General features: G+C 50.7%; 4 protein-coding genes and 1 long non-coding RNA gene across 11 annotated transcripts; 1 reads left to right on the top strand and 4 right to left on the bottom strand.

Annotated features, from left to right (window-relative positions):
* Positions 1–11,609: 11,609 nt before the first annotated feature.
* Positions 11,610–42,560, bottom strand: EIF4E2 (eukaryotic translation initiation factor 4E family member 2). Of its 6 annotated transcripts, none has more exons than NM_001075795.2 (8): positions 42,490–42,560; positions 34,033–34,147; positions 32,871–33,005; positions 28,709–28,813; positions 26,358–26,510; positions 26,119–26,255; positions 19,357–19,435; positions 11,610–14,188 (listed from the first exon to the last, which is right to left on the bottom strand). In NM_001075795.2, the coding sequence occupies exons 1-7, from the start codon at positions 42,507–42,509 to the stop codon at positions 19,390–19,392; spliced, it is 711 nt and encodes a 236-aa protein (NP_001069263.1). In that variant the 5' UTR covers positions 42,510–42,560; the 3' UTR covers positions 11,610–14,188; positions 19,357–19,389. The 6 variants fall into 6 exon arrangements, with proteins under 6 accessions (NP_001069263.1, XP_059730520.1, XP_010800727.1 ...); XM_059874537.1 differs by lacking the exon at positions 42,490–42,560 and adding an exon at positions 34,837–39,331 and having other exon boundaries at positions 11,613–14,188; XM_010802425.2 differs by lacking the exon at positions 19,357–19,435 and having other exon boundaries at positions 11,613–14,188; positions 42,490–42,545.
* LOC112443174 (uncharacterized) lies at positions 18,536–32,504 on the top strand. The gene is made up of 2 exons (XR_003031490.2): positions 18,536–19,179; positions 32,174–32,504. It is a non-coding gene; the product is annotated as an uncharacterized lncRNA (long non-coding RNA).
* Positions 42,561–44,235: 1,675 nt separating the features above from the next.
* On the bottom strand, positions 44,236–49,764 carry CHRNG (cholinergic receptor nicotinic gamma subunit). Its single transcript, NM_174273.2, is given in 12 exon segments — positions 44,236–44,541; positions 44,826–44,959; positions 45,148–45,364; positions 46,059–46,173; positions 46,361–46,475; positions 46,647–46,847; positions 47,139–47,236; positions 48,043–48,198; positions 48,731–48,840; positions 49,016–49,060; positions 49,324–49,463; positions 49,669–49,764. Coding segments are annotated over 12 exon segments (1,560 nt in total). The 5' UTR covers positions 49,724–49,764; the 3' UTR covers positions 44,236–44,367.
* Positions 49,765–55,848: 6,084 nt separating this feature from the next.
* On the bottom strand, positions 55,849–63,111 carry CHRND (cholinergic receptor nicotinic delta subunit). Of its 2 annotated transcripts, NM_174271.1 has the most exon segments (12): positions 55,853–56,319; positions 57,248–57,366; positions 57,456–57,660; positions 58,708–58,822; positions 58,912–59,023; positions 60,095–60,295; positions 61,058–61,167; positions 61,333–61,488; positions 61,586–61,695; positions 62,219–62,263; positions 62,706–62,848; positions 63,060–63,111. In NM_174271.1, coding segments are annotated over 12 exon segments (1,551 nt in total). In that variant the 3' UTR covers positions 55,853–56,136.
* Positions 63,112–63,258: 147 nt separating this feature from the next.
* Positions 63,259–69,069, bottom strand: PRSS56 (serine protease 56). The gene is made up of 13 exons (XM_024979473.2): positions 68,846–69,069; positions 68,124–68,234; positions 67,441–67,494; positions 67,118–67,307; positions 66,760–66,859; positions 66,513–66,672; positions 66,141–66,283; positions 65,729–65,891; positions 65,359–65,535; positions 65,107–65,271; positions 64,959–65,027; positions 64,487–64,599; positions 63,259–64,116 (listed from the first exon to the last, which is right to left on the bottom strand). The coding sequence occupies exons 1-13, from the start codon at positions 68,946–68,948 to the stop codon at positions 63,826–63,828; spliced, it is 1,839 nt and encodes a 612-aa protein (XP_024835241.1). The 5' UTR covers positions 68,949–69,069; the 3' UTR covers positions 63,259–63,825.
* Positions 69,070–69,355: the final 286 nt, after the last annotated feature.

The raw sequence follows: 69,355 nt of genomic DNA, 5'->3' as shown, positions 1-69,355 counted from the left end.
CTTCAAAACAGGTGGCCAAAAATTGGAACTTCAGCTTCAGCATCAGTCCTTCCAATGAATATTCAGGACTTATTGCCTTTAGAATGGACTGGTTAGATCTCCTTGCAGTCCAAGGGACTCTCAAGAGTCTTTTCCAACATCACAGTTCAAAAGCATCAATTCTTCAGCGTTCAGAGTTGAGTAGACTTGGTGCGCATAGTTGGATCTGGGCCAATCATCTTGTGACTCACCCTCGTGTGTGCCCAATCCAGAGCCCATTCACAGTTCAGAAAGCTCTGCATCGTTTACAAGCTGATTTTCCACACCAGAACTTTCCCACAGGTTTTTGCATAGCATTTCCCTGCTCACTTGCCATCCTAGAGAAAACAGGGACGCAATATACTGGGGAGTCAAAAACTGAAGGAAAACTGAACACAGGGAGCCAAAAGCTGAAGGAAGATGCTAGAAACACTTTACGGTTTAGAAAGATGATTCTAACTCAGGACAAAATGAGGACAGGGAAACCACTTATGAGGCCACTGTAGGTTCCCAGGAAGGAACCAGTGAAGACCATGACCATGGAGCTGAAGGTAGGGGTGCTGGTGGGGCAGGTGGTCATACTATTTCCCTTGTCCCTACAGATGGGGTCTGGAACCTCCACCCCAGGGGTCTGCCTGAAGGTTTTGGGGTTTTTTTCCACTTGTTTGATAATATTTACTGGGTATCTTGGATTCCTTGCTGGCTCAGATGATAAAGAACCTTCTTGCAAGACAGGAGACCCAGCTTCAGTCCCTGGGTTGGGAAGATCCCCTGGAGAAGGGAAGGGCAACTCACTGCAATATTCTTGCCTGGGAAATCCCATGGACAGAGGAGTCTGTCAGGCTACGGTCCATGGGGTCGCAAAGAGTCAGACACAACTGAGAAAATATGCACACATGCACACACTGGTATCTACTATATACAGACACAGTCATAGGCACCTGGGCTGCTAACTCCTGGTGGTAAAAACAATTAAAGCTCCCAATCAGCCAACACTTACTCTCTGTTGCACATGGCACTAGGAACTTTCCATATACGGCCTCACTTGATTTCCCCCAAATCCTGAGGAGTCTTATTTAGTCTTCCCAGTAACCTGGGAAATACCCTCACTCTAACCAGAATCAGGATCCTTGGAGATGGAGTCTGGAGATCTCTATTTTAGAAATAAGATGTTCTGGGGTATCCCATGTTTGGAGTATACCAAGAAGATGGATCTTGTGACCCTAACTTTAAAGATGAGGGTCTGTGCAGGGCAGAATTTGCTCAGGCCATCTCTAGCCCTGTGGGTCTCCTCACTGGAACTGCCGCTCAGAGGGAAGAAGGCAGGTGAGTCATGAGCCCAGGAGGAGGGACAGTGTGGGGACCCTCTTCACTAATGTTCCAGGTGAGTCTGCTGTGGACTTCACCCCAGGGTTTCAGGAGACAACGAGATCTTACAAACTTTGCATTACCAATACTCTCTTCTATACAAGACAAACTTGAATATGGGTTTAAAAGTGAAAAAGTCATTCAATCGTATCCGACTCTTTGCAACCCCATGGACTATTCGGTCCATGGAATTCTCCTAGCCAGAATACTGGAGTGGGTAGCCTTTCCCTTCTCCAGGGGATCTTCCCCACCCAGGGATCAAATCCAGGTCTCCCAAATTGCAGGAATATTCTTTACCAGCTGAGCCATAGTAAGTTCAGTTCAGTTCCATTCAGTTGCTCAGTAGTGTCCAACTCTTTGCGACCCCATGGACTATAGCAAGCCAGGATTCCCTATCCATCACCAACTCCCAGAGTTTATGCAAACTCATGTCCATTGAGTCCATGATGCCATCCAACCATCTCATCCTCTGTTGTCCCCTTCTCCTCCCTTCTTCAATCTTTCCCAGCATCAGGGTCTTTTCCAGTGAGTCAGTTCTTTGGATAAGGTAGCCAAAATATTGGAGTTTCAGATTCAACATCAGTCCTTCCAATGAATATTCAGGACTGATTTTCTTTATCATGGATTGGTTGGATCTCCTTGCAGTCCAAGGGACTCTCAAGAGTCTTCTCCAACACCACCGTTCAAAAGCATCAATTCTTCTGTGCTCAGCTTTCTTTATCGTTCAACTCTCACATCCATACATGACTACTGGAAAAACCATAGCTTTGACTAGATGGACCTTTGTTGGCAAAGCAATGTCTCTGCTTTTGAATATGCTGTCTAGGTTGGTCATAACTTTTCTTCCAAGGTGCAAGCGTCTTTTAATTTCATGGCTGCAATCACCATCTGCAGTGATTTTGGAGCCCCAAAAAATAAAGTCTGTCACTGTTTCCACTGTTTCCCCATCTATTTCCCATGAAGTGATGGGACCAGATGCCATGATCTTAGTTTTCTGAATGTTGAGTTTTAAGCCAACATTTTTACTCTCCTCTTCCACTTTCATCAAGAGGTTCTTTAGTTCTTCTTTGCTTTCTGCTCTAAGGGTGGTGTCATCTGCATATCTAAGGTTATTGATATTTCTTCCGGCAATCTGGATTCCAGCTTGTGCTTCATCAAGCCCAGCGTTACTCCATGTAAGTTAAGTAAGCAGGGTGACAATATACAGCCTTGACGTACTCCTTTTCCTATTTGGAACCAGTCTGTTGTTCCATGTCCAGTTCTAACTATTGCTTCCTGACCTGCATACAGATTTCTCAAAAGGCAGGTCAGGTGGTCTGGTATTCCCTTCTCTTTGAGAATTATCCACAATTTTTTGTGATCCATACAGTCAAGTCAATCCCCGCCTGGCAGGCAATTTTAAAACTGCAAGTGCCACCCAGTGGCGGCAATGAAGAATTACCGCGTCCCTACACAGCTACAAGAAATTTGCTAGGAGAGTAGAGCTTTAACCAAAAAAGAAAGAAAAAAAGATAATTATGTGAGGTGATGGATGTGTTAATTAACTAGATGGGGAATGTTTTCACAATGTATACATATATCAAATCTTGTATATGTCAGTGAAGTCGCTCAGTCGTGTCCGACTCTTGCGACCCCATGGACTGTAACCTACCACTTATATATGTCAACTATACTTCAATAAGGCTAAAATTCAAAAAGATTAGCTGGTTAATGTGAAAAATCATGGACTTTCAAAACTGAAAGAGGCTTTAAAGAATACCTAATAAAGAGTGTTGGAATTTTTATGGGAAGCAGTTATTAGTAGTTTATTTGCAGATCACTTTGATCTTTTAAGACTTGTTTTTAAGCTCTTTCAAGGTTGGTCTAGCCTTTCCTCTTTGGCCAATTCAACCCACTTTTAAGGCGTGGTATGTCTGGACTCTCTACCCAACACCGTATGCATTCAGTGAAATCTCTTCACTTTGGCTGATGGGAATAAAATGCAGTTCCTGATATTTCTGAGTTTGGGGAACTGTTCGGCTCTGCAGGAATCGTTCCTTCCCTGGAAGTGTTTTCATCTCCCTCATGGCATGTCCCCCCACGTGTGTACAATTCATGTTTAGCCAAAGACTCGGGGGACCCCATGCAGAGCTCCTCATCTGCTTTCCCTCTGCCTGCTTGCTCTGTCCTGTCAGTTCTGGTTGTCTTGACCTCTGCAGATTTCCATCTCTGACTCTTTAACTCAGTGAGATTCCTGGGCTCTGTGTGGGTTTCCCTTCTTTATGCCAGTTTGGATTTTACCTTCCAGGCATAAAAAGAGAATAAGAAAAGAAAAGAAAGTGTTAGTCGCTCGATCGAGTCTGACTCTTTGCAACCCCATGGACTGTAGCCTGCCAGGCTCCTCTGTCATGGAATTCTCCAGGCAAGAACACTGGAGTGGGTTGCTATTTCCTTCTCCAGGGGATCTTCCTGACCCAGGTAACTAACCCGTGTCTCCTGCATTGCAGGCAGACTCTTTACCATCTGAGCCACCGTAGAACTCACCTCATTTCCTCCCTCTTCTCCTGTGATGCCTGCTTTCCAAGGCCTTTTGAGCATTTCATCTAGTCATCCAGCTGTTTCTGACAGGGTGCATGTGTGGGCTGTCTGATGCTCTCAGGGCAGGAAGCAGAATATTCCAATCTTCACTGGAGCCGGCAGCCCCATCCTCTAATTGTTTCAACATTTTAAGGTAAAATGGCTTCAAAGTTACAGAAAAGCTGCAGGATCAGGACAAAGAACTTCTGTACCTCCTCTGTCTTGAGGAACTATGGGAAATAGGAAGCTGGAGATGAAAATGATAGATTTAGCTGGAAAAGTCCAAAGAATCAACCACCCTCTACAGACACACACACACATAGACACACCCTACAAACTCAAGAAACTTTAGAACTAATAAACTGATTTTCAGCAAAAGGTGATTATAAAAGAGAAATTTACAAAAGCAATACTTCTTCCCTCCACTATATCATTAGTTTAAAATATAATGAAAAAAATTCACAGTAAGATATAAAGTATGAATTACACGAATGACTTTAACAAATATGAATAGAACCTAGATTTAAAAGTAAACAAAAATAAAACTAAACAATAGCACTTTGCAGAGAAACATAACAGACTTGATTAGAGAAGAATATATACTATGGCCTTGAAAATAATATATAATGTTATTAAAATATTCAGATTTTAATTCCATTAATTCTTTTTAACTAAAAATAAATTCTAATACATGTATGAAAATAGTCAAGAAAATTTTTAAAAATAATGTGATAGCAGACTTTCTTACAGTTACTAAAATGTATTTTTAAACTATGGTTATTAAAACTATGTGTATAGGCATATAAATAGCCATTTAGTGACAAAAAACCTTGGATAGTTTTATTTGTGTTTTTGCACATTGTAAATGCAGTATCACGGCTAAGAAAAAAGAAATCGTTTCTAAAGGTAAAAGAAAAAAAAGAGAAACAATCATTCATATCCAAGGAACTTAACCGAAAATCCATAAGTGGACCCATGAACAGTGTGCTTTGAACTGTGGTGCTGGAGAAGACACTTGAGAGTCCCTTAGACTTCAAGGAGATCAAACCAGTCCATCCTAAAGGAAATCAGTCCTGAATATTCATTGGAAGGACTGATGCTGAAGCTGAAGCTCCAATACTTTGGCCACCTGATGCTAAGAGCTGACTTATCAGAAAAGACCTGATACTGGGAAAGATTGAAGGCAGGAGGAGAAGGGGACGACAGAGGATGAGATGGTTGGATGGCATCACCGACTCAATGGACATGAGTTTGAGTAAACTCTGGGAGTCGGTGATGGACAGGGAGGCCTGGTGTGCTGCAGTCCATGGGGTCGAAAAGAGTCGAACATGACTGAGCCACTGAACTGAACCAAACTGAGTAAAGGTTTCACATACCTTGGTAGTAAAAATGTTTTTCTGAGTGAGATAATGGATTTTTCTAGATCACATCATCCCTTTTTGTACTTCCTGTAACAGAGCAGTTTTAGGGTTACAAGAAAATTTGAGCAAAAGTTATAGAGAATTGCCAGATCCTCTCTACCACCCTCCCCAACTCCCCGTATTTTTCACATCTTGGTTAGTGTAGTGTATTTGTCACAACTGACAAGCCAGTATTGGTGCATTATTATTAAACTAAAGCCCATACTTTGCATTAGGGTTCACTCTTGGTGTGGCACATCCTATGGATTTTTACAGTTGTATAATAATGTTACCCACTCTTAAACAGTAGCATACAGAATAGAAGTTTCACTGCCCTAAAAATCCTGTGTCCCCCTCATTATTCTCCCTTCCCCCTGCAACTATTATTATTATTATTTTGCTGTCTCTGTAATTTTATCTTTTCCAGCATGTCATGGAAACACATGGTATGTAGGCTCTTCAGACTGGCTTCTTTCATTTAGTACTATGCATTTAAGTTTCCTTCCTGTCTTTTCATAGCTTGATAGTTCATTTCTTTTTATGTTACTTAAAAACATCCCTCTGTATAGTGGAGCAGTTTGTTTATCTATTGAGCACTTATTAAAATAAGTAAAAAAACACCCTTTCTTAGAAAGGGGTATAAAGCACATTCAAGGGAAAATGAGACTGTGTGGCAGAGACACCATATGATGGTGCTGTGGGCTGGGCACAGCCAGGCATTCCAGGGGGCAGGCATCAGCTTGCCTGGGCTGGAGAGGGGACTGCAGAAGGAAGGGCAACGGAGGAGGTGATTCGCTGGAGCCCTGGGCTTCTGGGTCCTGGGAGAGAGGGCGGAGGCATGACAGGTGCCGGAGCAGTTAGATCTTATGTTGCTTCATGTTGACCTGTGTCTTGAGGAATTTCCTGCCCAGCTTATGGTGGGTTTCAAACCACTCATCCTACCCCTTCCTAGCAGCTTCAGCCTGGAAAAGCTCACCACTGAGCTGTCAATTTATAAATATGCTATAAGAATTTCCCAGGAGGCCAGAGGCTCAAAGCCTGGACATTTAGCACGTTTGTGGCCAAACTGGCAGGCTGCTGGTTGTCACTGGTGCTGGGGTGTAATTCACCAGCTAACAACAGTCAGAAAGCCTGACACCATTGCATCTCTAGAAGCAGGGTGGCTATAGGAGTTGGCAGAGAAGTTGCTCCCTGAATTCTAAGACTGTCAAATAGGTCCCAGGGATGACTGTGTCCTTAAAGGCCATCTGGTCTACCCTGGAATGGGCCATTGGAATCCTTCCGGTAAATCCCCCAAATATATGACCTTCCGGCCTCTGCTCATTTACCTGCACTGCCTGCACCAGTCACTCCATCTATAGACAGCTCAAATTATCAGGAAGCTTTTCTGAAATTGAAAGCCTGTCTCTATCTACCCAGAGGTCCTGGTTCCATGGCACTGGGCCATTTTTCCATAGTTAATGAGCCATTTGAAGCCATTCACCTGTCACTGTCCCTTTCTCCAGACTAGAGGACTTCTGTGGCCACCCGCCTTCCCCCATCAGAGCCACCATCTGCATTAACCCTGCATGTAGTTAGCTAGAGTCTCTCTTCTTCCAGAGAACTGAATTAGGTTTCTCTTTCTCCAGTTATCTGGGGAGGCCTTACAAATAGCTGTGAAAAGAAGAGAAGCAAAAGGCAAAGGAGAAAAGGAAAGATATAAGCATCTGAATGCAGAGTCCCAAAGAATAGCAAGAAGAGATAAGAAAGCCTTCTTCAGTGATCAATGCAAAGAAATAGAGGAAAACAACAGAATGGGAAAGACTAGGGATCTCTTCAAGAAAATCAGAGATACCAAAGGAACATTTCATGCAAAGATGGGCTCGATAAAGGACAGAAATGGTATGGACCTAACAGAAGTAGAAGATATTAAGAAGAGATGGCAAGAATACACAGAAGAACTGTACAAAAAAGATCTTCATGACCCAGATAATCACGATGGTGTGATCACTGACCTAGAGCCAGACATCCTGGAATGTGAAGTCAAGTGGGCCTTAGAAAGCATCACTACCAACAAAGCTAGTGGAGGTGATGGAATTCCAGTTGAGCTATTTGAAATCCTGGAAGATGATGCTGTGAAAGTGCTGCATTCAATATGTCAGCACATTTGGAAAAGTCAGCAGTGGCCACAGGACTGGAAAAGGTCAGTTTTCATTCCAATCCCAAAGAAAGGCAATGCCAAAGAATGCTCAAACTACCGCACAATTGCACTCATCTCACATGCTAGTAAAGTAATGCTCAAAATTCTCCGAGCCAGGCTTCAGCAATATGTGAACCGTGAACTTCCAGATGTTCAAGCTGGTTTTAGAAAAGGCAGAGGAACCAGAGATCAAATTGCCAACATCCACTGGATCATGGAAAAAGCAAGAGAGTTCCAGAAAAGCATCTACTTCTGCTTTATTGACTATGCCAAAGCCTTTGACTGTGTGGATCACAATAAACTGTGGAAAATTCTGAAAGAGATGGGAATACCAGACCACCTGATCTGCCTCTTGAGAAATCTGTATGCAGGTCAGGAAGCAACAGTTAGAACTGGACATGGAACAACAGACTGGTTCCAAATAGGAAAAGGAGTACGTCAAGGCTGTATATTGTCACCCTGTTTATTTAACTTATATGCAGAGTACATCATGAGAAACGCTGGACTGGAAGAAACACAAGCTGGAATCAAGATTGCCAGGAGAAATATCAATAACCTCAGATATGCACATGACACCACCCTTATGGCAGAAAGTCAAGAGGAACTAAAAAGCCTCTTGATGAAAGTGAAAGCGGAGAGTGAAAAAGTTGGGTTAAAGCTCAACATTCAGAAAACGAAGATCATGGCATCTGGTCCCATCACTTCATGGGAAATAGATGGGGAAACAGTGGAAACAGTGTTGAACTTTATTTTTCTGGGCTCCAAAATCACTACAGATGGTGACTGAAGACATGAAATTAAAAGACACTTACTCCTTGGAAGGAAAGTTATGACCAACCTAGATAGCTAATTAAAAAGCAGAGACATTACTTTGCCAACAAAGGTCCATTTAGTCAAGGCTATGGTTTTTCCCGTGGTCATGTATGGATGTGAGAGTTGGACTGTGAAGAAGGCTGAGCGCCAAAGAATTGATGCTTTTGAACTCTGGTGTTGGAGAAGACTCTTGAGAGTCCCTTGGATTGCAAGGAGATCCAACCAGTCCATTCTGAAGGAGATCAGCCCTGGGATTTCTTTGGAAGGCCTGATGCTAAAGCTGAAACTCCAGTACTTTGGCCACCTCATGCGAAGAGTTCACTCATTAGAAAAGACTCTGATGCTGGGAGGGATTGGGGGCAGAAGGAAAAGGGGATGACAGAGGATGAGATGGCTGGATAGCATCACTGACTCGATGGACGTGAGTCTGAGTCAACTCCAGGAGTTGATAGACAGGGAGGCCTGGCGTGCTGCGATTCATGGGGTTGCAGAGTCGGATACGACTGAGCGACTGATCTGATTTGATCTTCTCCAGTTATCAACACACCTCCTATCTCCTGCCTGGCTTAGTGCTGAGCATTCATATTTCTGGGCTCTTGTCTGCTCCCATGCTGCTGGGCCCACCCTTTCCATGCTGGGTAGACAGTTCAATTTTCCTCTGACAATACGATCTCACACCAATTGGCCCTTATTCCTTTTATGCTCTGATCATCAATTAAATGATCCTTTCTGTTGCCTGTGATCATTTTGGTGGGCCTGTGCTCATTTGGGACTTACATCTTATCAATGGTTGTTCTAGAGGTCCAGTCTTGCTATGGTGCCCTTTTCCTGCCTTTCCCCCTGGTATGGTTTACCTGTGACCATCTTACCAAGCCTTAACTTAGGAGAAGACAGTCTTACCATTGGCCCATCAGCCGGTGGGGTGCCCCCTTCCTTTTGGCCTCCAGCCCCCTGCCTTGTATGGCTCACCCAGAGCCCCCGCAGGGCTGGTGGGGGGAATCTGTGAGGCTCCTTGATGGGAAGGGCTCTGCCTCCCACTCCTGGGGCTCCCACCTTGTCCTTTCTGCTGGCCCTTTAAGAGTCACACCCGCTCTCTGGGGCCCCTTTCTTCACCCTCTGCTCCTTTGGATCTTACTGTTCCTCCCCTCCCACTGTGGTTAGGGTGGGGGTGGTTCTGTTCAGCTTTATAAGCATTTTTAAAAATCTGAGCTCATGGAACTATTTCGCTCGTGTCAGGTGGGGCTCATGTTGACTTACTGTCAGGCTGGAAACCTACAGGAATTGCGGGCTGAGTGCTGACTTAGCACAGGCATTGGGGAAGGTGGAGGCTGGTGGGTGGAAAACAGGCATTCCCCCTGGTGCTGGCACTGATGGAGCTGCTGGAACCTGCTCTGGGAAGCAGAAACCCAGGCGCCACCACAGAGTAAGATCTGGGCATTCAAATTGAGCATCGCCCCTCGAGAAACTTCTTAGGTTTTCTATATTGAAATAATTTTAGATTTATGCAAGAGTTGCAGAAATAGTACTGAAAGTTCCCATATACACTTCACCTGGTTTCACCTAGTATTAGCATCTTATGTAACCATGGTACACTGTTCAGAACTAAGAAGTGAGCATTAGTACACTGCTTTTTTGGGGGGCGGGCATGCATGTGGCATGTGGTATTTTAATTCCCCTACCAGGGATCAAACCTGTGCCTCCTACAGTGGAAGCACAGAGAGGTCTAACCACTGGATCCCCAGGGAATTCCCTGATATACTGTGAGTGTGCTAAGTCACTTCAGTCGTGTCTAATTCTTTGCAACCCTATGGACTGTAGCCTGCCAGGCTCCTGTCCATGGGATTCTCCAGGCAAGAATGCTGGAGTGTATTGCCATGCCCTGGTCCAGGGGATCTTCCTGACCCAGGGATGGAACACCTCCTGCATCTCTCTTACATCGCCTGCATTGGCAGGTGGGTTCTTCACCACTAACGCCACCTGGAAAGCCCTCCCTGATACATTACTCCTTACAAAACTTCAGGCTGTTTTCAGATTTCCCCACGTTTTCCATTGGTGTCCTCTTTTTACTTGCCCAAGATTCCACATTAATCAGTCATGTCTCCTTCCCTTCTCTCAATCTGATAGTTTCTGGATCTTTCCTTTTCTTTCATGATGCTGACCCTTGGGAATAGCACTGGTCAAGTGTTTTGGTATTTTGTAGACTGTCTCTCAGTGTGGATTTATCTGATGTTTTCTCATGAGTAGACAGGTTATGAATTTGGGGGGAAAGACATCAGAGATGAAGTGTCCTCGACACTTATCAGCACACATGATGTCAACATGACCCAGGGGTGCCATGACCCTGGATCACTTGGCGAAGAGGGTCTCTGTCAGGTTTCTCCACTAACAGTTACTATTTTTTATTTTCCACACATTCCCTCATTAGAAGGGAGTCTTTTCTTCTCCTCCTTATTCTTTTGGCACCACCTTGCAGCTTGTGGGATCTCAGTTCCCTGAGCAGAGACTTCTACTTTGGCAGCTGGCGGACCATTGGATTTCTGCAGCAAGGTGCACTTGAGTGCTGGAGGAGAAGGGATGAGCTCCAGCCTCATCTCAGTGGTAGCAATGTGTTCCTGAAGCTGAACAAGCTCAGGCCAGTTTCGTTCCACCCTCAGACACCAGCACCAGGTGAGCAGCATCCACCCCGAGGCGCCTCCTTGGTTTTGTCTCCTTTAGGTCTTTTTAGTGGCTGAGTCAACAATTGGTTCATATTGTTAAAATAACTCGCCTGGTTTATGTTTCCACTTGGACATGACGAATAGACAGGAAATTTCTATTGAAATGCAGTCTCAAAACTACACTTTTAAATCTTTTGTAAGGCTCTGCATTAAGTTTCATTGTCCCTTGGTATTTCACATCAGCAATGGCCACTGGAATGCGCTACATGCCCACCTTTGGGCTAAATAAAACATTCCAGGCTAAGACCCAGGGTGGTTTCTTACTTCCAAATCTAAATCTTTGAATTCCAACACTCCTCATTCCAAATTCAGAATTAAAATTAACAACTATATTTTGGTATTAAAAATGTAAATTAAGTTTTGGCAATTAATATCAATTAGAGAACAGCTTTCTGATATTACATTCATGTAAATGATACTGGCAGTGTCCGGACTCTTCCACGTATTTTGTTCTGGAATGTACTTAAAACAAAGACTCACGTGCTGAAGGGCAGAAGCAGGAAGCAAAACACTACTAGTATCCCCATTTTCCATTGTATTAAAGAGTCCACAACCAGGTCCTTGCTGATATTTTCCATTTATTACCGCAGTAGACAATTGCTCTGAAAGTGCAACACTAAATCACTCTTGTCACAGCCTCTGCTCCTCCACTGGCAAATACTTGGAAATTCATTCTTGGAGCATCGTGGACCACAAGCGTCTCTCTGGGTGGAAAACTGTCACTGCCAATGTCACAGGGCAAACACACACACACATGAACAGGAGGGTAAGAGGAAAAGAGCACTGGCGAGGCGTGGGGCCAGTGTCTGGGGGTCCTGGGAACAGCCCACCTGGGCACACTGGACGCCCCACCTCCAGCAGCCACCCAACACGTCTGCTAGGTTGGCAAATGCCTGGTGCACCTTTTTTTCCCTTTTTCTCTGGAAATGGTGATACCATAACTGCAACTGTGTCCTGTCTCAGCGTCACAGAGGTCCATGGAGTCATTAGGAATTGAAAAGACCTCGTAAGCTTGTGTGGAAAACAGGTGGTTTGGAGAACTGACTCTTCGATCTCTGATTTAAAGCTGTTAGGCAGAAGATCTGGAGAGTTCTAGGGAAAGACACTGCTTAGCAGAAATAACTCTTGTTCTAGCCAGCATATTTTTGATGGGGAAAAAATAACTTTCAAATACTGCAAAGACAAAGAGGAAGGTGGGGGGCGGGGAGTGACATCAGCAGCTCTAGAAAACACAAGAGACTAAGAAATTAAAACGAGACCCCCCCCCGCCCCCCAAAAAACAAAAACACAAGTATGGACAACTAAGCACTCGATCTGACAAAACCTTCACTTGTGAACATGTAACAAACATATGCACCCACACACACATGCTAACAGTCAGTCAGGTAGATGCCCAGAGGGCAAATCCAAACGTCCGCTCTCTTTGGGATTTTCAGGGCAAATCTGAGTTTAGGCATAAGTGAAGACCTCCCTGGTGTCTAAACTCAGGAGGCAGCGTTTGTTCCCTGCTTGGGCCAATGTTGCTCCTGTATTTGTCTGAGCCCTTCACAACTGTCTGGGCACTAGAGTTCATTCTTCATACTCCTGGAGTTTAAATTGCTGCTAGACTTCTCTGATCTAATTTCACCTGCAATGGAAGCACCTCCCTTCTGGCCCCTATACGCCTCTGTTCTTTTAGGAATAAGCACCCCAAGACAGTGGTAATGAGAGTGTTCAGGAGCTGGAAAGTAGGAAGAGTTAATATAAATACCAGAAGGAAATGCCTGTTACTCTCCTATGACTTCTCTGAGACCAGGTGGCCAAGGACCCTGGCCTGCAAGGATAGGTTTTAGGGGAGGCCTTAATTTAAGGTACTGCAATCTGTGCTCACAAGAGCCAAGTAAGATGGCACTCCTCGGAGGCTGCTGAGGACTGGTCCTCGGCACTTGGTCCAACCCTAGGTGTTCTCTGACCTCTCTGACTTCAGTCCTTCTGGAGTCAGATCACCCGGCTTCTGTGGCGTGTGCCTAGTCATTTTTAGAGCCTGCCTGCAACACCCCACAAGGTTTGTGTTGGGCTTCCTGGATCAGCACACACCAGCTAACATATTTACCAGATGATGAGGACTGACAGCAGATTTCTCTACCATTGCAGACAGGCAGAGCCGTGCAAAGAAAGCCGTCCATCACGGTCACCTTTTCTCCAGATGTCCTAGTTTTGAGATCACAGAACTGACCATGTTAACACCTGGCAGCAGCCAACTTCTGCTTCCCTTCTTGCATGAGGGGAATGCAAGAACCCACAACAACAGGCTGGACACAACAGGTCCTGCCCATCTGGGAACCTGGGTCAGAAACTGCCCTCAGCTCCAAATCCTGCCCTTGGAACCCCTAATACAACCTCGCTCCTCATCAAACTGCAGTTTGGTGCAGTTTAATTTACAATCATACCTTCTAAGCCGCCTCAGTGAGACCTGTGTGGTCCACTGGTTACAATTCTAAGTGCAGCAGTGCCTAAAAGGAAAGAGTCCCACAGGAGGGAAGACTGGAGGGCATAAGGCAGGAGACTACAGAATCAGTAACACACGTTCCGAAAGGGTGGCCTTGGGGGACAAAGGTGTGAAATAAACAAAATGTCCCAATAATTTAGTGGCAGATCTAGAAGAGAGCATTTATAGCTATCTTGGGACTCTCCAACAAAACGCTTTTCCTGGATGCACAGACATTCGTAATACTGCTCACTCTCAGTCGACAGCTCTGGCTTGTACACATGGTCACGACACCCTTCGTACAGCAGAGGCGAGCACGACAGAGTGCCCGGGAGGCACCTGGACAGCACACATCAAGACAAAAGGCTGAACTCCCCCCCAACAGAACCCCGTTAAAAAAAAAAGTCTGTCTATTACAAAGTCACGTGTTCCGTTTTTTTCCGCTTTATAAAGTCAGCGACGCTGGAGGGTGTCTAGCGGAATCCGTCCTCCAGGAATGAGTGCAAAAGGGGAGCACGCAGCTCGGGGACGTCCCTTCAGTGAGCAGATGGAGGGGCCAGCCGGAGACCTCCCATCCACTTCGGACAAACACACACATACAGGAAAGGATTATTGCCAGCTTGTGTACTCTCACAAGGTGATTTTTGTATTTCGAAAGCTTGAATTGTCCCTGAAAGAAAAAATGGGAGAAAAGAGAGCATTCAATACACAGTGTCGTCTCTAGGCAACACACACACACAGGGGGAAACCTGAGCTCGGCAGCTCTGGGGCCCACCTGACACCCTGGGACATTCCTTCCTTGCTCATCTAATGCCAGCATGGCCACCTGCCCCACAAGTCCCTTCAAATGCTTGGGCTCAACTGGCTGTAATAGCAAGAGGTCAGAAACAACCCAAATGCATGTGAACAGGGGACTAAATATTAATGGGATACTGTGCAGCTTTTAAAAAGGGAGAAAGAAGCTCTCTACTGAGACTTCTGTAAAGAAGTCTTTCTCCCAGAGAGACCAATAGGGTAAGGTGCAGAATAGCACGTGCACGTGACACACGACTGTCTGTGTAAGCAGAGGTGGAGGAAATATGGTTTTTATTTGCCTCGAGTTAAGCCATACATACTAAAACGCTGTAAGGCTCCATGGGAACCAGTAACAGTGGCTACCTGGGGCGTGTGCTGGCAGAGGAAGGGGACTCTGGAAATTGGGCCGATGGAGAACGAGTGGAAGGGAAACCTCTTTTTTGGTTTTCTTACACACACATATGCACACAGAAAATGTTTTAAAACCTGAATCATTAATTTGTATTATATACTCAAAAAAAAAACCAACCAACCAGAAATCCCTTGGTTCAAAACTGACAGCTGCTTACAAAAGGATATTCCAGGAGGTGAAATCTGGACACCCTTCATTTTAAAAACTTGGCATGTACATCCATGTGTGCGTGTGTGTGCAAGTGTGCGTGTAACAGATCACAAGATATCTTCTTAGTTGCCTTCTAGGGGATGCAGACAGGTTTGGCTGCCCACTAGTAACCTCTCCTGTTTCAGCCTAGAAATCCAACACCTTAGCCATTTTAATCCCCAAATCTCAGGGCTAGAAGGGGCTTTAAAAGTCATTGCACCTACTGCTCTGGCCCCAGGCTTCAGACTTAAGTTTGTGTGAACTTTTGAGACATAATCTCTCATTAATCTGATTTTGGAATCATTTCCTCCATTTAATTTTAATGGCACATTCTAGAAGCTCTGGTTTTCATTGACCTGTCGGAGAATTGCTACAATTGTCTGGGTATCTGGCAACTGGACTGGAGAGAGTTAATACTGACGAAAACGTACGCTCAGCCCAGCCAAACAGCAGCGTCTTCCTGCCAATGGCTAACCAAGTCTCCCCCGTGATGGTGGCAGGCTGACAGTAACTTACAGCCCTCACTACACAGACAAGTTAACTGCAGATAAGAACACCGAGAGGGAAACCGGAGCTGGCATGGGTGAACTCTGGCTGGGAAGAAACTGATATTATCTCAAAAGCCCACTGGCAATTTTGTAACTGACACGCATGACCATGCAGCTCCATGATCAATGCTACTAGAGTTTGAATGATTCCCATCTAAGGAGTTGACTGAACACAAAGAGAACTTAGAGGAGTGATCATCTTTTTAAAGGGACGTCTAACAGGACAGACTCCCCTGAGGTGCCGCAAATAGCTAGCGAAGAAGGAGGCGTCTGATAGTAAGACAGAAAAGCAGGAGTCACTGAGGTGTGCCAGTTGAGTACCCCCAGGAACACTGTGCTGCAATACTGAGGGCTGTATGATGGGAACACCTCTAAAAACAAAGACGTGGTTAGGAGGGAAGGATTTGTTTGGCTTCCTTCTTCCCCTTTGATGCCATCTCGATCCCCATGGGCCACCTGGTGGCTCAGATGGTAAAGAATCCTCCTGCAATGCAGAAGACCCAGGTTTGATCCCTGGGTGGGGAAGAGCCCCACAGATCAACTGGATCACAAGTCAATCAACAGGGAGATCAGAAAGGCAGAGCTTCAGGAAGGCAGAATCAGAGAATCTTCTGACTATGGGAGAAGGATCTGTCTTGAAGTGGGAGAAATGGCAGGCAAATATCTGGACTCAGTCCTTTCACAGCTGTTTAGTGATGTAAAGAAGAGCATTCTTAGGATTAATTGTTCCCATGAGCAGGGCATCTTATCTTCTGAGAGAACTCCTGTGCTGTGCTGGAGCTGCGCCAGAAACAAATTCTCTCGGGTGGCAGGTAAACTAAGAGCTCTACAACGCATTCCCATTCAGAAAGAGATAATATTTAATTCTACTGTCATAGATCTCTTCACAGAAATCCTAAGAAATCAGAAGCATTTTAAAGTTTATTTGCAAAACAGAAATGGGAAAGAACAGAGTAGCGGAGCTAAGAGAATCCAGCTGTTTTTCCTCCAGAATCTGATATAAAAGAAAAACAGAGAGGAACGAGGGTGGGCAACAGGCTCCTGATGACAGGCTGAAGCAGGCCGGTGGCAGTGGGCCCCTCAGGTCCAGCCTTTGTTTTTTTTTTTTTTTTAAAAAAAAGTGGGCTGAGAACAGCCTGGTGCCAAATTTAGTCTGAGGAATGTGTTCACCTCAAAAGCAGCTGGGAACTAACGCTCAGCTGTCCCTCACCCCAGACTGCAGTGCACAGACAGACGAGAAGACAGGAAGGGAGAAGGTAGACAGGAAGTGGCAGAGGCCACAAGCAACTTGTTTTCCCCCCTAAAGATGGGTTTCTGTTCTTTTAAAAGCAAATTAAAATTTAGACAATTAAGACTGAGCACTGGAAAGTTAGACCCTACAAGCACCTTGTGATGGGCAGACTGGGAAGGTTTATTAGTTTTGTTTTTTCAGTGGTTTTCAATAATATATAAGACTGTTCAGAAGGAAATGATAACACTTTTTACATCATGGTCTCAAAGGAACATTCTCTGGCTATTCAGCTGCCAGCCCAGGCCAGCTCTGGCTTCCTCCTCGCTCCCTCCCTGCATAGTAAATCAAACAGCAAACCACCTAGGTTCACTCGGGTAAACTTCAATCTCTCATCTCTGCCAAGTGACCACATCAACTTCATTCCCCATCAGTAGAGACCACTGCTCTGCGCATGCCAGTCTAGACATACAGGGCCCAGAATCTCCGCCCCTATCTCCCGGCAGCTAACTGGGACTTCTGCTGAAGCTATGGTTAACAGTGCCATGCTTATTTGTAACGCTAATAGAGGTCACATGACACAGTCCTAAAATATCAGCAGCTACATGGAATGGCACAAAACAGCAGATAAATTGAGGAGAAGTATTTGTGGTTTAAGAATTATTTAACTAGCAGTTTACTCCTTTTACTTGGCTGGAGAAAAGGGAGGGAGGACGAGAAGGCTAAAGTCCTAGGGGGCCTCTGAAATGGCAGCTGGTATGTACTCCTTCTTGGAACACCCAGTTAAACACTTTCAAGGTAAAATCAAAAAACATGAAATAAAAAAATCCTTCTCAAGTCTGTTGTGACAGGGAAGTGAGCTGGGTTTTTTGTTTAGACTCGAACACTCCTCTCATTCTCCCAAGTCTGTGCTTCAAGGAGAATACTTAACCCATTGAAGGAATGCACCCCTCAAGCCTGCCCCATAAAAATGACATGGGGTGGGGTGGGACAACAAAAAGAACAAAGAGCCTACAAAATAGCAATTATGCAAATTTCAAAAAAATTCAAAGGTATTTTTCCTGGGGAATCTAGTGCCAGCTGAAGGGAGAATGAATAATTTTAAGTTTTCTTCTATTCTGTCTCTTCCAACTTCATTTTAAAGCCCCCTCCCAGGTGCCCATGGAACCTAAGATGCTGTTGAATTTTAAAGGTACCATCATTCTATGTACTTTGAGAAGTAAACACTGCCATTAAACTATGACAAAAACCTTTCTTATCACATTCAGTGTAAAAATCCTAATTTTAGGGATCTTCAAAGCAGGAAAAAAAGGAATTTTATATATGGTAATGCTGTTAAAGGAAGTCCTGTATCGCACCAGGACTCTGGAAATTTTACTTACGGACGTATTTTGAATGTCTGCTATTTCCCAGCCTACAAATCAACGTGTCGGTATTAGAACTAATACATGTTTTCATCCCTCTTTGATATACTAGCCACCATCTTAGAATTCTATATTGAGTATACTTTACAGAGAATTCCTTTGAATTTCAATTCTGAAAACCTAGCATTATCATCTAAAAACTGAATTTGTGATGAAGGAATTAAACTATTTGAAAAAAAGATATGAGTGGCCTGAGTGTACAGGAACTCCAGGACTGTTTGTTACTCAGACCCCAGCCACTCGCTCTGTCCCTCACAGGGTCATACTCTTTGGCTCATCTAGGGAAGAAGGCAGGTCTCCTTTCCTTGAAAAAGTCTCCCTTGCTTCCTGTTCTGAAGCGGAGTTCTGAAACAACTATTACAGCTGGCATGTTCTTTTCCAATTTGAGAAATCCTCCATTTCTTAGGGATGGGGTCGGGGGGTTGGGGGCGGGGATAGTTAACGTCCAGGGATGTGCTTTTGGGCCAGGCACATGCAGACCCTGTCCCTGTAGCCATTCCTCTCATCCAGAATAAATTCATCCAATCCCTTCTGCTAAAGAGACAGACATGGACTGGGAACTCCCTTAACTGAAATATAAATATTCTTAAAAGGAATGCTTCGCTGACCCAGCCTTTGCTATCCCAGGGCCCCTCTCTGCCAGCAAACACGTGTTGGTCTCACCATAATACCACCTGGAACCATGCTTCCTACATAGCCCTGAAATCTCCCCCATCCCCCACCATTCACTTTAGCCTTTGAAACTTGGAGGTTCCATCACTGTTTCCTCACAATTGATAAATACCACCAGCAAATGAGACACACCTCTCGCCTAAGTCATACAGGGGCCAGAGGAACTGCCCTATTAGTCACAGGACACTGCCAGATAGCTTAAACATGGTCATGTCTGGGAATTGAAAAAAAAAAAAAGACTTCTGGTCCATTTATAGTCATGAAATGTCAGGATCCAGAGACCAGAGATATTAGTCTGTGGAACCTCACTTTCCAGATCAGAAAGCAGAGGTGCAGTGAGGCTCATCGACCTGCCCAGGGGTTAACTGGGAGACACATGACCCAGGGAGGATGGTAAGTCAGCAGCTCTGGACTCAGTGTTTTCCTCCAAGACGGTGGGTGCCTGGAACAGGCTCAGTGTTGGCAGAGATAAGCCTAGGGGCAGATGGGGAGGGGCAAGCCCTTGGGAGGAGGGTCCTACGGTTGGGAGGGACATCACAGGGTTACGGAGTAAGATAGACGAGGCCCTACCCTGAGTGTGAGAGACAGAGGGGGAGCGTCCGATCAGCGGCCGCTGCTGTTCACCAGGCCATGAAACTCCTCCCAGGCCCTGGCAAACCAGAGACAAAAAACACAACAGCACATTCAGATCAGAGGCTTTTTAACAGAGAGCAGACAAGATAACCCCACACCCCAATTCAGATACCCTCAAGGTCAGGTGGGGCCCACTGATACCTGGAAGCACAGCAGCGAGGGTCCCTGCCTAGACTTTCCGGTTAAGCAGGGTGGCTGACACCTTTCAGGGGCACCTGGCACTTCTGGCTCGTGCTACTGCCCATCTGGCCCTCACTGTCCCCGAAAGGACTTCCACGTCCTTCCAGCCACTCCTTCCACAAGTCTACTAGGGAGGCCACGGAGGTCAGATTAAATTCACACACCATGGGAGACACTTCCCATTCACCGAGGTGAGGGGCAGCAGCGCTTTCTGTCTTGGGGATGTGAGGACAGGAGGCAGAAATGATTTTTCTCCATCAGGCCTCACCCTGATGAGGTAAAGGCAAGTACCTAACAGCATTAAGATGCTGATGCAAAGACGTGGTGAGGAAATAAGACTGCTTCATCTGCTTCCATACTTCAAACCTTTCAGCTCAGACCCCAAATTCGTATCAGGTTCCATGCGTTTCTGATAATACACAAGTAATGATTATCTTAAAAAGTTGTATGTGCCACAGCATTTCCAAGGACCAAACTCCTTTGAAATTGCCCAGGACCCATGCTCAACGCAACTTTAATGCTTATTACCTAAATTTAGAAACTGGAGCTAGGAAGGGATAAGGAATGTGACTGAGGGGCAGAGTCTCTTGGATGACGTTCCACAGAGAATGAGCCTTGGTGGCTGCAGGCCAGACACCAGGAGAAAGGCTCCCTCGTGCCTCCGAAGCCCTGACCCACCTTAAGTTCTCTGAGAGGAGCTGACGTCCTTCCTTTTTGCCTGAGCCATTTTTCAGCCACTTAGGGACAAACTGTCAGGTAACTTCCCTGGGAATTATACATAAAATGGGTAATTTGGTGCCTTCGAATCTAAAATCCCTTACCGTCAATTATTCCATTTGTGGCTTAAAGGGGTGAAATACTCATGGTAACAACATATAGGGTTTAATATGTTAAAATTATTTGCTCACTACAGGTTTAATATTATGGTCACTAAACTACACTTCATCACTAGGTCTCCTACAGATAGCTTTTCTTCTTTTTTCAAATAGGAAGGGATGAAACAAAGACCTGGCCCAATAAATTCATTCTTGCATGCAATCATCACATCAGTTTCATTAGTTATTTCCCTTTTGAAGAGCAACACTTATAAATTAATGATGTAGCTCTCAGAACAAGAGACTGATCCACAGTTAATGGTTTCTTCAGAGTATCGCCAAAATCCAGATACATGTATGTTCACTGAATGGAAGGAAAACGTTAAGAGCGCTCAGTAAGCATGTGTCTTGTCAGTTCACAAACTCAGTTTCCACGGAAAGACATGTTTCACAGCTCTTTCTGGAGAGATGGTAACACGATGAACTTTGAGTCCATCAGTGATGGCAGGAGGTCATTTCACTCTTCAACTCCAAGTGAAGATAAAGAGAAAGCAAAATCTGACACCCAGGCAATGACCCAGGAAACCCCTCTTCTCATTCTAAGAGTGAGGTTTAAGTTATATTTAAGCAAGTTAGGTGTCAACAAGAAACTGCATGGCTGTGTTGAAGGTTCACCTCATTTATCCTTTAGTTTCCAGAAAGGCCTACACTAGTCCAAACGGAAGTTCTCTATGTCAAGAACTTACAGAAATAGGGATTTCAGAGTTCCCCTCTAATCCAGTTTAGCATTAAACTGCCCTCCTATTTTCTTCAGCAGTATATTCTTTACATGGAAAACTTCAACATGAAGAATCTGGGCAAAGAAATTTCCTCAGGTGGATTCAGTGGAGATAAAATCACTGCTCACAGTCATTGGTACAATCACTGGTTTTCAATGCTTGACTAAGTAAACCAACCGCCTGAAACTAGGTGCGAATGTTCTGGCTATTTTCCACCTGGCATCCCAGGCATATATGTAATTTTAAAACTTGTTTCTTTGAAAGGTGAACAAAGAACAAGTTAAATGTTATATCTGGCATGTAAACTGAGTTTCCTAAAAACACTTTTTCCCCCTATTATCCTAATACAACCTACAGGGAATTCTAAACAGATTCAAATGACAGGGTAACAATGAGTCCTTTCAAGACCACTTTTTACCAGCTGGCTTACCAGCGAGCAAATTCTAAGGGCAGAAATCTCATCCCTTAACTCTGCATTTGCCCCCACTCTGGCCCAGCCCCGCTTCACAGCATTGCCCTCGGCTGGCCCTCACGCTTACAGATGAGCTGGGCCTCCTGCTGATTTGGGCTTTACCTTGCACATCAGCGTAGAGGGACATTTCCCAAAAGCAAAGCCTGGCCAGCAATGATGCTGGGTGATGCAGCGCCCCCAGCTACAATTTAGCTGTGGCAAGAGAAGGGATGGTTGGTCCCTGCCTACCAAGTTCAATATTTAAATACAATGAAATCTAGATGTGGTGGAGTCCCCACAATTTGACCCATTTCTCCTCTAAAACAAATGAATAAAGACAAGTCACCTACCCTCAGCTCTCTGTGCAGAGGGGCCTGGTCAGTCTTCCCAACACTGTGGCCCACCGAGTGTAACAGGCCCTGTCTTCCCCTTCCCATCCCAGGCCAGAGGCAAAAAAGGACTCAACAGACTATTCCAAAGAGGAATTTCCTCACAAAAGACTGCTGTTTTATACGGCCCTGTGGTCGACCCAACTCTTCTCCTGGTGGTCCCATGATTCTGGGGTGCAAGTCTGGCTGTGTTATGAGGCTGTCCGCCTGCAAGGACCCAAATCTCTGAAACCTCAGCCACACACCTAACACTTGATTTGACCATTTTCCCACTTCTCAGTGGGCCCGTGCACCCTTAAGGGACTGACTGTTAGCAGTAAACAAGGGTGTGAGGCAGCAAGCAGTGTTCCCTCTGCAGCAAAGCAGCTCACCATGCCCCTTGCGCAGCGGCAGCAGTCACCTCCTAGCTCAGCAAGGGGTGCTAGCAAGGAATGCAGCAGGAAAAGGCCATGAGCAGTGTGATGAAGGAAGGCTGGGGAACGAGACACTTGAGATAGGACGCTGGAGACTGGATGGAAACACAGCAAGGGGGAGGGACACCTGACTGAGAAAGCTGAGCCACCCCTAGAACACTCCCCTCACCATTTCCAGGACCCCTCATCTCCAGAGTACGTGGGAGAGAATAAGTGTTGCTCTTTCCTCCTCATGTCCCTTCAATTCTCAAGTCCAAGCAGTTGTTGTTCCTTGGCTCAAACACAGCCACGCCTGTGGAAGAGCCATGGTGGAAGGACAAAGCAGAACAGTCCTGGCTTCCGTTCAGATGTGGCAAGGCTCAGAGGGGTCAAGGTCAGTTTGGTGCTTTCTGATCAACTCTTACACTGGTAGGTGGCATCAGGCTCAACCTCTGGACCAGCTATATTAGCTGAAATTAAGATCAATACATGTGGACATCACAGCGGAAGGCAAGAGGGAAAGGGCCATAGAACGTCATTCTTTGACAAACGCTGAAAACATAGAAAATATGTATTTCCACACATCAACCATCTCCATCTTTCAGGAACTTTTAAGTAATTTGGGGTAAGTGATCACAAAAAGCAGCAATGACAGAGCCACCTCCAGGATGCTCAGCTCATGTGCTAGTCCTGATGTGTGGTCTGTGGGATCCCAGGCCTCATGGAGGCGGATGGGCGGTCAGATGGCACAGCTCAGGGCATCACTGCCAAAATGGAGCAGCACAGCCACTTTGGAGAACTCCACGCTATGCCCACAGCCATCTTCACAGATGCTATCAGGCCACGTGGCCTAGTGTGGGCAAAAGTGGTTTATTTATGGTTTGGGTGGAAGCTCTACAGAAAACCTAAAGTCACATTAAGCCTTGCTAGATTTCTCCATGCAGGTTAGGGGCTTGAAGGCCAAGTTGCAGCACATACATGCTGAGCCTCAAAAACACATGGGGGGCTGGGCCATGCTGTGGTCAGATGTTCTAAGGAGCAAAGTCACACAGGACAAAGACACGTCCCCACCCCCAGGTCCTGGTGCACGACAACCCTAGGGACTGGGCAAAGGGAAGGGCTAGAACTTTGCGAAGTGTATGCAGGGTGAGCTCAGAGAGGAAGATGAGCTGGCTCCAAGGGGAGAACAGAAGGGGAAAGGCTGGCAGAGAGCTTGCGGTTGGGAGGCTTTGGCCGGTGAGGAAAGCCCACTTACACAAAGCAAGGAAGCTCTACACACACAGCCGCACACAGACGGAAGCAGGGCTTTACCTCCAAGCAAGAGATGTCTTTGAAGTAAGACAAATGAAGTCAGCCAAGCGAAGGTCAAGGATCCCCCTTTCCAACCTGATGGACTTTTGAGCTGAATTCTAAATCAGAAATCACTCTGTTCCTGTCCTCAGCATGACTGGTGGAAACTTAAATACCAAAAAAACTGGGGTCTCTTTCTGAGAGCCAGATGTCACCTCAGTGTCAGACCTCAGCGGAGATGGAACAAAATACCGTGTGATGTGATACCATGGGCTTATGGAAATGAGGCTGCATTCCCCAGATGGCCCTCCACGGAGAAGTCTGTGCCATTCCTTAATATGGTGACAGTCAGTCTGAAAGGCCACTTCTTTGATGCACCATAAAGAGCAAGAGCATGAGACAAGCTAGTTTAGCACCATTTATTAAGTGATCTCAGCTGTTGTTGTAGCTGCTGCGTGTCAGCCTGTTCTTAAAACATAAAATGCTCTTCCAATTCCTCTTGTCCGGGACGGAAGGATCTTCCAGGTAGCACACCAACAGAACAAGAGACTCCGATGACGCCGGCTTCAATGACGGTGCCATCCAGAGAGGGAGAGGGTCATGGCACATTCAACCGCGGCTTCCAGAGGTTTTGAAAAAGGAGCCTTTGGGAGCCCAGCCTGCCTGGCATTCTAGTGGAAGTGCAAAAGGTTGGCATGTTGGGAGAGAAAGAGAGGGAGCCGCGAGGGGAAAGTGGCATCTAGGTGTCAAGGAGGGGTTTCTGGCCCCTGTGGCTGCAGGGCTGGAGGACTAGGCAGACCTCTGATAAAGCAGCAAGCAGCAGACTAAGGCACCAAGCCCCAAGGCTAGCCTAGACTCTATGGACCTGTATACATTGCTACAGAAGTCAGGAAGAGCTGCTTCAGGGTATTTGAAAGGGAGAACAGTGGAGAGGGGAGAGTTGAAAAATCTCTCTTTCCCTTTCCTATCCGGGTGAAAAGGTTGCTTAGGGGTGGAGTGGGGGAATTGGGGGGGTGGGGCATTTGGGAACACTGAACACAAGAGACCTAGTAAAAGTAGGTGTGGACCTCTCCAGCCTAGACTGAGTCTGGCTGGAGGACAGAAACTACTTGTATTCCAGAACAAAGAATAAGAAAAACCTGCCAAGAGAAAAACAGTGCTGACCCAGGGCTGCCAAGGCAAGCCCTCAGGGTAGTAATGGCTAATAACTGCTGGTGGCTGTGATGAGCCACACCCAGCCATTTCAGACAGACCACCTCCTATGGCAGCATTCCCAGTTAAAAACTGGAGCTTAGCTGGTATGAGCCAGTTCCACCCACAACATGATCTGTAAATGCATGGGAAAAGATTCCCAAACGATCTGCCTGAGCGCCATCGTTGGGCTCATTACTATAATGCTTGTAATAACAGCGTGGTGATGTTATTACTAACAATGATGAGAGCAATAATCCTTGACCCTGTGAGAGCATTCCCCATCTGAGGACCTTCAATTACAAAGACTGAATCAGCCTCACAAACAAACCTGCTCAGTAAAGCCCTCTTACCCCCGACTTTTCCGATGGGACAGGTGAAGCAGAGTGGCAGAGACTTTTCAAAGGCACGCAGTGGTATCTGAGTCAAAGGACAGAACTACACCCATAGGTCCTGACTCCTAGCTGGCTTGCTCTCCCTTTACATGTGAGAAAACTCTTAACAGCCACTCCCCACAATGTGTCTATAACACCCTGAGTTTATTTATGATCTTTGGTCACTGAAGGAGCAACCCCGGCCAGTGATTCTCACTTGTGGACGTCCAGCTCCACTCCCCTGAGTCTCAGGCAGACTGCTGAGCTAACTTCCCCTCTGGCATTCCTGCTCCCCTTAGAGTCTACTCTCACACACACACTGTTCTGCTTCCACTTCGACTTCAGCTCTGCACACAAGGAAATAGAGTCATCATTCCTGGTAAAGAAGTCAATTTCCCGGGACAGAGAGCAGACTGAAGCTAACAAGTTAAAAAGACATGCAAAAGTGGAGTGAGAGACAGACAGGGAGGAGGGCCTCACTGTTCAGTGAAATTATTTTAGAAACCGCAAGAAAAAGAGCACTTTGTCTTTCATTTTGAGACAGTGGTTAGTGAACTAAAGACAAGACAGCCTGTGTGAATACAGCAAGCCCAGGTGGTTCAGCTGGGACTCTGCAAAAGGGATCTCTCATCCAGAGCACCCAGGGTGCAGGCAGGCAGAGAACCGCACCAGCAGAGAACGGCTATGAGTGGACAGAAGCACTGGGGGAAGACTGGTCTGTCCCTTCTCCTTAAGTCAGTCTCCTGGAAGACCATATTCCTCTGGACCCGACTAAGGACCTACTTTTGCTGAACTCAGGGACACGCCCCACACCCCCCCAATCCCCCACAACACATACTTGATGCTGTCGGTGTGGGTTTTGTATTCCATAATGGTGTTGGGAGGTAGGTTAAGCACTCGCCGAAGCGTATCCCGTATGCGGGCCGTGGTGGCTTGATCGCTGGCAGTCTTATTCCATATGGAAATAATGTCCTCCTATAGGAGGGACGACAGAAGGATTCATCAAAGGAAACTGGAGGCAGTGAGAAGAGCAGAGGTGACACACATGAAAGCAGACCTGCCCGCGAGGCGGCTTACCTGAAAGCGGACAGAGACCACAGCCCCGCAGATCTCCTCCCCAACCATGAACTGTTCCCCCAGCATAGCCAAGATGAGATTCTCCCAGCAGCGGGATGCCAAGCCCTTCCGCAGTCGAATTATCCACTTTCCGCCATTTTTATTTGCATCATCCTGTAAAAAAAAAAAAGTATTAAAAGTTAAAATATGGTCTCATAGCATTAGGGCCAAGGATCCATGATCACTGAGAAGTCTTGCTGTTTTCCAACTATTCAACTCTATAGGAAAATGTGGTAGGACTACAGGAAGAAACGAGAAAAAAGAAACACAAGGTGGGGATCCTTGCAACCAGCCATTAAAGAAAAACAGCCACACAGACCCTTTAAACCAATCCTCTTTTGGGAACTCCCTGGCAGTCCAGAGGTTAAGGCTCAGCACTTTCAGTACCAGGATCCAGGTTCAATCTCTGGTCGGGGAACTAAGATCCCACAAGCCATACAGTGTGGCCAAAACAAACCAACCAACCAACCCTCTTTTTTGAAAACTACATCAAAATGAAATAATGTCAGATTTCAAACACAGATCATTCCTTACTTCATTTGCTAAAAGTTTATCAAGTGTCACCATGTCCCCAAATACAGACATGACATCACAGTCTCTACCCAGATCCAGTCTAGTGAAGCAGACAAACAAGAAAACTAATTGCAGTAGTGCAGTCTGACAAGTACCGCTGTAACAGAGATACATACAGGAAGTTTATGAAGAACAAGACAGTCAGAAACACCCAGGAAAAGGAAAACATTTCAGCTGGGTTGTAAGGGACACAGGAGTTAGCCAGGTGAAGGGCTCTGTGGGCACTGGGAAGGACATGGCTATGTGCAAACACTGACTGTGAGGCAGAGATGCAAAGAGGAAGATCTAGCTACACTGAAGGGAGGGTCTAGAGAGGACAGGTGACAAGTGCTGAAAAGTAATTAGGAGTAAGATCATGTGTGCAACAGAAAACTGCATAAGATTTTTAATTAAGGTGTGTTTGTGTGTGGCAGGGGCGGGGGTTCCCTGGTGGCTCAGATGGTAAGGAACCAGCCTGCAATGCAGGAGACCTGGGTTCGATCCCTGGGTCAGGAAGATCCCCTGAAGGAAGGAATGGCTACCCACTTCAGTATTCTTGCCTGGAGAATCCCTGTGGACAGAGGATCCTGGTGGGCTACAGTCCGGGGTCGCAAAGAGTCAGACAGGATGGAGTGACTAATGACTAAGCACAGCATAGCACATGTGTGTGTGTGATCATGTCTGTCTTCTGGAAGAATGCTCTGGCATCAGCACAGAAAAGATGGGACTACAGCAAAGAGATCATAGAGCTCAGCTCTGGGTCTCCGGTGACTGCCCCTAAGCTTATTTTTACTCACTTTAACCATATGTATACTATGGTAATGTATAACACACACATAAAACTAGTCTATGGGAAGTTCAGTTCAGTTCAGTTGCTCAGTCGTGTCCAACTCTTTGCGACCCCATGAATCGCAGCACGCCAGGCCTCCTTGTCCATCACCAACTCCCGGAGTTCACTCAGACTCACGTCCATTGAGTCGGTGATGCCATCCAGCCATCTCATCCTCTGTCATCCCCTTCTCCTCCTGCCCCCAATCCCTCCCAGCATCAGAGTCTTTTCCAATGAGCCAACTCTTCGCATGAGGTGGCCCAAGTCCTGGAGTTTCAGCTTCAGCATCAGTTCTTCCAAAGAAATCCCAGGGCTGATCTCCTTCAGAATGGACTGGTTGCATCTCCTTGCAGTTCAAGGGATTCTCAAGAGTCTTCTCCAACACCACAGTTCAAAAGCATCAATTCTTCGGCGCTCAGCTTTCTTCACAGTCCAACTGTCACATCCAAACATGACCACTGGAAAAACCATAGCCTTGACTAGACAGACCTTTGTTGGCAAAGTAATGTCTCTGCTTTTGAATATGCTATCTAGGTTGGTCATAACTTTTCTTCCAAGGAGTAAGCGTCTTTTAATTTCATGGCTGCAGTCACCATCTGGAGTGATTTTGGAGCCCAAAAAAATAAAGTCTGACACTGTTTCCACTGTTTCCCCATCTATGGGAAGAGTAATCCCCCCCGCAAAAAAATCCTTCAATGTTGCTCTAACACCATGTTAGTGAGAAAACAACCTTTGAAAACCATCCACACGAACAATGGAATCGGGGCTTTTTCCTAGAGTTCCCATTTCCAAGGATGTACCAAACTGTTATGCAGCTTTCAAAGAAGACTTTAACCAACACCTGGCACTAACCCCCAAACCAAACAAACAAAAACCCCCCGAAAGACAGAAAACTTCCTCAGAAAAACAGTCTAAGGCTCTCAGTTCTCACCTCCCACATGGGTTTAATTCCTTCTTTGAAGAGATGGAAGTCGCTGTGGCCTGTCAAGTCCCCGGGACGCACCATGTGGCTGTAAAACCTCCAGAACTGCTCCACCTGCAGAGAGAAGACAGCAGAGTCAAGAGAGGCGCCTTCTTTTTCTTTGGGTGAATGTGAGATTTAAGAGAAGAGCATAACCACGGAAGACACTCTGCTAGAGGCTCTACTTTTTGGAGGACAGGTGTTCATTCTGGGGATTGTGGGGGAAGAACAACATCTAGAAGGGAAGCAGACTATCTGTTTTGATAAAAGAATAATGTCATACTGTTGACACAAGAATAAACTCTTTAGGCGAGAATTGCCCAGCCTCAGCCAGGAGCCTTAGTTGGTAAAATGTCAATACGCATCCTCCTGTGGAAGCCGCAGGAGAATCACCACATGCTGTAGGAGGACTTTGTTTTACACAATAAAAACCACTTAGGTTTGAGGTATATTCAGGGCCACATAACCTCAGCTTGAACCAAATCACTTAAAAAAAAAATACAGTATTATTAACATTGTGAATTAACTAGTCATTGTGCTCTATAGTACATGCCCAAGACTTATTTATAACTGCAAGTTTGGGCACTTCCTGATCAGAGGTTTACTGCCAAAATACAGCATTAGCTACACTAAAGTACACTTTATTTCTATAGAAATAGTTATTGAGCATTAAGTGACAGAATCAACCGCAGGCACTACTCCATACCATGGTGCCCTTGCTAAGGCCCAGATGGTCCAAAAACCAAGCAGGCCTTAGCTTCCTCACTCAGGGTTTAATTCTCTCTTCTTAGCTATAAAATTTCTCTTTACTCCTCCTTCACAGTCCTGTTAGAAAATATACATATTTCTCTATAAAATGTATGCTTATTTATATTTATCACACTATTTCTGTTTTTCTCACTAGTGATTTGATAAGAAATTACTTCCCTGTGCATAAGCATGCGTTCATGCTAACTCACTCAAGTTGTGGTCAACTCTCTGGGACGTTACAAACTGTAGCCCACCAGGTTCTGTCCATGGGATTGTCCAGGACAAGAATACTAGAGTGAGTTGCCATGCCTTCCTCTAGGGAATCTTCCCACCCCAGGGATCGAATTAACATCTCTGACATCTTCTGCATTGGCAGGCGGGTTCTTCACCACTAGCGCCTAGTGGCGCTTCCCAATTGGGAAGCCCTTGATTACTTTCCTATTCCTCTGCAACTCACAGAGAGCACCTACAAAGTACTGGGCAGTCAAGTGCACACTTTACAAGTAAAGAAAAAATGTGTAACAGTCTGAAGAAAACAGCTGGTATTTGCCAAGAAACTGCTGAAGACGCTCTAAATAAACATGAAGCAAGATTCCATAATGTGCAGGTAAAAACAGGTACCATGCAGACAGAGATTCAGGTCACACTCCCGGATGTGGATAGCAACTGAGAAGAAACCCTAGACTGTGTGAAATGGCTGTGCCTCTCAATCCTCTAGAGCACAGAAACACGGGAAACATCTCATGTTACAAGGAAATTAGGAACGAAGCCATCTGCAGGACTTCATCACAGTATTTCACCTCAGCGAGTGCCATGCTTAATGATACCCAGGGATCTGGGTCAGTGAATGGTCCTATGCATACAACGAGCAATAATCTTTTCCCCACTCTAACACAGTGCAAAGAAATGAAGCTCGCCTTCTAGAAACTGTAGCTCACTGTGAATAAGGACTTGATGGAAGTGGTGGGGACAGAGCATACCAATCACCCCCAATCCTCCAGTGGAGCACTGCTTTATTAACAGTTTGGTCTCCACCAATCTGAGAGCCATTCTCTACAATCTTATGGCCAGAATTCTATACCCAAATCACAACAGAGATGAAATAATAGGCAGGTTGAGAAATAGTATTAAAACTTTTTTTTTTCATTCTCTTAAGGCAACTTGCATTTTTAAAACTTTCAACTGAAACCAAAAAATCAATGTTTAGATTCAGAACATGGAATGCAGAAAAGACTTTAGAAATCATCTCGACTACTTTCTTTGCTTTATAATTGAGAAAACGGTTTCAGAACTTGCCCCAGCTCACAGTCAAGCAGCAGAATGAATGACACTTGTGATCCCCGAGTCCAACGCTTTTTTCATTTCAAGATATAGTTTTCTTAGTCACCTCAAGAACTTTTAAATAGTGTCAAATACTAGGACCGAGGACTAGTGGGAAATACTACTTTAGCATCATTAGTTTCAAAACGTAACTACTTTTCTGTGAGGAATATTGTGGGACACTTCCCAATGCCTCGACTTACATGACACTGGTGAGTATAAAGCAGCATTAACCCAAGATGATGCTGATGATCGAACTGTTCAACTTAGCATATATGCCCAAAGAAAACAAAAACTCTCCTTGTACAAGCTGGGAAAATTCACACATATTTTTTTTAAGTGGGAAAGAAAAATGCTAGAAGTAGTTATAATTATGCTAAAATAATTGAACAAAATCCTGAATGAAAGCTGATTCCCCAGAGTTCAGTTTCTTCTCTGATCCTAAGTGCTTAACCAGTTGCTCATAACACTATGGCTGCCATTTTACCTGAAATGTCTAGCAAGCTATCAAAATTTTTGTGGATTCAGGAATGTTAGGATGACATGGATAGTTTTTTTTAATTCTATTGTTCTCTCTTCCAAGAATTCCTTCCTCTCATCACTTGTTCAAATTTTCTGAATTCAATCTTAAACCCATCTCCTTCCCAAAGAGGCTTCTCCAGGCTGAAATGAATCCCTTCACTCTGAACTGCAAAAGCACTCTAGCTATTTATGCACCTCCTAAACTGCCTCCCTGTATTAGAAATTCCTGGGCATGTCTTATTTCCCTAAGGGCAAGGTTTTTTTAGTCATTTTAGAACACTATTATGCCCCAAATTCATTCAACAAACTTTTCTTGAACCAAATATGTACCCGTGCACAGCTACTTCTAATAATTCAAAAAAGTCTTAATTTAACAGTAATAAGAGAGCACAGGCCAACTAATACAAGATCTTTGCTTGTGGCTGAAATATCAACTCAACATAATCAGATGATATGATTATCATTATATATGCATCTGTTTAATAAATATAGCCTGTCTGGTAAACAAACACTTTGAAAAACTGGAGCATCCTGGCATGCATTTGGGTATACAGAAGACTGAAAGAATGTAGGCTTTGGAAGGTGGTTTTTACAGCCTACCCAACCTGAGTCTCAATACTGGTTCCTCCACTTAATCCAGTCAATTATAACTGACTTGAGACTTCAGATCAGATACTTAACCCAAGTCTCATTTTTCTCATTTGTAAAATATGGATAACATCACTGACCTCATAGGGCCATCATAACGATCAAAGGAAACTATATAAGTGACTATTATTGTGTGTCCTTCCTCTTTACTAATTTATTTTAAAGTTTACTGTCTATTATTGTTTCCTTTTCCAGTGTCTGCATTTTAAACAGAACGAATACCTTAATAACTTCAAGAAAATAACGAATCCTGCATTTGATTCTGCCCACAGATCAACTGTACGAAATACATAACAATCTTCACCAAACAAGACTGGCTTTAGTCGCAGACAAGCCTCTCACGGTTTACAACTCTAGTTTTCTGTGAGGAAGATGAGACAGTGCGTGGGCTCACTGTACTGACAGTGCCCACAAAAAAACAGAGACTTGCTTTTCCTTCTGAACACAGAACAAAGACGCTAGTTTATGTGTAATCACTGACATATCTGAAACCCGATGTGAGGTTATTAAAACAAAAACTTATAAATTTTATTCTCAATTTTACTGACAAGCTTCATGAGGATACCACGTACTATAAAATTTTGTATCTCCCATAACACTTTGCACACAGAAAGGACTCCATAAATACCTACTTAAACAAACCAGTGTTTTTGTACTGTCCCCATCTGATCAATTCCACGATTTATGCACTTATTGATTCTGACATATGTTGCCTACGGATATATAATGAGAAATAGAAGAATGAACCAATTTAGCTTTACAGACTCAGGTCAGTCAACTAAGGAAACCAGAGTCCTATGTAGGTTACCAGGAGGGTAGATAAACACAAAAATGTAAATACAGACAAGAATGTACTACCAAAGCTTACTACGTTAAACCACCCAGTACTCACAGAGGCAAAGGTGCCAATCTGTTTGATATTCTGTTCATAGCTCTGTGAGCTGGTGGGACGGCCGGGGGTTCTCCTGGAGTACCAAAAAGTGTAGTTATACTGCAGTGGGTGCTCGGCCGGCCCAGGGACGACAGCCTGTGAATCAAAGGAGGCGTGTTAATCTGGGCATTTTCCACATGCTCTGAGACTGAGAAAACATTTCCCAGTGTTACCCCTTACCACCTCCATTAAAAAGGATACATCCTCAATTACCTGCAATGGGCTCAAGATTCCACTTACATGGTAAATTAGTGGTTAACTCTAAGTTCCTGTAACACTTTCTGTGTTCTTAATGCTTTCGTAACTTTCTACCTCCTACCATGAGTATTACGCTTATATCTCATCTCAACATATTCCCAGGCCAAACACTGCCTCCTCTATGACACCCTATCACTTACTGGCTCATGACACTGGGCAAGTTGCTTAACCAGTTTGTGCCTCAGTTCCTTATCTGTAAAATAGGGAAAACAATAATGACCACCCTCATGGGGCTGCTGAGAGGATCAAATTAACAGCTGTGAAGTGCTTAGCACCATGCCTGACACATAGGAAGTACTCAAAAAATGACAGATCCTAGGATTACTGCTACTGTTAAATGTAAGTGCCTTGATTCAGGCTCACTCACCTGTGTCCTTCTAGCATGTAAAATGCCTGTATTTGGAATGTAGTAAATATTGTGCAATAAATGAATTAGTAATTGCTTTAATATTTCAAGAAAGAAACTGAGAGATCTATCTCTCGTTCGCTAAAATTCCTCTCTTCCAAGTCACTTTCAGCCTGAATTATTACCGACTAAAGAGTCGAACATTCTAAGTGATGGGCAGGACTGAAATACGGAACAGCAGCTTCTGAAGCAACTAACACCCTTGCTAAATTCCAGGATTAATCTCCCCACCTCAGGCTAGGAGAATGTTGGAAAGCAAGGCAAGAACTCAAGATCCTGTGGCAAGGGGAACCTTCAAAGTCCCAAGATGAACTCCAGTGATGCAACAATCTTTTTAGAGAACAAAATCAGACACTACAAAACAGGGTGTCATCAAGTGCATCCAGCATCCTTCAGATTTCACAAGATCACCAAGTCCCCAGTCCGAAGGCAATGACATCTGCACAACACAGAACTCACCTTCCTCTTACTGCTGCTCTGACTCTTGTCTCGTTCCGTTTTTTCCTTCTCACCATCTTTCTGTGTGCTGTTTTCTTCATTCTGATCATGGTCCCCACTGTCATCATCTTTCAATCTGAATGGGAAGGCAAAACAACAGTACCCCATGACTGAGCTGATTCTTGCTTATCTAACAAGGCTACCAGGTCAGATGAACCACCATGTAACCAATCAGAAGTCACTCAAGTCATAGGCAATGAGGTGCCCATGAAAGAAAGAAAAGGAAGCAGAAAGGCAACTGGGAGGATTAAGCAAAAATGAAAATGCCCATCAGCTAATTTGTGAATTACAGAAAGCACCATATTCTAGTTTTCTAAAAGTCTGCACAAAAAAGCAAGAGGTAAACAGTGTAAGGGGTTGTTTTCTATGCCAAAAATAGTCAATAATGAGGAGAATTTCTGGATTATATAACTGTTTTGGCATTTCAAATGAACTTGAGAAACTTCCCTTTCTATCCTGCCACTTCTAACTATCTTTCCTACCATTCCCCGCTGCTACTGCTAGTCATTTAATTTCCAAGCTTAGAACTCTCCACTGTCCTGTGCCCTTCCATGCCCACCATGCAGGATATAATACAAGGAAATGTAAGATCCTCTACAACTCGACTGTCAACTGGCATCCCCTTTCCCTCTCTGCCTCCCAAAGCAACCCAGATTTCCACATCTGTGCTATATGCAAACACCACCCCTCAGCCTAAGGCACCATTCCTCCCACATCTGTTTTTCCTACTAGATAGAGGGGGCCCTAGATTGGTGTCTTATTAACCTTTGTATCTTCAGCAACGATGACATGATGCTGGAGTGATGTTAAATGAAAAAGAAATGAAAGGAAGGAAGAAATGTCTTCTTGTCTTGTAAGTTCAGTCAAAAGTACATCAGGTGCCACCTTTCAGGAGCAGTGAAAACTACCCTCAGCGCTGTGTATTGGTTTGCTATGACTTCAAACTCACTTATTTGACTTAAATGAAGATGCTGTTTTGAGATAACAATGAAGTGTCAGTTCAGTTGTGTCACTCAGTCGTGTCCGACTCTTTGCAACCCCATGCCAGTTTCCCTGTCCATCACCAACTCCCAGAGCTTGCTCAAACTCATGTCCATCAGGTCAGTGATGCCATCCAACCATCTCATCCTCTGTCGTCCCCTTCTCCTCCTGCCTTCAATCTTTCCCAGCATCAGGGTCTTTTCCAATAAGTCAGTTCTTCCCATCAGGTGGCCAAAGTATTAAAGCTTCAGCTTCAGCATCAGTCCTTCCTATGAATATTCAGGACTGATTTCCTTTAGGAGTGACTGGTTGGATCTCTTTGCAGTCCAAGAGACTCTCAAGAGTCTTCTCCAACACCACAGTTCAAAAGCATCAGTTCTTCGGTGCTCAGCGTTCCTTATGGTCCAACTCTCATGTCCATAGATGACTATTGGAAAAACCAAAGCTTTGATTAGACGGACCTTCATCACAAAGTAACATCTCTGTGTTTTAATATGCTGTCTAGGTTGGTCATAGCTTTTCTTCCAAGCAGCAAAGTCTTTTAATTTCATGGCAGCAGTCACAATCTGCAGTGATTTTGGAGTCCAGGAAAATAAAGTGTCACTGTTTCCATTGTTTCCCATCTATTTGCCATGACGTGATGAGACCAGATGCCATTATCTTCCTTTTTTGAATGATGAGCTTTAAGCCCGCTTTTTCACTTTCCTCTTTCACTTTCATCAAGAGGCTCTTTAGTTCTTCTTTGCCTTCTTCCATAAGGGTGGTGTCATCTGCATATCTGAGGCTATTGATATTTTTCTTGGCAATCTTGATTCCAGCTTGTGCTTCATCCAGCCTGGCATTTCACATGATGTACTCTGTATACAAGTTTAATAGGCAGGGTGACAATATACAGCCTTGATGTACTACTTTCCCAATTTGGAACCAGTCTGTTGTTCCATGTCCAGCCCTAACTGTTGCTTCTTGACTTGCATACAGATTTTTCAGGAGGCAGGTAAGGTGGTCTAGTATTTCCATCTCTTGAAGAATTTTCCACAGTTTGTTGTGATCCACACAGTTGAAGCCTTTGGCATAGTCAATAAAGCAGAAGTAGATGTTTTTCTGGAACTCTCTTGCCTTTTCTATGATCCAATGGATGCTGGCAATTTGATCTCTGCCTTTTTCTATATCCAGCTTGAACGAATGAAGTCTATCAGGATATTATGTGTAGTCATTCATACACATTAACAGGTCAGTAGGCGAGTAGCTCCTGCTGGGAGCTTATCAGCAAAAACAGATAAAGAAGGGAGCATGGTGAGGGGACATTTAGACTATAAATACTGAGTGTTGTGTAAGGAATATCCAAGTTTCCATCTGAGCAAAGCTGTCCTTTGCTGATCTTGCTCTCCGAAGATTGTGAGCCACTTGCTTCTGCAGTGACCAAGCCAACTCTTTGGTGGGCAGTGGTGTCAAACCCTGCAGCTGTCTCTGAAGAGAAGGGACATTAGCTCTGCTGTGGTAAAGCTGACTCCTTTAGCAGTGGTGACAAAATGTTTAGCGGCCCTGCAAAGATCAGCCTGCCCATAACCACCAGTGCTGGAGTTTTCTAGCAACAACTGACTTTTATTTTTGAGCTGGTAGCTGAACTTCAGTTCCTGATTGGCAAAGCCTTCTCACCCAGTGCCAATTCATATAAAGGTACACCTGGGACTAAATTTGGACTGTATTTCTTTCATCTCCCTGTGCCTGGAACAATACTGTGAGTAATCTACCACTGGTTTGGAATATGTTATGTTATTTCTTTACTAGCATCAGCATGTTACTGGCTTATGAAATTACTTTAACTCCCACAGTGGACCGGTGTTAAATAAACTACTGGCAAAGAAAATCTACCCCTGAGCATATTCTGTCACCCTCCAAAACAAAATACTAGGGCTCTCAGTGAACCTAAAATTCACTGGATCTAGACAAAAAGATAAATGGAAGGTGAATTCACAAAGATAGTAAAAATTCTGTTCAGTCTAGAGCTGGACCATCAACTTACGGATCTTTTCTGAAATCACTTTTCTGGCCCTACCCAGTCACACAGAATTTGACAATTCTCAGGATAGTTACTAGAAGCGGTCAAACTGTAACTCAGACACAGGAATACCTCAGAGCTATTGTGGGTTTGATTCCACATCACAGCAATAAAGCAAGTATCACAAGAAATGGAGTCACACAGATTGTTTGGTTTCTCAGTGCATTTAAAAGTTAGTTGACGCTACACTGTAGTCTGTTAAGAGGGCATTAGGAATATGTCTAAAAAAAAGTACGTCTTAATTCAAACCTTAGAGTGGACAAACTACACATGTGTTGGGGTGCCCGCTCTGCCCATTTCACAGCCCTGGCTGTAGGATATACTCCTGAGATCGTGCACTGTGCCATGCCCAGCCCCAGCCCCTCCCTGGCCAAGGCAGGACGATAAAGGGCACTGGTAGCCCAGCCTGTCCAATAACCTACACCTCAGTGCCTTCCTGACTCCTCCCTCAGGTCTTCATCCAGGAGGTGAAAGATCTTACAGATTCAGGAGCTGGTGCAGTCAGTCATATGAGCTGCATGTAAGAAAAGCCATGAGGGAATAAAGACAATAAGCAAAAGCAGAGAAGGCCAGGAGGGGCAAAGGGGATGGAGCAGATGAGCAGAGAGGAGAATGAGGTTTTTCGTGATGCTGCCATCTCTTTGGCTTCCCTGGACGCCTGGGAGACCTAATGGTGCTTACAATAACTCCTTCCCCATTATGAAATTTGAGTCCGCAGGGTTTCCTTTTGAAGCGGGGCCTGTCCTAGCATTCAAGTCCCACAACATTACCAGCACACTGTGTGTATCAGATGCTATGAATACCTGACACACAGTCTTTTCCCTCCTTTCCGTCCAGTAGTACCAACCCACTGCAGTCCCCAGCTTCACGCCTCTGTTGTGTTCATCATCTGGTCTTTCAAGGAGCTCCTCTTCCCCTCCTTAACTTGTCCTTTAGGACCCAGACTAAGGGCCACTTTCTCTTAAAAATATTCCCTGATCTCTCTCTAGGCTGGGTTGGGACCCCTTCTTCTAAACATCCCCATATCAATGTTTTACTTGTCCTAGCTATACTGTCAGTTTTTTTGTCTCCTGATTACAAATATTTCATGAGTCTTTGTTTCTTTTTTCTTATTGCTTAGGTCCAAGATAGCTCCTGATTCTCTTCTTTAGGGCATATCCCAGGGACTCAAACCATTTCTCTCTTCTCAGCCCCCAACTTCCCACTATACCATCTGGGGTCCTTTCCCTTCAATCTTGGTTGAAAAAGGGCACAGTTGCTCTAGCACCTCACATTTTGCTAGCTCCAAGCAAAGCATGTAAGTTTCTTTCTTTTTAGTGCTTTTGCTGCTAACCACTACCGGGAAACAGAAAAATAATAACAAGAATAATTATGTCAGAGAAGAAACAATGCTACTGTGACCCTGGTCCTCAGCTCCCAACTCCCTTCTAAAACAGTAACTGGAAACCTTAATGGACCTTCATCTAATGTTGTTATTTCTTGAGGGTGGAGCTCTGCACTCTGGGACAACATTTAAGGCAAGTCATTCACATCCTATCTTCAGAGGCTACTCTTCCCAGCTGGATGCTGGATCTGAGCAAAGATACTATCCAGGTGGAAATATCAGTGCTCCTTAGACTCAGGCAGGCAATTAGCATCTGAAGCTATCCATGCTGAGTGGTGCCTGATCAGCTCACCAAGCTTCTCCCCAGGTATGTCCTCATACTCTGACTGGACAATTCACTGCAGGTAGGAAATTGGGCTAATCCACCTTCACATGTCCAGTATCAGGAAATTCGGGCAGAAAAGAAACAAGTTTAACACACGGATTTCTAAAATCAAGGCAATACAAGGCAAATAAGTGCCAAATAAGTGGTTCAGATAGTAGGTAAGAATGGGCCAAAGCTAACAAAGAGAACAGGGACAAAATAAAATCTGGCACCTGGATTTGAAAACCAAGCTCAACCCAGTAGGGACTGCAATACTTAGAAAGCATCTTAACGGTTTTACATGTGAACAGGATTGATAGCAATGGCACCTACTGACTTGATGGGAGTGGGGGGAAGGAGGGGGGTGTGGGGGTGGATTAGGTTACACATGAAGGCCATACAGAAAAGGAGACTAGAACTCCTCTGCAATCTGAGCCCATCAGATTAGACTAGAATACTCAAGTCCAGACACTGGACTTGTAGGACTCTGGCAAACTGAAACATGTCCACATGTCCTTAGGAGCCAAGTGGTGAACCATATAGAGACCAAACAGGCAACCAGTGGCCTACAAACTGCACTTTTTTGAATTTAAAAAAAAAAAAAAAAAAAAAACCCTAAGGGTTGGAGTGCTTTCTTTAATTGCTAATTTCAAATGAAAGACAGTTTACTTTTTTCTCGTGAATAGCTAGAAGACAGATGTTTAAAAAAATCTGGCTCAGTATAATGAATAGTTAATAATTGGAACTAATTAAAAATGACCCAGGTTAGGGACTTCCCAGATGATCCAGTGGTTAAGATCTCACACTTTTAATGCAGGGGGCTCAAGTTCAAACTCCGGTCAGGGAACTAAGATCCCATGAGCCACAGGGCACAGCCGGAAGAAAAGAATCCGGGTTAATTTTTGTCAAGATGTGCTTGAACCAACGTTAAACAACCTGGGTATGAATCTCACCATATGTGGCCCTTCCTGTTGTGGGCAACTTATTTCATCTCTCTGCTAAGTCACTTCAGTCGTGTCCGACTCTGTGCGACCCCAGAGACAGCAGCCCACCAGGCTCCCCCGTCCCTGGGATTCTCCAGGCAAGAGCAATGGAGTGGGTTGCCATTTCCTTCTTCAATGCATGAAAGCGAAAAGTGAAAGTGAAGTCGCTCAGTTGTGTCTGACTCCTAGCAACCCCATGGACCGCAGCCCACCAGGGCTCCTCCGTCCATGGGATTTTCCAGGCAAGAGTACTGGAGTGGGGTGCCATTGCCTTCTCCATATTTCATCTCAGAGAGTCTCATTTTCCCTATTTGTAAAACAAAGCAACAAGATCCCCCTTACAGGGTTGTTTGAATCAGTTAATATGTGAAAAGCAGCAAAGTGCCTATAGAAGCCATTATTGCCATTTTCAAATTAGCTTGCTGCTGCTGCTGCTAAGTTGCTTCAGTCGTGTCTGACTCTGTGCGACCCCATAGAAGGCAATGGCACCCCACTCCAGTACTCTTGCCTGGAAAATCCCATGGACAGAGGAGCCTGGTGGGCTGCAGTCCATGGGGTTGCTAAGAGTCGGACACAACTGAGCGACTTCACTTTCACTTTTCACTTTCATGCACTGGAGAAGGAAATGGCAACCCACTCCAGTGTTCTTGCCTGGAGAATCCCAGGGACAGCAGGGCCTGGTGGGCTGCCGTCTATGGGGTCGCACAGAGTCGGACACGACTGAAGCGACTTAGCAGCAGCAGCAGCAGCAAGCTAATTTGAAAATGGCAATAATGGTTTACTGCAGACCAAAAAATGGAGAAGGAAATGGCAACCCATTCCAGTGTTCTTGCCTGGAGAATCCTGTGGAGGGGGGAGCCTGGTAGGCTGCTGTCCATGGGGTTGCACAGAGTCGGACACAACTGAAGTGCCTTAACAAGCATGCATGCATTGGAGAAGGCAATGGCAATCCACTCCAGTATTCTTGCCTGGAGAATCCCAGAAACAGAGGAGCCTGGTGGGCTGCTGTCTATGGGGTCGCAGAGTCGGACACAACTGAAGCGACTTAGCAGCAGCTGCAGATCAAGAAATATTTGGGTAGGAATGGACCAGATGACCCATAAAGTATCTTAAGATGAAATTTTGATTTCTTCAGTTTGGTGGAGAAAGGAGTATAGGGTTGGCAGAAAGCTCCACTGAGACAGGACCCCAATCCAGAGCTAAGATTTGAAGGGCTCAGGATGGGGTTTTTGTTGTTCAGTCGCTAAGTTGGGTCAGACTCTTTTGCAACCCCATGGACTATAGCCTGCCAGGCTCCTCTGTCCATGGGATTTATCAGGCAGGAATACTGGAATGGGTTGCCATTTCCTTCTCCAGCGGACCTTCCCGACCCAGGGATCAAACCTGCATCTCCTGCATTGGCAGGCAGATTCTTCACCAGTGAGCCACCAGGGAAGTCCCTGGAGATGGGGGGTGGGACAGTGGTAATCAGTATAGGGATGTGCTCAGCTACACAGTGGGCTACAGAAGCAAACTCCCAAAGACTTTTTTTCAAGTAGTAGAGCCCTCTCAGCAACCAGGAAACATTCCTGAGGAGCTGCCAAGAGTGCTGGAATCCAGGACCTATGAATTTGCACACCAGCACTCACTGTCCTGGAAAAAGTCCAATTTCCCCTCAGCAACAGTGGGTCACAAACTAAACTAATGGTAATTCCACTTTACATGTATATCTCTCTATTTAACACTTTACAAAGTACCTTTAAGCACTGCTGAATGTGATTTGATCCTTATCACACCCAGTGCAGCAGCAAGACACTAATCACTAATGCAGTTTGGATTAACAGAGGCTCAGAGACTCGGTAATTTTCCTGCTGTCAAATAGCTGGTAACTTGTGGGTCTGAGGCTGGAAATCTAGGTCTTCGGAAAAGACAGATTTACTGCTAGACTATTAGAAGAAAGCCAAGAACAAAAATCTACCTCCAGATACAATTGCTGGAGGGAAATGTGCAAAAATTTACGCATTTCCTTTCTGCACCTCCAAAATGTTTGATGCTAGAACTAGGACTCAAACAATAGATAAGGTTCACCCGTTGGGTAAGAAACTGAGTTCTGGGAGAGTATGTTGGAAGAGGGCGAAAAGAGGAGGAAGAAGAAAGGAAGTAGGAAGGAGTCTCAGGAAGATGATGAAAATTCCGTAACAGAGCAGCCGCTGCGCTAAACGCGGCAGCCACATTACCTCACTGCATCCTCGCAACTCTGTAACATGGGCTCTGTTACGGTCCCTACTTTGCAAATGAGAAAACTGAGACTCAGAGGAGAGGTGACCTGCTTAGGCCAGAGAGGTGTGTGAGAAATGCTGAATTCAGTGGCAGGGCGGCCAGGCTGCGGAAACAGCCAAACGGCCGAGGTCTCCGCCCCTCCACGCCGCGGGTAACCCGCACTCGGGCGGGGCGTCCCAAAATCTCCTTCCGGGCCGCACGGCCACCTCCTGCCCCCAGGACACCGCACTTCGCCCTGGGTCCGTACGACCCTGGGGTCCCCGAGACCCCTGCATCCCTCGTCCCTAACCCCCTCATGCCCGCTGGCCGCACAGGGCCGGCCAGACCGCAGCCCGAGTCAGAGATTGTGGCCTGTGCCGCAGTTTGCGCCGCCTGCAGTGCGGGCGGGGGTGGGCGCAGGGAACAGTTGGGGGGAAGGGGCCCCGGGGGACGGCCACGCGCCACTCACGCGTCGAACTTGTTGTTCATCCTCTCGCCGCCACCGTCGCCACTGCCTCACGAAGTGACTTCCGCTCCCCCAGGTCCCTCCGCCTAGGGTCCGGCCACTTCCGGTTGCTCAGGGCACAGCGGAACGTTGGCGCTTTGGCCGGGTAGGGGGCGGATATCCCGGGACGCTTTCCTCCTGAGCTGAGGCGCTCAGGTTTGGCGCCTGTGTGGCGTGAAGTCGGGTCTCGGTTCCTGTGCCGGTCCTTGTTCCTGCCTGCCGCCCGCTCTGCTTAGCCGAGGGCGTCCTGACCGCCTCCCGAGGCGGGCTCCGAGAAGGGCAGCTCCGAGTCGCTGAGGGAGCCGGCTCTTGCTAAAAATCCCGACTCCACCTGCAGTGGAGCTGCGCGATCCTGGACTCTCTCCTAACCTCCCTGACGCTGTTTCTTTGGTACTGGCCGTCCTTTGATATACTACCCGTATCTTCACGTTGCCTTGTGGATTGATCGAGATAATCAGTGTCAGGCTCTACACAAAGTTGCCCTCAATAAACGGTAGCGATTGTTCATCTTTGCTTACTTGTGCCAGGAGCTACAGAGCTCCTCTCCACCTTCCGAGGCAGAGAGGGTGAGAGACTCACCCCAGGTGGCTGAGCTTGTAAGAGGCTTACAGGAACCAGCAGTGGTCCCTTCATCATCGAATTACCTGCTGCTCCAAATACACAGCAGTGCGTGCAGCGCACACACACGCTCTGGAGTAAATGCAATGAACCTGCTGATGAGTGATTTCGAAAGCCAGCAACCCTGGCTATTTCCGGGGTCTTGCTCCCCGCCCCCCAACAATGTCCCGTTGTCAGGATACTGTAACATTTTTTTAATCTTCATCGGCACCTTTGATCCTGTGATGAAGGTAGATAGGAACTGATATCTGTGCCCATATTTACAGATGAAGACACAATTTCAGGAAGCACAAATGTGCTCGTGTCTTGTCACCAGTAGAACTCAGGGCTCAGGCTCCAGCCATACTCTAAAAGCATGGCCTTCCCCAAAGACCAGCTAGCCTCCTTGTTTCCTAACTAGGGCCAAGGGAGGCTGGTCAGGGTCTCCTCTCAGGCTCCCTACTTCCCTCCCTAGCTCTTTCTTGTCTTAACCATCCCTTCAGACCAGTGCAAATTCCCTGGCCTTTGAGAAGAGAAAGAAGAGGGGTCCATTTTCCAAGCCATAGAACTTTCATAGAATATCTAAGATTGGGTCAGAGTTGGGAATTCTGAACTCCAAACCTTATTTATCCACCATTGTTCTGGCAAGCCCCTCTTACTCTAGGCCCCAATTTGCCCAACCTAAACACAGGGGAATAGTGACTCTTGCTTATCTGTAATGCTATGAGGAGCTTTTGAGAATGAAAAAAAGAGAATAAAACTCATAAAATGTTTGATGCCTACAGCCCCCATAAAGCAGGCAGATGCCACCTGAAGTGGGCTGCCTCCCTTTCAAGAGAGCATTGGCTGCCACTCTTCACTTCTCTCATGACTCCCCTCCTTTAAGAAGCTGCAGGGAACTTGCAAAAGGGAAGAGAGGCCCAGGCCTGGAGGGCTAGGAACTTGTCTAGCTGGGGATAGGATAAACAGAGTCCTTAGGGTTTCAGAAGTGATGGGAGTTGACAACACTTTGCTGAAGTGAGGGCAATGCCAGGACAAGCAAGCCAGTGCCACGTGCATGCTGATTCCACTACTGCACTCTGCCCACATCCCAGCCCCAACCACTCTGGGGTTCCAGCTCTGTCTCTTTATTTCCCCAGCTTTTCTCACATATCCCCCAAGAGTGTTTCCCAAATAGTATACTCATGACCTCAGGAGCAGAAAACAGCTGATAAGACTCCACGTGGCTAGCAGCAATTGGTCAGCTCAGTCAGATGAGGGCAGATAGGAGCGGGGGTCCCCAGGAAAAGGCAGGGCAGGTACTCGGTTGTAGTGGGCCATGAGGAAGATGCCAGCAGTGCCACAGACAAAGAGCGAGAGCATGGCCAGGAAGCAGACTCGATCCAGCACTCGGCCCACCAGGAACCACTCCTTGTTCCCCTGAGGGTGGAAGGCAGGGTAAGAGGTGACCAGAGGTGACACCAAGGCTGGATCTCTGGAGCATCCTTAGCCACCCAGCAGGCTTCTGCTCTTCATTTCCTTGAGCCCTTCTCACCTACTTCAGGTCTGACCCTGGCTTTCTCCATGGTCCCATGGCGCCATTCCCAATTCCACTTTTTCCATGCCATTGCCATACCATGGCCACCCCACTCATCCTGCCCCCATCTCAGGTTCAAGTTTGCACACCAGGTGTGCAAACCCTACCCCACCCCCTGCTGACTTACACTGTCAAAGTGAGTCTGCTGGTGCCGGGCACGGGCAATGAGGTTGCAGGCCTCCACGCAGGCCTGGATGGCCGGGGCGGCCTGCTTCAGGCTGCCACACCATTCTGGGCTCTGCCCTGACTCTGGGCCTTTCTCTGTTGATGAGGAAGGGTAAGGTTTGGGAGTAGAATGGGGGAGGAACAGTCTGAAAAAGTGGCCCCCACTTTCTTAGGGACCCCAGCCCCTCTCTTCCCAACCTGGACGTTTGCCGACCCCTCATCCACTGTGCCTGGCACCTTGGTCAACAGATGACCCTTCCTGTCCATCACACCCCCTGCCTTACCAAGCTTCTCCAGCGCTGCCCTCACCAGCCCATTGCGCTGGCGCTGCCGGAAAAGAAGCTCACTGCGGGGCAGGCAGAGGGCCACCTCCTCCCCAGCTGTGATTGGCCACCCTGAGGAGGAACCATTCTGTAGACGGGGGTGGGCATCCTGCACAGCCACTGGGGCCAGTGGGCGAACGTGCATCCGTAACAGCTGGGGCAAGAGCCGCAGGAACACCTGGAGAGATGTGCGCGGCTTAGCCTAGTGGATAGCAGAACTTCCTGGGTGACCGGGCTTGGGAGCAGAAGGTAACAATTGGCACAAAGAGTTCACGTGATGGGGGCCCGAGGCAGCCTGGCAGGGGCAGTGGCTTGGCCCTGCTACGGCTTACCTGTCCTGAGCCAGACACTGACCTGGAGCCCCCAAACTTTTGTCCACATCAGAATCACCAGGACACTTGTCATGAACACAGGTTCCTGGGCCCCACCTCTGACCCAGGATGTCTGGGGCAGGCCTGGGAATCTGCCTTTGTAACAAGGGTCCCGGCTGACTGCTGCAGGTGGGCCGCAGCTCACACAGGCACTGGAGCCACTCGGCCCGGGCAGAATCCTGCCTCCTCCACTTTCTTGCTGTGCAACCTCGTCTGGGATACTTAACCTCTCTGTGCCTCAGTTGTCTCATGTATAAATGGGAGATGAGACCAATACCCATTTCACAGAAGTCTTAGGAAGGTTAAATAAGTTAGTATACGTAATATGCCTCCCACAGAGTAAGCACTATATTATTCTTGATCCATCTGGGCATGTTCAAGATACACATGGGGCTGGTCTGTTGCTGAACTTGGTGGGTGAGGAATGTGCCCAGGGCCAGTAGGGGCATGTGAACAGACAGGGCAGGAAGAGGCTGAAGTAGGCAAGGGTAGGGAGCTTGCCTTGCGGACCCCTCGGGCCATGGAGTGTGTGTGGGGGGACCGCAAAGACACGTTGAGTACGACCACAGCGTTCACGACAATGAGGATGGTCACCACCAGGAGGAAGGTCAGGTACCTGCAGGGCGGGATAGGCAGGTGGTGGGGCTGGTTGCTTCATCTCCAGATACCAGTCCCACCCCTCTAGTGGCTGACTCCCCCACATCCCTGGGATTGAGGATTGTAGGGAGTGGCAAGAGGGCAGTACCCTGTGTTCATGAGAACGGAGGAAAGGAAGTGGGCTCAAGCATGAGAGCCAGCCTTACTTGCTGATGAGTGGCACCGCCTGGGAGGTCTCGGGCACCTTCTTGGCCACGAGGAAGAGGAAGACGGTCTGGGCCAGGAGCACGTTGATGGCGACGGTACACTTCTGGCCCCCCGCTGCCCATGACCAAGAGGCCCTCAGAGCGGATCTCAACCTCCCCACCATGGGGCAGTCCCCTCCCCACAAGGAGTCCATGACCCTGGTGCCAAGTCATAGTGCCATTCTGTCCTCCCTGCTCCCTGTGCCGCTGGCCGGGCCATCGCCCCCCTCCCACCAACACTAGGTACCCTTGGCAGGAAGGAAGTAGATGAGGATGGCTACGGAGGAGATGAGGACACAGGGCGCGATGATGTTGATGACATAGAAGAGGGGCTTGCGCTGGATGAGCAGGTAGAAGACGACCTTCTGGTGGCCTGCCTCCTCGGCTGGGGCCGCCTCGTCCAGCAGCATCTTGGCTGGCCGGTGCCGGATGGCCCACTCCCCATTTTCTGCAGGCAGCAGGCGGGGGTGGGCACAGGGACTGGGGGCGAGCTGATCCCGGCAGCCCACGGAACCCAGTGCCCACAGGAGCAGCACTGTGCGGGGAAGGATGCTTGACGCCCCTCCCACCAAAACCAGAGTCACTATCAGTGAGGAAGATCAGCTTTGCTGGGCCTTTAAATGACATGCATTTTATGGTTTATGGGAGCTTTCACCTTGAGTGACACCGAGGGGGGCGTGGTCTCGGTCTGGCTCCGCCCCCACAGCCAGGTCCTGCATGGACCTTGGATGGCCATTACCTGTGAAGGCCTCGGGGTCGATGAAAATCCATTCGATGGTCTGACCGTCTTCCTGGCTCAGCTGCAAATTGATCTCATTGGTGCTGTAGGTCTGGGACCTGGGAGATGGGGGTGGGAAAGAGGATAAATTGGAGTGTGTGTAGATTCACCCAGGAAGTCACACAGACCATCTCCTGAGGGCAACTGTGGGCAGTTTTGCCTCAAAAAGCACAGTCAAGAATTTCTGAGCTCTTCACAAAGCCTTGGCATGAGATGGGGCGGGGCAGGGCGGGGCGGGGCAGGGAGTCCGGTTTTCGAAGTCTGGGGAAACTATAGATTTTAAGGACCAGGAGGTTGCAGCCAGAGCCGAGGGCTATCTGGGGTCCCTTCCTTCCGTTGCCTCCAGGGCACAAGGGGCCGATGGTGAGAACAGGAAATACAGCCTATACCTCTCTGATCTGTTTTTACTGAAGAGGATCTCCCGATAGGTTCCCTTATTTAAAAAAAAAAAAAAAAGGCTGCTTCTCTAAAATATAGGGAACCCCTCCCACAGACCGCCGTCCCCCCATTGATGGAGGAGGACACTGAGATAGCCCTGGCCTCTCCGTGGGTCTGAGGGTGCAGTGATCTAAAGTGTGTGTGCATGGGTCTGTGCACATGTGTCATGGGCATGCATGTGCCTTCTCGCCCACCCACGGCAGTCCCTGATGGCTGTCTTTGGCGGGGAAACTGAGGCAGTGAAGGAGAATGAGTGAGGGGTCTGGGGCTTAGCAGGGAGGGTCGTGGGCATCTCCAGATGTCTGGGCCCCAGAGAGGTGGAGCCCGGCTCCCCACCCCTGGCCGGAAGCCTCAGATCCCCACCTGGCCAGGACCCCTCTTTGATCCGCTCGGAGAACCCCCCACCCCCATGCGTGGGTCTCCTCACTGGAAGATGAGGGAGCAGTTCTGCCAGTCGAAGGGGAAGAAGGTGACAGAGACGGGGCAGGAGGAGCGGAAGATGGCCGGCGGCAGCCAGTACACACAGCCATCGGGAGACACGAGCACGTTGCAGTAGAGGGCCACCTCGAACACGCCGTCCACGCTGCGGACAGGCCAGGGTGTGGGGCTGGGGGCCCGCGCCCCGACAGTCCCTGCTAGACTGAGACACCCCCCCCCCCACAACCCTGACCAGTCCTCTGCCCCGAGTGGATGGGGCCCCGGGACACCAGCCCTTCCCAGCCACCATGCCCCTGCCTGGTCCCCCGCTACCCCAGCCTCGGGGACCACTGCCTCCTCCAACAACCTCCCACAACACCCACCCTACAACACCCACCCCAGCTCTCCTCCATACGGGTCATGACCACGACCAACAGTGGTTAAGCTCCCCGCTTGTCCTGTGCCTCCCGAGGGAGCTGTCCTTGTACCCACGGTAGTGGGGAGAGCAGCCACCCAGGCGCCCCAGCCCTGAGGTGGTGGAGCCGGGGTTGGATCAGTGCTGCTGGTTCCCGGGCCCCACCCTCAGTCCCCATGCCCTGGCGCCCTCAGGGGCCCCAGCTGCACCCTCTGTTCACCTGTCTCTTTCCCGGAGGCCCCCTTGTCCTGTGGGCCCTGCCCTGCCCGGGCCCCCTCCTCACTTGTTCTCCAGCACGATGTCTGGCCGCCACACCATGGTGGATGGCACCCGAAGCACCCACAGGCCGCCGTAGTCTCGAGGGTCCCAGCGAAGCCGGTAGTCACACCACTGCTGCAGGGGGAGGGGCTGCCAGACCCCATCCTGCCCCCAGGACCCGGGCCCCCTCCCAGGGCAGGGAACGCAGAAGAGGCAGGATGGGGTGAGAGGGAAACAGGCAGCTCTAAGGGGCCTCGGGGGCCTAGAGTGGAGCTGATGGAAGGAGGAGGGCAGTCTAGCAGCTTCTTACCATTTCTATCCAGACGTTGGTGGTGAGGGCCTCCTCTCGCTCATTCTAGGGGTGCAGAACAGAGGACAAAGTCCCCATCATGGACTGACTCCCCAGACGTCCCTAGAAGACCCCAGCCTCTTGGGCAGCCCCCATGGGAGTTGGCCAGCTCCCTGGTGGGCTGCCCAAGCCCTCTCTCTCTCCCCTGTGGGCCCTGCCTGTTCCTGCCTGCTGGAGCCACCCCTTCACTCCCCAGCGGGGTCCCGGGGGAGCAGTGGGCTGCCATCCCTGCCCCCACCCCCAACACACACACACAGGCCTGTGCTCACCAGGGAGATGAGGTTGGTAAGCGTGAGCTTCAGGCTGACGTTGACCACGTCCGAATCGTGCTCAGCAGGTCTCAGGTGGGGGTTGTAGCCTTGCATCAGGTCCCCGAGCAGACGCTCCTCCTGGTTCCGGCCCTTGGCCCCTGGAGCAAACAGCGGTGAGAGCCTGGGACACGGCCTCTGGGGCAGATCAGGGCGGGGGCGGGCCACGGGAGCAGGGGACATGGAGAAGTGGAGAGTTGGGGGGTGGGGGACAGGCCTCGGTAGCACCCCTCCCCAGACCCTCCATCCCCTGAGTCCTTGGGCTCCTGGTCCCGGCCTCCCCAGGAGGACCCGCTGTGTCCACACCCAAGCAGACAGCTAGCAGCGGCAGAAGGAACAGTGGCCTCTGGCCCCCGCACATGGTGCCACAGTTCTCCGTAGGGACGGGGTGGGACTGCAGTTCCCCCCCGGGGCTGGGGGTGCAGCCTCCAGGGCTCATGTAACAGCCCACATTCTCCCACCCCAAGCCACCCTGGCCAGCCCAGCCCAACCCCGCCAGCTGTCTGACCACAGCGCTGTCAGCTGTCCCCGGGTGGACACAATGCCGGGCTCAGATTACCCAGGCTGGGGAGGACAGAGGGGCTCCATCTGCCCAGACCGTCCGGCCTCCGTCCCCACTCTCAGGCTCAGTTGACCCAGTCCTCTGTCCTTGTTCCGGCTGGGGGCTGAGGACACAGCTGGGGATAGATGAGCATGGGACAGAAAGGCGGAGCGCTGAGGAAGGGTCCTGATCGGTGCTCCCTCCTCCTGCTCCCTCCAGCTTGGTCAGGATCTGGGGAGGTGGGAAGGCCCATGGGTAAACATGTTTGGTGCTTGAGTTTCTGTGTCACATGGTTGAGGTCCCCAAACCTGAACATAAATGAGAGCACCAGGTTTTGGGGTCCCCCAGTCTCTGAGGCAGGGAACTCAGGTCTGGTGAACTTTAAAGGAAGGGGGACCAAGGACGATTTGGGATGCAGGCCCTAAGAAATAGGACAGTTCCTGAGTAGGGGCTCCTTAGTGGGGCCTCAGCATCTGTGAAATCATCCATTCATGGAGTCCCCAGCTTGTGGGGGGACATAGCGAGGCCAGGGGGACCCAGGGATAAGCCTGAACTGCTCCTGGGAACTCATGGTCCAAGGTGGGGGCAGGCAGGATGAAGGCGGTGGCCCCTGTAGAGTCTGATGAGGTGACCCAGAGGGCCCAAAAGGGCTTCCCTTATAGCTCAGTCGGTAAAGAATCTGCCTGCAATGCAGGAGACCTGGGTTCGATCCCTGGGTGGGGAAGATCCCCTGGAGGAGGAAATGGCAACCCACTCCAGTATTCTTGCCTGGAGAATCCCCATGGACAGAGGAGCCTAGCGGGCTACAATCCATGGGGTCCACTAGAGTCAGACATGACTTAGCGACTTAACCAACCAACCAAGAGGAGCCAGAAAACCAGCCCCATCCACACTGTGGATTGTGGTCAGCGGGAGGGCGGGCTGAGGCTGATCTAGGCACCGAGGGCCCTGCTGCCAGTGACCACCTGTCTTCTGACCGGCTATTCCCAGCAGACAGCTCAGCATGACCCAGTAGGTGGGCAGGTTCCCAGACGTGCCGCCCACCCTTATGCACGCTGGGGGAAGGGTGGGGGAGGTCTCTGAGAGCTGGAGAGAAGGCACCATCAGAGGATGTGTCTCCCTCCCCCTGAGTGAACGGCGTCTTTGGCCATTTCAATGTGTGACTGTGAAGCAGAAGTCAGCCCACGTGCCCCGTCCTTGGAGATCCAGGTGAGGTTGGCTCAGACCCCAGCCCCCTGCATCGGGCCACAAGGCCCTCCTGTCCTTGCCAGGACTTTGGGGTTGGGGAGTAACAGCAGTTGCCCCTGCCTTCCCTGAACTACCTCGATCTCTCATTTGGTCCTGCTCTGGGCCCTGCGCTCGGTTTTCCTGGACGACCCTGCCCCCAACCTGAAAAGCTTCCCTCTCACCACGCATCTAGGTGTGTAGCCCACTTTCCCTGGAGTTTACCAAGCCAATGGCTCCTTTTCCCCACTTTGCCCCCGGCCCCCCCCAGACTCAATTCCATCACCTGTTTTGCAAAGCAGTACCTCTCCTCTTCTCTGTGCTGTGCTAAGTTGCTACAGTCATGTCTGACTCTGTGATCCTATGGACTGTAGCCCCCCAAGCTCCTCTGTCCATGGGATTCTCCAGGCAAGAATACCGGAGTGGGTTGTCGTGCCTTTTCTCCAGGGGATCTTCCCGACCCAGGGATCGAATCCATGTCTCTTAGGTCTCCTGCATTGGCAGGCGGGTTCTTTACCACTAGTACCACCTGGGAAGCCCACCTCCTCCTCTCTGCTCACCTCCAAGATGATGCTTTGCCAAAGATCATTAATGGCTTCTTCCCCATAATCATGGACCACCTACTGCCCACCCTCCTCCACCACCCCCAGGCATAGATGGTCAGCTGATTCTTGACACTTCTGACTTTCTTCTCTACAAGTGTCTGGGAAGGAAAAGGAACACTCTGGAGAGTGACTTCCTTCTGGTAGGAACTGTACCTCCTTCTTCTGGATGCAGATTTTAACTCCTGGTTTCTTCCCTTCTCTCGGCTCTGGGAGGTCTCCTTGGTGATCTTGTGGCATCTCTGAGGAGTGGCAGTTTCTGCCCTGGATGTGTTAAGGTCAGGGTATGGGAACCATTGGACTTCCCTGGCAGCTCAGTGGTAAAGAACTCACCTGCCAGTGCAGGAGACTTGGGTTCAATCCCTGGGTCAGGAAGATCCCTTGGAGAAGGAAATGGCAACCCACTCCAGTATTCTTACCTTGGAAATCTCATGGACAGAGGATCTTGGCGGGCCACAGTCCATGGGGTTGCAAATAAGCAGACATAACTTAGAGATTAAACAACAACAGCTTCAGTTCAGTCGCTCAGTCGTGTCCGACTCTTTGCGACCCCATGGGCTGCAGCATGCCAGGCCTCCCTGTCTATCATCAACTCCCGGAGTTTACTCAAACTCATGTCCATTGAGTCGGTGATGCCATCTAGCCATCTCATCCTCTGTCGTCCCCTTCTCCTCCTGCCTTCAATCTTTCCCAGGATCAGGGAACAACAGCTTGGAACCCATTAAGAGAAAGCCTCTTGTAGTCCTCACTCGCTGTCTAACAACTCTGCCACCTACTCCTCCAGAGGCCTGAAATGCAAAATGTTCATTTTCCAGGCTCCTTTGCAGGTGGGGCAGCCATGTGATGACCTCTTGACCAATGGGGTGTCTGCTGAAGTCAGCTGAGCGGTTTCAGCTTTTTCTTCCTGTTAAAAGGGTCAGAAAAGGCTGACCCCTTTCCTGCCTTGAAGATGATGTGAAATATGGAGCTGTGGCAGTCAAGGTGCTACCTGAGGCTTCAGGCTGGAGGACAAAATCAGCACGTGAAGGAGAGAGGGCTGGGCAGAGAGCACAGAGCCGGGTCCATCATAGCTTTGTGGGGCAGCTGAGATGGGGAAGCAGCTGCTGTCTCAAGATTCTTCCCATATGAGAAAGAGGAAACCTTGATGTTTAAACCATGAGTCTTGGGGATTTTCTGTTCCGGCACAGGCCGGCACATTTTCCTGATGGATTTATCGCCCTTTGAGAGAGGGGTGGGTAGCTGTGCTGGCCTGGGGAAAGTGCGTAGGGACTCCCTCTGGCTTCATGGGAAGCTGGTCTCCTATGGGTGCCACTTCCTGGGGAGGGAAGGAGATGGGGTTCCATGTCACCTGGAGGGTAAACCAGTCCTGACAGCACCCTGGGGCTGGAGTACTGGGCGAGTGGGTGTTGTTGGGGGACCCACTGTGACCCTGGGAACCTGCTCAAGAGGCATCCTTAGTCGGGAGGGGCATTTGAGGGTTGTGGCTCAGCTGGTAAAGAATCCGCCTGCAATGTGGGAGACCTGGGTTCGATCCCTGGGTTGGGAAGGCAACCCACTCCAGTACTCTGGCCTGGAGAATTCACATATTATATAGTCCATGGGGTCGCAAAGAGTCGGACATGACTGAACGACTTTCACTTAACTTCTCCTCTAGAAGGTTATAGCCAGGCATCTGAGCAGGCTTGACACACTGAAGCCTTGCTATTGGATTGTGTAAGACTTGCTGCAAACAGAGCCACCATGTGGCAAAGAGAAGCAACAACAGTGGTCGAGGGATCTGGTTTCAGCCTTTCCACCCTCACACATCTCTGCGTGGGCTTCCCAGGTGGCTCAGTGGTAAAGCATTGCCTGCAATGCAAGAGACGCCAGAGACGGGTTCGGTCCCTAGGTTGGGAAGATCCTCTGGACTGGCAACTCACTCCAGTATTCTTGCCTGGAGAATTACCATGGACAGAGGAGCCTGGAGGGCTGCAGTCCATCAGGTCACAGAGGCAGACATGATTGAGCACACATACACTACTTAAGCATCTCTCTGAGTGAGACAGAGACCCTTCCCGAGTTGGTGGCCAACTCCAGGGAAGACCCAGACTCCCTGCTCATCTGAAAGGTGTAAGTCTAAGCTACTTTTCCTATTGAGAGGGGGAAAAAAACTAAAGATGTGTACCTTGAATTTTTGGAAGGTTCGTATTGGACAGCAGAAGTAAGTAGGGTCAGTTTTGATTTAAAATGATTTCTCTTCTTCTCAGTTCCATGGAAAGATTAAACATCTTTCCTTCTATATACCTGAGCTCATGAGGTCACTGATTCCCTCTCAGCTGTGGGCTCAGCTGTGAGTCTCAAGCCTGCACATCAAGGAGGTGAAGAATCAGGTTTTCCAACCTGCCTCAGTCCCCTCTCAGTCACCACGCCAGGCCTGGATGTAGAAGGCCCCTGTGAGCTCCCAGGGGCCCGTTCTCAGTGACTGAGGCCCACAAATGAGGAATGAGATAAATAGCCACCGCTTAAATTTGCAGGACACATGTAACATGACTCCTACTAGCAAATTTGATCTTCAGAACACCTCATGAGCCAGACTTAAGACACACTTTGCAGATAAGAAATCTGCAGCTGAGAGGTGAGGGGTGGTTGGCCCAAGGTCACACTGCTAGCGTAATGAACAACCCCCAAACGTTGTCTCTCGACACTACAGACGTTTACTGTCTCACACAGTTTCTGAGGGTCAGGAATCCAGGAGCAGTTGAGTGGGTGGTTCTGGCTCAGAGACTTTCGGGTTCATCTGAAGGCTCCACTGTGACCGAAGAGGCCCCCTCGGCCAGAGGATCCACTTCCGAGTCACTCACAAGGCTGTTGGCTGGAGGCCTCAGTTCCTTGCCACGTGGACCTCTCCACGGGGCTGCTCATCATGCCAGCCGTCTTCCCCAAAGTCAGAGAGCTAGCTGACCATGAGTGAGGGTGTAAGAGCAAGCAAGCGAGAATGTGCTGTGATGTCTTTCACTATGTACCCTCAGAAGTGACACCCTATCACTTCCGCCTCAGTCTACGGGTCGCAGAGACCAATCTCAGCACCGTGCGGGAGGCGCCACACAAGGTGTGAGTACTAGGAGGTGGGGGTCCCCGGGCCACCCTGGAGGTAGGTGACCACACAGAACCACATCCTCAAAGAATTTGGCCCTTGGGATAGGATTGGTGGGGGCTTCCTTTGGGGTAGAGTTGTCAGATTTAGTCAGATGTAGCAAAATAAAATACAGTGTTCCTAGTTAAATTTGAATTTCAGGTAGACAATGAATCATCTTTTTTTTTTAGTATATGTACGTCCCAAGTCTTACCTTGACAACCCTACTTTGGGAGGAGGAATAAGCCCCCGTCCCTGGGGCGATAGCTGAGTCCCGAGGCTTTCAGATGGTGTGTCTGACCTGAGCTGGACAGGCTGACCTCCGGCTTCTGTGGATGCTGAACCTGACCTTTCCACCCCCACCCTCAGCTTCCCAGAGGGACCCAGAGAGAGTGGCGGAGGCTTAAAAGCCTGGGGAAGGCCATTCTGCAGTCCTGAGGCTCCCGAGCCTGCCAAGAAACTCCTTCCTTAGAATACCTGGAAACAGAAGCAGCCCCAAACTCGGCTCCAGGTGGGGCCTCAGATGCCCAAGGCTTAGGGGTTGGCAAGGGGGGTGCTGGAGGAGCAGGGGAGGAAAGGTCCAGGATCCCACCTGCTCCACCCCCCACCAGGGGGAGGGGGAGGCTAGAAGATGCCTCTGTCTCTCTGACCCCTCACAGAATGGTCCAATAGGCCGGCTCCAGTGCAAACTTCCTGGTCCCTAAGCCAGCCCACTGCGGGCATATGTGCTAAGTTGCTCAGTCCTGTCTGACTGTTTGCAACCCTATGGACTGTAGCCTGCCAGGCTCCCCTGTCCATGGGGATTTTCTAGGCAAGAATCCTGGAGTAGGCTGCCATGCCCTTTTCCAGAGGATCTTCCCAGCCCAGGGATTAACTCACGCCTCTTGCATCTCCTGCACTGGCAGGCTGGTTCTTAATCACTAGCGCCACCTGGGAAGCCCAAGCCAGCCCCCTGCCTCCCCACAAGTCACCTTGCCCCACCCCCAGCCAATGTCCACGCTCAGACCTTCTGCAGGGGGTCCTGGTTTTATTTGCAAAAGAACCACCGTTGAGACATGGGCTCCCCTCTAATCCTGGACCTCAGCTGTCTCTGCCCCAGCCTTGCAAGGACCAACTGGGCTCGGGTCTCAGGGCCAAGATACAGCCACCCCAGGAAGAGCTGGTGGTCTCTCAGAGGCCCCTATCCACACAGCTACCCGCCCCACCCCGACCCCCTGCAGGCCCATCCCTTTCAGGCCAACCCCCTCCCCGCTACGCCCAGAAACGGCCTTGGTTGCTGGGCTGGGCCAGGGGCTCTAGATGAAGCGCTTGTCCTTCTCGAGGTAGGAGAAGGGGTCCCCAGGGAAAGGCTGGGGCGGAGGCTGGTTGTAGGCGCCCTGCAGGAAGATCCAGGCTGTGCCCACCACCATGATGGGTGTCACCACGAACAGGCAGAGTCGGTCCACGGTGCGAGCAACCCGGTTCCAGCAGTCCTTCTCCTGGGGCCAAGGGTAAGAGATAGTGGGGTGAGAAGGGCCCCCAGACCACAGACTCCCACCCCAAGCTGGGGCCTGGTGACAGACGCACGGCCTTGGCATAGCTGTGGGGGCTACCTCCGGCTTGCAGCAGATGGGAGATGCTGGCGTGTCTGCAGCAAATACCCAGGCCCCTCCCCCTGCTCCCCAGCAACTGGCAGGGCTGGTTGTCCTATCTGTCCAGGAGACAGAGAGCAGGGCCATGGCCTCCCCCCAGCCACGCAGTGCTGCCACAAGCCTGTATGTGAACTGAAAAAAGTGCCCCTATCTCAAGAGAGAATTTTTACAGGTTGTATACACTAGGGGTAAAGAACCTGCCTACCAATGCAGGAGACCTAAGAGACCCGGGTTCGATCCTTGGGTCAGGAAGATCCCTTGGAGGAGGGCATGGCAGCCCACTCCAGTATTCTTGCCTGGAGAATCCTATGGACAGAGGAGACTGTGGAGGGCTACCGTCCATAGGATCACAGAGTCGGACATGACTGAAGTGACTTAGCACATACGCACACATACAATATTGAACAACCATATAAGGCAGCCTTTTAAGTGTCTGGCTTTGTCTGGAGTTTCAGGCTTGGAGTTGAGCAGGGACAGAAAGTGATTGGCAGCTAGGAGAAAGAAGGGACCTTAAGGGAGGTCCAGAGTATGGCCCCAACAGGGCAGAGCTATGCATTTGCATGTATACCTGAGTGTGTGCCTGGCCACACACACTGCTATGAGGTTATAAGCAGGGGCTCCCACTCCCTTACAGCCCTGGAATCTGCACTCACCATTCACTCCTTCATCTAAGTTGGCAGGTATCTCAGAGGGGAGCTGTGCCCCCTTAAGATAGGATATGCTTGATTAGTGCACTACTGGAACACCTGTACATGGCAACACCGTGGCTACTCACCTCATTGTAATTGTTCTGGTCCTTCATGTGGTTGACAATGAAGTTGGCCCCATCCACAGCTGGCTTCAGCTCACTGAAGAGCTCCTGCTGGGCCTGCTCCGAGCCTGCTGGAGGCCGGCCTGTGGACACCAGGCCAAAGGTGGGCATGAGGCCTGCCCTTACCCCACGTCCCACGGATGGGCCAAACTCCAAGCCACTGGAGACTCACGTGCCGTGGTGAGGCGCCGGGCCAGCCCATGCCGCTCTGATTGCTTCTCAAACATGAGGTCACTTCGGGACTTGAGCGAGAAGTACTCCTCTGCCTTGGAGATGTAGCCCAGGGAGCTGCTTCTCCGGATCAGGGTCCCGGGGCTGGGCCCGTCCTCTGCCGGACGGGACATGTGCAGGATCTCGGGAAGGGTCTCCAGGAAGAGCTGGGCAGGTCAGAGGGGCCATCATACAAAGTGGATCACCTTCACTCATCCAAATATCGGGGCTCCACTCCCGGCTGCCACAAGGTGTTCCCCAATCCATCATTTATCCCCCCGATCCCTAACTGATGGACACTTAGGTTGCTTCCAGTTCTCCCTTATTACTCAGCATAGAGAAGAACTAACTCATTGGTTGAAAATGAATTCCGGGTGAAAAACAAAAAGTCAGAAAAATGCCCTGACTGCTGAGCTAAGACCAGAAAAGTTGCTAAACGACCCCCCTCAGCTGTCCCCAAACAACCAGGCAGCCCTGCAGAGGCCAAGAGGCAAGTACAGTACCCCTCCTGGGGACCCTGCCCCCACAGTTCTCACTGTGTTTTGAATCGAGGTATACCAATACACAATAGAATCAACAAACTGTCCTCGTATAGCCGGGAGAAATTCTTCAGAAGCATTTCGCTGTGTAAACACCTCTCAGATAAGAACGTATCTAAGATGTTCCCTCCTGCCTGTGTTGTGTGTGAGCTGCTCAGTCCTGTTTGACTCTTTGAGACCCTACGGGCTGTAACCCCCCAGGCTCCTCAGTCCATGGCATTCTCCAGGCAATAATACTGGAGTGGGTTGCCATGCCCTCCTCCAGGGGATCTTCCCGACCCAGGGATCGAACCTAGGTCTCCTGCACTGTGGGCACAGATTATTTATCTGAGCCACCAGAGAAGCTCCCCTCTTTCCTGCCTGGCCGCCATCAATTCCTACGCAGCCCCAGAGGGAATCACCACACCCTGACTTCTAGCACTAAAGACTGGTTTTGTCTGTCCTTGAACTTCACAGAAAGGAAATCTTGCAGTCTCTTTAAAGTCTGACTTCTGGGTAACATTCAGCCTGGGGCGAGTCGAGAAGCAGTGCATGTACGCATGCGCTCCACCGCCGCCGGGTACCACCCCCGGGTACCACCCCCGCGTGCCCGTGCGTGTGTACGCATGCGCCTCGCGCATTCCGCTGCAGAAAGGCACTGGACAATATTCCAACTTTTGGCTACTGAGCCCTCACCTTCTTCACCGGCTCAGACAGCACGTGGGTGCTGGGTGTGCGGAAGTGAATGTTGAGCACGATGACACAGATCACCACGACCATGGTCACCAGCACCATGCCAAAGAGCAGGAACCTGTAGGCGCAGGTACAGTCTGGAGCCCCTGCCCAGGGTGGGGAGTGGTAGGGTGGGGTAGGGGTGGGCGGTCGGGGAGGGCTGCTCACTTGCCGATGAGGGGGATGGCCATGGACGTGGCTGGCAGCCGCTTGGAGATGAGCAGCAGGAAGACAGACTGGGCCAGGAGCACCGAGATGGCCATGGATGTCTTCTCACCACCTGCGGGAGCCTGTCCTTAGCTATGACCTCTGGCCCGGAGCCTGGAGGGTCGCACGGTGACCCCTGCACTACTGTCCACAATGCCATGGTGCCCAGGGCTCAGGAGCTAGAGCGCTTGGGTTCCCATCCATCTTTCTCCTTATTGCTAGGTGACCTTGGACAAGCGGCCTAACCTCTCTGTGCCTCACATTCCTCAACTGTTAAATGTTGGGAGGATAGAGTGAGAGTATGTCTTAAATGCTCCGACTCTGCCTGGCAGTGGGTGAGAGCTCAAGGAACACTTGCCATCCTCGTCAGCCAATCGCCTGCCACTCAGCTCTCCTAGACCACAGATCTGCTGTGTCCTGCCCCGCGTAGAAGCCCCAGGATGTCCTCCCAGACCCCAGCCCAGCACCGCCCTGCCCTGCCCATCTGATCCCCTGAGAAGTGCTGGGCGTGGGCCTCATGGTCACAGACCCCTGGGCCCCCGCCCCACTGCCCCTTCTTCATCTGCAGTGTGCCCCACAGCCTGGCTCTGGTTCCCACCCCACCACCCCCAGGCTGTACTCCCAATCCTGTATTTTCCACCCTGTCTGCCAGGGTCAGGGCTGGATCATATTTGTCTCTGGCACTCACCATGCCCTGCTCATAATAAATGTTCTGGAGCCAAGTGACCACAGATGACATGTGACATGATACCTTCTAGAATCAGGTGAGTATAGATTGTATGCCCCCTGCCCTGGCTTCCTAGAGACCCTGTGATCCACCCATTGGCTCTGCAGCCAATCTCTCCCCAGCAGAAGGAGACTCTAGTGTTCTCCTAGGGTCTTTGGGAAGCCCAGCATGAGAGGCAGAAGCGAGGTCCAAGAGGGATGGGACTCCCTGGGGCCTTGTCTGCTTAAGGGATGTCCCACAGGGACACAGAGCCCTTCCGCTGACAGGCCACGTGCTCTGCATGCAGGACCCTGGGCAGGGAACCCCAGGAGTGGTGACCGCCCCCCAGCCAAGTGGCTCCCGGGGAAATTGAGGGGCAGGGCTGGGGCGGCCAAGCTTAGGGGCCCTTGAAGAGGGGGTGCCGGGTGCTGGGCTCACAGTCGGCTGGCAAGTAGAAGACCAGGTTGATCATGAAAGAGATGAGCACACAGGGCACCAGGATGTTGATGACGTAGAAGAGCGGTTTGCGGCGGATAATGAGGTAGAAGGTGACGTCCTGGCGGTTAGGACTGTCCAGCGGCACACTGGGGTCCACGTTGACCCTGGCTGGCCGGTGCACTATCTCCCATTCCCCGTTCTCTGAGGGAGACATGTGGACGCCTTGGGGTCAGGCTGGGCAAGGTGGCCAAGGAGAGGCTTGGTGCAGGATGGGGGGCTAGCAGGGACTGAGCCGGCCCAGGGGCTTAGCCAGGCCTGTCTGCAGTGTCCTAAGGGGGATAGGGGTGGGGACACAGAGGAGGGGTCATGTTCTGTTTGTGGGTGTCTTTCCCTGGGGCTTGGGATGAACATTTCACGCTACAAGGGCAAAGTTTTCCTCTGGGATGGATTTTTTTTCTCCTTGGGAAAAATAAAAGCTGAGGCCATATGTGGTTCAAATAAGAGCCTTGGGGAATAACAAAGCAGTCAGAGGAATCACTACCCCTGCCATGATATACCAGCCTTGGGACGAGCTGGATGCGGGTCTCTTCTGACAGACAGGGGCAAGTGGTTGGGCCCCATAAAAGGTCTGAGCCTGGTCACAGATGGGGGCGGGCGGGCGTTGGGAGGGGGCGGCATACACACCAAGTGGAAGACACGCGGCACACACATCAGATGACAGCCAAAGCCCCAACCACCCCCTGGGCCCTCTGGGGATGGGAAAACTAAACCACCCCCTCATCCGTCGGCCAGATCGACCCCAGGGACCCTGTCCAGACTGGGAAGGGTCTGTGTCCACCTGCACGTCTGTGTACCGGTGTGACCATGTCCCCGTGTATGTACACACACGTGCAGCTCTGTGACTATATCTGTGGGCGGGTGTCCAGGGGAGCCTGGCCACCCAGGAGCTGCTGCTCCTGGCACCTGTGAAGCCCTCGGGATCGATGATGATCCACTCCACGGGGTAAGAGCGGCCATCTTCTTCAGCCTGCTTCAGGCTCAGGGTGATCTCCTTGGTCGTGTACTTGAGCGAACTGGGGAGGGCAGAGGGCAGAGGGCAGAGGGTGGGTCTCAGCCGCTGGCTGGGGCCATGGTGGGGATGGGGATGGGGCCTCTGCCTGGGCGGGGGGAGTGTTTGCCTCCCTCGGCCCCTGGCAGGGTGCCCTGGAGGGGAGGGGCGGTCAGAGAAGTGGGGGCACCTGAACTTGAGGGAGCAGTTCTGCCAGTCGAAGGGGAAGTAGGTGACAGAGATGGGGCAGGAAGAACGGAAGATGGCGGGTGGCAGCCAGTAGACGGAGCCCGAGGGGTAGATGAGCACGTTGCAGGAATAGGAGATCTGGAAGGAGCCGTCATTGCTGGGGGACACGGACAAGGGCCACAGTGAGTGCTGGCCAGGGTTGGGGGAGGTAGAGGTGGGAAGGCGGTGGGAGGCGAGGAGGGCTACGGCTCAACTTGTTCTCCAGCACAATCTCTGGGAGCCACACCATGTCAGCGGGCAGACGCAGGACGCTGATGTTCCCAAAGTCTTCTGCATCCCACTGCAGCCGGCTGTCTGTCCAGCCCTGGAAGCCCAAAAGGAATGTCAGCAGTGGGCTCTGCTGTTGTCTGGGGTCCCCCACTCCCCCCCTACACCCTGTGCCGACCACTTCCCTGGCCGGGGAGACTCGACAGGATCTGGGGCTGGGACAAAAGAGGTTGGGGGAGATGGGTACAGAGCGGGACTCAGGTCTGTCATGTACAGCTGTATAGGATGTGCACTGCACAACTAAGGGAGGACTGTTTCCATAGTGGACATAGGAGACCGACTGACAGGTAGCAGACAGTGTCTTCTAATAAAATCAAGCCTCTGTGACAGTGTTCCCTGAGATGAAGATCCTAATTCACCTAAGGCTCTATCTGGGCTGTGGTGGCAGTAGCTGGTGAGGGCAATTGGGTCTGGGGTTTCTTGGGAGGCAAGGGCCAGTCTGTCCTGGAGGACAGTGTCTGAAGCAAGCTGGGAATCCCCCAGCAGAAGCAAGCACAGGGGAATTTGGGCCCTGCATCCTCTCTCCCACCCGCTGGCTCTGTGTGGGGTGTTCTCCTTACCTGCTCGATCCACACATTCGTGGTGAGGGTCTCTTCGACTTCTTTCTGTAATCAAACAGGAAGCCGGTGCCCCAGAGGCCGGTACACGTTCCCCAGGTGCCTTCTCCCAGCTCCCACCCAGGGGGAGACCACGATGATGACCTGTCCCTAGCAGTCAGGAGTGGATGGACAGGCCAAAAAGCAGATAGGGCACATGGCCTCTTGAAAGTGTCATGTGGCACATGTCATAGGGCACATGCACCCTTGAAAGTGCAAAATGGGGTGGTGGTGGGGGGAGAACCCAGGACTGAAACTGGAGGGGAAGGGGCATCACCTGAGGTCTGCAGGCAGTACGGGGCATGGAGAGGGTCTGAGCACATTTCCAGGGGAGAGGACCTACTGGAGCTGGGGCTGGGGCCTTGACCTTCCTCCCCATGGCCATCCCAGCTGGACCTCCAGGAAGCTGTGGCTGCTGCCCTTCCCCCACCAGCCAGGAGGGGCCGCTCACCAGGGAGATGAGGTTGGAGAGGGTGAGAGCCAGGGAGATCTCCACGCTCTCTTTGTGCGCTGCGGGCCGCAGTTCCTTGTTGTAGGCCTTCTCCTCAAACAGGTGCCGGATCAGCCGCTCCTCCTCGTTCAAGCCCCAGCTGCCTGGGGAGGGTGGGGGACAGGGGCCCAGGGAGGACGCTGCCCTGAGGTCCTGCTGGGCATGCAGTGGGACCCCGGGGGGCGGCCCCTCCAGGGAAAAAAAGTGGCCGTGGGAGTGGGGAGGTGAGCCTGATGCTGGGAGAGGGTGTCCCGGGCGAGGAGGGAGGAGATCATGCAATGGGGACACTTTGGGGAGGGTGATGGCCATTCTTACCACACACGACCAGGGCGGCCAGCAGCACTAGTGTTAACACAGACCCTTCCATCCTGTTCCTCTGACTGGGTCTTGGGTCTGTCCCTCCGGTCGGCAGGGCTGGGGAGTGTGGGTGAGTGCCAAAGGGACAGGTGCAGGGTGGGGGCGTGGGGGGGTGCAAAGGAAAGAGGCAGCCGGAAATGCAATCTGACACCTCTAGGCTCTGCGGCAGGGCAGAGAAACTGGGGCAGGTGATGAGGGGGTGGGGACAGGGACTGGCTGGCTGGGGCAGGAGCCGAGGGACATAAGGCAAAGGAACTCCCCACAGCTACGGGTGAGGGTCGGGGCTGGGCAGAGAGGCTGGAGGCTGGGGGCAGCGCTGGCAACCATGGACAGGGCAGCGGGGACAGGCAGGTGGGCTGCTGCCATTTCTTGGGAGGCAGACCGATATCCTGAGCTGGAGGGTTTGCAGCCTTCCTCCAGTGTCTTTGTGACCTCTATCAGCTGAATCTGGAGGCTGGGCCCTACCCCTTGAGCCCCAGTGTCCACCCACCCCAGTCCCACCCTAAAGAAGCTCTAGAGTGGTCTTTGTGGATCATAAATAATGTTTATTAAAGCAGCTGTGATTTTCTGGTGGTGCATCTGAGAACACATGGAGCCCTAACCCCCTGCCCCCACCCCACTCTGGCAGTGATGGTATGTCATCGTGCTCCTTGATCCCCTCCCAGGCCCTGGAGCAGTGTTTCTGATGAGGGTGGGGGGACACGGGGTGGAGTGGAGACCCGGCTCAGGGCCACCTGACTGGGGGCCCATGAGGGCTGAGTGGGTGGCGCCCCTTCCTCCCCAGCCCTCGGCCCTGCCTTGAACCCTTGCGGGCTCCCTCGGGCTCTGCCTCTGCCAGGGCTGCCAGGCGGAAGGCCTGCAGGGCCTGCAGCAGCAGCCTGGGAAGGCTTCGGGCCAGTGTGGTTGGCTCCAGACCCACCAGGCCACCGAAGACCACATGCCGGTCCCCCAAGCCTGCCCAAACCCAGGCTCGGAAGAGCCCAGTCAGTGTCTTGGAGCCCAGATCTGCCAGGACCTGCAGAGGAGGGAGGCAGACAGCTCAGGGGCCCACAACCCCACTCCTGGTCCCCCTCCTTCTTGCCCCAGAAACTCACAGGCAGAGCTACCCTGTCCCCAGATCCTCCCGCTAATCCAGCACACTTCCTGCTCACTTGGACACACCTACACTCCACTCCCACCTCCTCTCCACTCCTTCACACCCACCCAGCACCCAGCTCACATTCAGCTGCCCTCCCCATAGCCGTCCCTCCATCCATGGACACCCTCCCCCACCTCCACCCAGGCTGTTGGGGGAGGGTCCCTTCTGTTTCCCCTCCCCAGCATGGCTGGCCCAGGTTAGCCTTCCCAGGCCACTGTGAAGGAGTCTGGGAAGCCTGGGGACCCACCTCATTAAATTCCATGGCCAGGCGCTCCGGGGGCACCTGCAAGATCCAGGCGTGGGTGCCCTGGAGGGTGGCCAGCTTCTGCCGCAAGGGCTCCAGCCCAGGGCAGGAGAGACCTCAGGAATAAGAGAGAGCTGACGCTAGTGTGGAGTCGGGGTGGTATTCCACCAGAACCTCGGGACACCTCCCAGTGGGCAGACCTCCACATGCTGGGATGGGGCAGCTGAAGTTGAGAGGGGTTAAATGGTAACACAAAGCCCAGCCTCTATGGACACTGGAGCGGGCCCAAAGTCACAAGTTCCGCCCCCCGCCCAAAGAATCATGCGTCCTGCTGCGAGGGAGGGCGAGAGCGGGTCTGACCGCTGCCAGATGGGGTGAAACTGCATCCCAGCACAGACAACCCCAAGAGTCCCCTCCTGGACGCGGCCTCCCTTGGCCGGCTCCCCTTGAGGCCGCCGGTAGGGGGCGTCATTACCATTCACTTCCCCGCGCCGCTCCGATCTCCGCTTAGAGAACCGAGCGCCAGCAGCCCGGGGAGGCGATCCTGGGGAGACGCAGGGTTAGGGGAACGGCGCGGCAGCGCTGGGGTGGGCCGGGGCCGGGCTGCGAAGGGCTTGGGGTACCTGAGTGCAGCCGCTGCTCGCGGGAGGGGTGCCTGGGAGGATCCCGAAGCGACGGAGCGGGGCGAGCCGGGGCTGGGGCCAGGCGCCGCACCCCCAGGCGAGGGCCGAACAGCTCCTGGGCCCCCCGCAGCAGCTCCAGGAGAGTGTGCGCCAGCGAGCGCAGCTCTGCGGGCGGAACGAGAGTCCGAGCGGCGGTCAGACGTGGGCCAGACCCTGGCTCCCCCTCGGCCCTGCCCCGGGAACCGGACTGACCACATCGCCGCCGGCGCTGCAGACACTGCTGGTGCGCCAGACGCGCACAGGCGCCCGCGGGCCCCAGGCATAGGTGGGCGTAGAAGGTGCAGAGTGGGGCGGCCTCTGTCTGCGGTTCCTCCGACGGGTCCCAAGTCAGAAGCTCCCTACAGCTGGGCTCGCGGCTGAAGGGGGCGGCTGCAGGGGGCGTCAGGGGTTAGCTTACCACCTTCCCCTCGCTTTAAGTCCTAGCCCCCCAAATCCCTCCCGGGAGGAAAATAGGCTTTCCCCATGCAGGAGCCTGGGGGCCGGTGGAATAGAAACGGGCTCGTCCCAGGGCAGTTATGGGGCACTCTGGGCAAGGGGTGGGGGTGGGGGGAAAGGTGCTCACCGCTCATCTGCTCCTGGAGCCAGTCCTTGAACACAGCCACACGGGTGTAGACCCCAGGCTTCCCTGGCTCCCCGCATCCGTCCCCCCAGGAGGTGACCCCGTACAGGACCTCCCTGGGGCGGGGGCCAGGCTCAGAACAGGTCAGGGGGCCTCCCGAGTCACCCTGCAAGGACCAAGAGAGAGGCAAGAGAGAGGGCACTGTGTGGACCCACTTATCACCTCCCCTCACCCCAACGACACCCTTACAGGCAGCTCTGAGCTCTACTGGGGTTACCACTCTTGTACCCATTTTAGCGATGAGGACACAGAGGTGCAGAGAAGTTGAGTGACAGCCTAATTGTAGAAGGAAAGGAGGCGGTCCCGCCGCCGGGGAGTGGCCCACTACCACCCTCCGATCCGGCGGGTCTCATACCTGGCACGAATCGATGCCCCCGGCCAGGTAGCCCGCACAGAGCATGCTGCTGGGGCGTAGCCCTGGTCCCAGGGCCCTTCTGCAGGTGTCGGCGCTGAGCAAGGGCACACGGGCCTCCCTTACCGCCTCGGCCTCTGGCCCATCTACAGGGAAGCCGTGGAAGGGGCTCAGGCCTGGATGGCCGGGGTCCTGTTTTAGGGTTCCCCCTGCCCACCGCCCTCCTTGATTCTTCCCCACTTGGCGAGATGGGCATTATTTTGCAAAGACAGCATCAGAATCCTTCCACGCCAGCCTTCCCAAGCTCCATCACTCCAGACCCCCATTTCCCCCACGCCCCCGCGTGGCTCACCCAGGCCCTGTCCTGCCTAGTACCTTCGAAGAGGGCACCCCAGCCCGCGATGGCGCAAGGAGTGCCCGCGGGGGGTTCCTGGGGCTCCTGGGGCAGGCACACAGGGCGCGCCGCCCCCGTCGGGCTCACCGGGGTCCACAGCTGCACCAGGGCCAGGTCGTTGTGGAAGGTCCGAGGGTTAAACTGGGGAGGGGGTGGCGGCGCCGTGTAAACGAGGCGTGGCCTGGGGGTGCTGTTCCCAAGTCTGAGGGCCTGGGGCTGCCCTCTCACCTTCGGGTGGGCCACGATGCGGTTCACCTGCACCTCCTCCGCCGGTTCCCCCGGGGACCCCTCGGCCAGCGTCACCGTCCACAGAAGCTCGTTCGGGGCGCTGCGGCGCGAGACACGCAAGACAGGAATGCGAGAAGCTTCCCCCTGGAGACCCTGCCTCCGCCCACGGGTACCCCCCAACCCCCAGCTAGCCAGAGGCCGCGGACAGCGCGCCCCGGGAAGACTCCGAGGCGGGGAAAGAGACGGCCGCCGCCAGGGGGCAGCAGAGACCGGGCCTCGCGCGCGGCACCCCACCCCGACGACCCCGGAAGAGTTGGAGCCCCGCGCTGGGGATCCCGGGGCCGGGGGCCCAACGTACCCCGCGAAGCAGTGCGCCGCCGTGAGCACCCAGGACGCGGCCACCAGGACGCCGCCGCACAGAGGCTGCCCGCCGAGCTGCAGCCTCACCAGCCAGGGCCAGGCCCCCGGCGGTGCCGCGCTGCCCCCCACAATGCGGCCGTGCGCCCGCGTCACGTTGACAGCGCCCGGGCGCCTCTCGCCACAAGGCCCTGGAAAGGCCGAAGGGGCACAAGTCAGGAGGCACAAGTCCCGGTCGTCCTAATCATCGAGACCCCTCCAGGGTCCACCCTGCCCTCAGCCCTGCTCCCCTCCCCTCTATCCCACAAGCCTTTGCAAGCTCACCTGGCTCAGGTGAATCCTTCAGGAGGGGGGCTTGAGGCCTGGTTCGTCCAGGTGCTGCTGAGAAACACACCTCTGAGCCTCACGGCCACCCTTCCCCTCTTCTCCACTCCAGGCTCGGCCTGAGCCCTCTCTCCGCCTCAGGGAGCACCCCAAACCACCCCACCCTTACTTATCCTGCCCAGTAGTGTGTTTGTGCGTGTGTGTGTGTGTTAATCGCTCAGTTTCCGACTCCTTGCAACCGCATGGACTGTAGCCCACTAGGCTCCTCTGTCCATGGGATACTCCAGGCAAGAATACCGGAGTGGATTGCCATGCCCTCCTCCAGGGAATCTTCCCCACCCAGGGATCGAACCCAGGTCTCCCGCATTGCCAGCAGGTTCTTTGCCCTGTGAGCTACTAGGGAAGGGTCTATTTCAGCAGTCATAAACGGCTCACTGTTCACCAGATGAGCCCAGACTGTGCCAGCCCTCCTGTCTTTGCACCTGCTGTGTGCCCAAGCCTGGTGGGTGTGCCCTTTCACCTGGGGAGACCCTCCCCCACCTATTCTTGGTTGCAGCCTCACCCCGTCCGTGTGTGTCCCCAAGAGGGGGTGATTTCTGAAGGGAGGGATGGGGTGGACAGGAGAAGGGGCCCCGGGGTAGTTGGGGCAAGCTCACCAGGGCATGGGGTGGTGTGGTTGGCACAGCTCCGGCACTCATGCAGTCTGTGCTGAATCTCCATCACCACCCGATTCACTGCCCACTGGGCATTTCTCTGGGCAGCCTGCAACACCTTCGTCCCCTGGGCGGACAGAGCTGTGGGGGACACAAATCCATCACGCAGGGTTGGGGACGAGCCCCAGGCTCGTCCGCCTTGCCCCAGCCCTGAGCCCTGCCTTGGGAGACCCGGGAGGGAGGCAGGCTGGGCGGCCGGAGTCCTGGGAGGGAATGGCACCCAGCACTCAGAGCAGAGAGGATCGGATGCTCGGCCTGAGATAGCTTTGTGATTTCAACAGGGCTGGGCTGGAGTCCTTAAAAAAGGAGGGCCTTTCCTTAAAAACCTTGAAGGAAAAACAGGACCCCAAAGGTGCAGATATTACAGGACATGGACTTACGGACACAAAATGACCATGGTGGGTTGAGTTGCCCACCCTGGGGCCCAGATAGCCAAGGGGACGCTGCCCTGGGCCCCTTCCTCCCTGCTGGACCCAGAACCTTCTGGAAAGCACACCTTTTGGCCAGCTGCCCTCCCCTTCCCCCGCCTCGGTCTCCCCTTTCCTCTCCCACCTGTGTCTCATTTCTGGCCCCTTCTGCCAGTAGAGGTGGGTGACGGGGATGCAGAAGGGGCCAAAGGGCCCTGTGAGTGCAGATAGCAAGCTCAGGGGCCCCCTGCCTGAGACCACCCCTCTCTCCTTGGACCAGCTCACCTTGCAGGGTGCTGGGGGGCACGCGCACGTACAGCGGGTGCCCGTGGGCAGACTGTGGGTCTGGGAGAGGCTGCAGCAGCAGCAGCAGCGCAGCCAGCAGCATGGTGACCCTGTCCCCGGCGCTCCGTCCCCCTCGGGGTCCGCCCTCCAGGCGCTTATCCTCGGTGCCTGCCTCCTGGGCACTGAGTTCTCGGCCCTCACACCATCTGACTCCGTTCTCTCACTTCAAAATGACCCGCTTCCCTTGGCCCGTCCCTCACCTGGCCCTTTACTCCCAGGAGCCCACAGGGGGAAATGGGGCCTGGGGCTGGGGGGGTGGCACTATAGAGAGGACAGACTGCGGGAGGGGGGCCGGGGTCGGGGGAGGGAACAGGGTAGTGGGCTCACCTTTGAAGTCTCATCATCTGGGCTCTGAGGCACCCCCCTCCGTCTGTCAAAGGAGCCCTTGTTTCTGCGGCTCCATCAAAGGGGCCTGGACCGGCCAGAAGAGCTGACCGTTGGGCTGGGGGC

The sequence above is a fragment of the Bos taurus genome, chromosome 2 (assembly GCF_002263795.3).
Source record: "Bos taurus isolate L1 Dominette 01449 registration number 42190680 breed Hereford chromosome 2, ARS-UCD2.0, whole genome shotgun sequence".
NCBI classification, from domain to species: Eukaryota; Metazoa; Chordata; class Mammalia; order Artiodactyla; family Bovidae; genus Bos; species Bos taurus.
The sequence above is the reverse complement of the archived record's forward strand: the minus strand, read 5'-3'. Positions and strand labels throughout refer to the sequence as shown.

Bases quoted from the DNA above. Each gene is read 5' to 3' on its own strand.
- EIF4E2 (XM_059874534.1), bottom strand. From the start codon at position 34,862: ATGTCATCGTTGCTGAAGATACAAAG. The intron at 33,006-34,032 runs GTGAGTTCTGTG...TTTGATTCACAG, and splicing joins AGAGCAGCAGTAAGAGGAAG to GCTGTCGTCCCTGGGCCGGC. The intron at 24,387-26,118 runs GTATGTGTTGTG...CACTTCCACTAG, and splicing joins ACCCACACCGACAGCATCAA to AATGCCAGGCAGGCTGGGCT.
- CHRND (XM_005202890.2), bottom strand. The intron at 60,296-61,057 runs GTGCCAGGAGCA...TGTCTCCCTCAG, and splicing joins CGATCCCGAGGGCTTCACAG to AGAACGGGGAATGGGAGATA. The intron at 59,024-60,094 runs GTGAGCCCAGCA...AGGCTCCCGCAG, and splicing joins CTTCTACTTGCCAGCCGACT to GTGGTGAGAAGACATCCATG.
- PRSS56 (XM_024979473.2), bottom strand. From the start codon at position 68,948: ATGCTGCTGGCTGCGCTGCTGCTGCTGCTGCAGCCTCTCCCAGACCCA. The intron at 66,284-66,512 runs GTACTAGGCAGG...GCTTCCCTGTAG, and splicing joins CTGGGGTGCCCTCTTCGAAG to ATGGGCCAGAGGCCGAGGCG. The intron at 65,028-65,106 runs GTACCCCAAGCC...GCGTCTCCCCAG, and splicing joins CGAGCAGCGGCTGCACTCAG to GATCGCCTCCCCGGGCTGCT.